Consider the following 72,089-nt stretch of genomic DNA (forward strand, 5'->3'; position numbering starts at 1 on the left):
CTGTTCCCAGGAGCACGTTGGCCTCCACAACTGTAAATTGGAAGTAGTGTGGAACCACTAGGACTCCTCTCCGGCCCCAACAGCTACCAGAATAAGAGCCTGCTGGAAAGATGGATATCTGCTTATATGGTTGGCCATGTGCACAGAAATCTTTTTTAGTTTTTAATGCGTCTCTTTTTCTATGTTTTGGCCGGGCGTCCTCACTACTCCAGAGTCGGAGGCACCGCTGGCCCCGTTCAGTCTCAACAGCTCAGCCTTCACCCGTCTCTTTTCTCACAATTAGAACAAAAGAACATACATGCTGCATATTTCCTGTGGTTCATGAACATAATAAAATATTGTCTATTCATTTTTCAGCTTCATATAAAAAGCAGCAACAGTCTGCATTAAAAATGCTAAATGGAGTGAATTTATTTGGCACTTTGCCACTCACAGAAAAAATATGTATTCAATTCTCCATAAGACATTGGTGATGTTACTGTGACAACAATGAGCTAATGAGGTCAGACTGTAAAACACAACATTGCTCACTACATTTGCAGAGTGCGGTGTACAAAAAAACTGATTTAATAAACCATAACCAAAAAACAGACTAACAGTCTTTTAATAATAATAATAAACTTTATTTATAACGCACTTTTGATTTTGTAAAATGTCGCAAAGTGCTACAGAGTAAAAGCAGGATCCTAAAATAAAACAAGCATAAGAACAGCTGCTTAAAATTAAGTTAGTTATAAGGTTTTTATTAAAAAAAAAGTTTTGAAGCCTTTTTTGAAGGCTTCGACTGTCGGTGGAGCTCTGCGACTGAGTTCCACAGACGAGGGGCAGCAGAACAGAAGTCCCATGGTCCGGAGTTTGGTTCTGGGGGGATGAAGGCGGTCGCCATTTTAAGGAAAAACAAGGACGGAAACAACACAGGTTGGCAAATAACAGGCTGGTAAACATGTTGGGGCAGAAATCACAGACGAGCGGACGAAGTCAAAGAAGCACAGAGACGAAATAGACAAGGTGGGCGGGGCTAACTGAACACAGGTGAGACACATCAGGAACAGGTGAGACAATCACAGCAGCAAAGTGATAATCACGTATCCACACGCCAAGTGCATACTGTGCTTTATCGTCTGTTCGACTCTCAACAGGACCGCCGTTTACTAAATGAACATCCTGCTGCATTGAAGAAGACTGGAAACTACTAAGTGAGACCATAAGTCCACAGACAATATTCATGTACAGTCCCGGGGCTGCACAGCTCAGAGGATGGAACAGGAAGACGCTTCACTGGAAGGTCAAGGCCTGTGAACTGCACTTTGAATAGACGGGATACAAACTGCCAACGTGCTACTGGTCAAGGCAGACGGTCAATTCATTTTTAAAAAGGAAAAATAAAGCTGCAACACACACACACACACACACACACACACCCTTTCCAGTTGGCGCCTAACATTATCAATGTCACGTTCTTTGAGATAGGCCACAGAAAAAACACAGACTGTTCTAAAATGAAATCAAAATGTTTGTTTTTAAATTGATTTGATGAATGCAATATTTCAAATTGATTTGATTAGTGAACTTTGTTGCCTTGTATTTCCTTTCCAGCATGTTAGGAAAGGAAATACGTCAGATTACAGAGAATGTTTATGGGGAAAAAGTACCGTTGTCACTGTAAATTAGAGTGAAAATATTATTTATAGTACTATTTGACTTGTATTAGTTACTATATAAATGTCGGAGACTTAGATACGTATACAGCTGTATTTCTGATGTGTCCAGATGTTATCAGACAAACTGTATGAACCAAGAATCCGTGCAGGGGTGTGAATTAGGAGATGAGCTGTTGTTTGTAAAATTATATTTTTAAGAGCTTTAGTTAACCAGATGAGAATCATATTTTCATTGGTATTTGTATGAACCCAGTTGTTTCCCACTGGTTTCCACTTTGAGCTTTAATCAGTCGATGTTTGCACGACAGAAAATGACACGTATTTAATATGTACAGAGCTGGAGGCATACGTCCATGTGTGATCACCAACCGGCTGCACATCCAGACACTGAGCAACATCACTATGCATTAGGATTTATGTTGTCACCTGAGGAACGTGAAGCCCACCGTCCATTTCCATCGGTCCCTGGGAATATTACATATCTATTTACCACTAACAGTTTTTTGTCTAAAGTGCTCAACGTCTGCTTGTCATCCACCTAGTGATGGAGGTAACACAACATGCGAGGCAGTGGCGACCACCAGCAGCCGTTGGGGTCTTGAGACCTGGCTCTGTCCGCTGCATGGCGCTGGAGAGGCTGGAGACAATAACTTCACTCAGAAGAAGAGACTGTTCTTCTGTCCTGAACTGGCAGCCGGTGGCAGGAGATGAAAACAAGAGATGGAGCAGTTACAGTATCTCACAAAAGTGAGTACACCCCTCACATTTTTGTAAATATGTTATTATATCTTTTCATATAGAAGAAATTACACTATGCTACAATGTAAAGTAGTCAGCGTACAGCTTGTATAACAGTGTACATTTACTGTCCCCTCAAAATAACTCAACACACAGCCATTGATGTCTAAACCGCTGGCAACAAAAGGGAGTACACCCCTGAGTGGAAATGTCCAAATTGGCATTGGCCGTTTCCCTCCCCGGTGTCATGTGGCCCCTCAGTGTTACAAGGTCTCAGGTGTGAAGGGGGAGCAGGTGTGTCAAATGTGGTGTGGTCACTGGAAGTTCAACATGGCACCTCATGGCAAAAAGAATTGTTGCTCTACATAAAGATGGCCGAGGCTATGCGAAGATTACCAACACCCTGAAACGGAGTATGAATAATACACATATTGACAACAATGTGAGGGCTGTACTCACTTTCGTGAGATAGTGCATGTGTTGGTCAAATGAAACAATGAGCTGGAACTGGTTCAGAAGAGCTGCAGAGTCACGGGTCGATTCTCCATCGGTGATTGTGATTCACTGTGTGGTGCCACACAAAGGTTTTAGCCCTTTATTTTATTTTCTGCCGCTGAGAATCTCAGACTCCGGGAAACTTTTGTATGAATTTAAATAATTTCACTCGTTGTTGTGGAAGTTTATGGCACTTCTGGGTAAGGGCTATATATTCAGTACGCTGTGTTTCCTAATGGTTCAATTAATTTAAAATGAACAACTCACTGCTTTACCTGTTCCAGAAGACAAGGCAGCTGATCGACACTGGATCAACAAGCTCACAATCTGAAATCTCACAAATTATCTTCACATTCTGCTCAACGCGGCTCTCGTCCTCCTGCAGCTTTCACCCAGAGTGATTGCAGCGCTATCTCCTTTTATCAATAAAGATCCTGCCATTCCAGCAGAAAATGGGTGTGGGTGGGAGGGCACCAAACGAACAAAATATAAATGATGAAGTCAAAACATGAGTCAGGTCCTGAAGTCCTTCCCCTTTATTTATTGTACAAATACATCTGGGAGACAGAGACGGAGCTCGTCTGCTGCTGGGCTCTGACCTGTAGCCACAGCACACTTGCAAAACAAAATGGTGCCAGAAAAAAAACAGCAGATAGGCCATATTTCTTGGCATTCGTGACAGAGGGCCCAACTCAGCCGGGGCCCCCTCCTCCAGTCGGCCCGGTCCGTGCCCCCTCGCAGTGGGATGAGCAGATATAGGCTCGTCGAGGACCTTGACTCTGGAGGTCAGGGGTCAAACAGGTTGATAGATTGAATGTTGGAGCCTTCTGCTGAGCAAACAGGCTCAGAAGAGCTGTGAAGGAACGGGGCGCGAGTTCACTTCTCTGTGAAGGAGCCACGTCTACTATCACAGAAGAGTTATGAATGGAGACGTGGAGGCTGGAAAGACTAACAGAACATTGTAATAGTTTGGATGTGAACTCAGGGGGCAGAGCGGGTCCTCCAATAACCAGAAGGTTGATGGTTCGATCCCGGGCAGTGATGAGCTGTGTGAATGGGATGTGACTGTAAACAGCTTCAAGATTCACATCAGCGTTTTGAATTGATCATTGAAAATGACTGATGACCTTCTCAGTCAGTTGAATCTACTGGTATAATGAAATACTGTAGCTGCCAGAGGACGTTCTGGACTCATGTCCTCCAGCAGACACATTCACATCTCGAGTAAATTACTCAACCAGTCAAATCACCAGTTGTCGACCGCCTGCAGCTTGGAAGAGGTGATGGTTCTGAACTGTCTTGTAGAGCAGAGACGACTTTCACACAATACAAGCTCACATTCCTTTATTCCATTTGGATCATCGGCTGGTGGGATGGATTATCAGTTTGCTCATTAACTGGTCGGACATCTGAATCTATCTGTAGATCTACTGGCTCAGCGCAGGGCTGTGGACTTTCTCCTCCAGGGTCATGGGTCATCTTGTCTCTTCTCAGGCGCTCAGATCCTTCACCTTGACCCATAATGCAAGAATTTGTAGACTGGTGTGACAAAACCTTCTTGGATTTCAATGAATCCAAGACTAGATAGAAGATCATGTCACCAACGTACCTGCAGCAGTAATTCAAGGTCCGGACCTACACCAACGACAACACAGAGGTCTCTACTGATGTGGACGATGTTTTATTCTTCCTTCATTGGAACTATTTGAACCTTTTCTTTTACCCGCTGCTTTAAATATCTGTGTCAAAAAGACAAGAACCGGTTGCGAGGTGTCGTCGACCTCAGCTCCAAACACAAAGATCTGTCCGGCAGCTTCATTCAGAACGTCACTCATAAATCATATGAGATGATCACTGATCACCTGTCTGTAAAACACCTCTCCCATGAACACCTGCACTTCACCTTCGCCTGTTCACTTGGCATCATCAAATTTTTTATTAGATTTTTAGTGTTTCTAGATTTGTCAGTATTTTAGTCTTTTATATGTGGATGACTTGTCTGTTTGCTCACCTGCGTAACTTGAATTGCCTCCTTGGGGGGCAAATACAAAAATGGAATATATAGACTGTCTATATGAACATGCTTCTAAAACTATGCAGCATGTTTTTCCATTCACATAAATGGATAAGTGGTCTCAGACTTTTGGAGCCACTGTAAGCTCAGTTGGTATTTCAGGTGTTGCTGTTATTTTGTCCACTCCACCTGTATCAATAATTGTGAGCTAAAATAATCCTCTGTATAAAGCAGCAGCACAAACATCTCGTACAGTTGAATCAAAACCTGAAACACTTTCTCTGAACAGTCGGAGCAGCAGAAGTGTTGTAGACTGTATTTGTTTATGATCATATGCTCACAGTATCTTCCTGATATCATGTCCCCGGGTCACCACTGGGAGGTGCCACATTCTGAAGTGTTCCAATTCAAATGGAGACTTTAATCTGTCACTCAGATTTACATTACAGACGACGTGTGTGTGATAGGACTCAGCTCAGTGTCGGCCCCTTCACATTCCTGACAAGCAGTCGAGCAGTGCCAACAAATCTTTTGGTGCAAGTGACTCAGGGGGAAGTTTAGAAAACTCCAGTTCCCTTGTTGATGGGATGATCCGGTGGAGTTTCACTTTCATCTGTTTGGTTCATAACCCTCACGACGGTTTTCATCGTGACCATAGTGACGATCCTCTTCGACCGCTGGCCTTATTTACAGGATAACAAAAATTAAACTGTTGTAGTTTTCAGTGACACGGTAACAATTCTATTCTTCCATTGAAAGGTTTTCTAGTGGAGGTTGGAGTGTCTGGACACATTACAACAACATTCAACACTATGAAGTCCCATCTCCTAATGTCAAACATAAGAGAAGACCCTGTGATGTGTCTTCATCCTGATTGGTCAGAGGGTTTGTGATCTGCCTTCAGAACAACAAGGAGATCAGCTCAGTGGTTTGAAGTTGGTCGATATCAGTCTTCATTTACAGCATTGAAGGGTCAAATGGAATCAAGACTTTGACACATGTCAAATTTAATGAAGGAATTTTAACATTGTGAATGAAATAAAATAATTTTACTTTCAGATCTGTATTAATTCAGAGGAAAACAATACAAAAACATACTATTATCTAATTGGAACAAATTTAGTAAACTGAATTCTAGAAATGCAAAATTAAAAAAAGCTACAGGGCCCCGCCCCCTCAAGGACAGTCAGTGGTGATCGTCCCAGGACCAGGAGGAAGAGGAGGCTGAGGACAGTCCCGACACTCGTCACACTTTGTGTTTCATCTCACGACTGAGGACCGTCAGCCCACCATGACCCTCCCCGGCCCGGAGGACCCTCCCCGGCCAGGAGGACCCTCCCCGGCCTGACGGACCCTCCCCGGCCTGACGGACCCTCCTCGGCCTGGAGGAGCCTCCCCGGCCTGACGGGACCCTCCCCGGCCTGACGGACCCTCCCCGGCCTGGAGGACCCTCCCCGGCCTGACGGGACCCTCCCCGGCCTGGAGGACCCTCCCCGGCCTGAAGGACCCTCCCCGGCCTGACGGACCCTCCCCGGCCTGACGGACCCTACTCGGCCTGGAGGACCCTCCCCGGCCTGGAGGACCCTCCCCGGCCTGACGGGACCCTCCCCGGCCTGGAGGACCCTCCCCGGCCTGGAGGACCCTCCCCGGCCTGACGGACCCTCCCCGGCCCGGAGGACCCTCCCCGGCCCGGAGGACCCTCCCCGGCCTGACGGGACCCTCCCCGGCCTGGAGGACCCTCCCCGGCCTGCTTCCTGCCTCAGCTAACAATAGACAGTGTGACGTCTCATAACGCTTACCAAGCAACTTGCCCTGCCAGAGCCAATTGATATTAATGCCAACACAAGCTGTAAATACATTTCCTTAATGTGCAGATAAATATAGAAATCTGTAGAGTGAACAATGTTGAGACATGAACTGAACAATCACCATGTCTGAATGATGAAGTACAGCTGTACATGTCTAACATCGAATTCTTTTCATATTTAATATAAACAATGATGTAATAACAACTAACTAGTTATAGTATGTAATAATTAAGTGTTGAATTATTGTTTTTAATATTATTATTATCATTATTATTATTATTATTATTATTATTATTGTCGTTTTATTTAATTGCATCCAAACTTGGATGTGATGTGAACAGACAACAGTTGTTTTGTCAGAACGGTGTTTTGTATATTATTTATTATATTATTTAATATCTGTTTTTAGTCAGACATGCGCCCTGGAAATTGTATTGTTGTTGGAATGATGATTTTAATTATTGTCTGTAATTTGAATGTTATTGTGAAAGCACTTTGTGAAGCTGCTTCTTAAGGGTGCTATAATAAAATAATAACTATTACTATTATTATTATTATTGTGGTTATTATTGTTATTATAATAATAATATCATTATTATTATTATAAGTATAATATAATAATTATATTATAATAATATAATAATTATTATTATAATAATAATAATACTTATTAGAATTATTGTTTAATAATCAACATGTCCCCGCTCGGATGTGTGTCTCCATCATCTCTGTCATGACAGGAAATTGAAATAAATTCTATTGAACAAATTCATGGATGACAACATGTATGTATGTATGTATGTATATATATATATATATATATATATATATATATATATATATATATATATATATATATATATATATATATATATATATATATATATATATATATATATACATATACATATATATATATATATTATTACTATTACACTGCAGCTCTGGATGTCTCGCTGCTGCTTCGGAATGAAATCCTTCCGACAGCCTGAAACGACACGTTCCTCCCTGTGAATCTTCTGTTCAGGCATTTTTCAACGAGCAGGCAGCGAGCGTCCGGCACGTGACTCGGCCTCGGCCAATAGCAGCGCGGTATCCTGACCTGGGTGATAAGGGATGAGCAGTAAAGAGAGGGCGGACTGGAGCAGTTCCACTCCGAGCTCAACTCCGGCATCAACCTTCACGTGTCCATCTGGATTAGAGTTCTTCTTCTGTCACCGTGTTGTCTCTGCGGCCCATGAGCGGCTGCAGCGACGACCCCCAGCGTGACACCACCCTCCGCGACCGGCTGCTGCTGCTCCCATGTTGGGAGACAAGGCTCACGGTAAGTTTGTCGGTGGTCCTTCTCCTCCGGTCAGGGGTCTCTCTCCTCCGGTCAGTTTGTCTCACCTCCGGTCAGTGGTCCCCCTCCTCCGGTCAGTGGGTCCCTCTCCTCCGGTCAGGGGTCTCTCTCCTCCGGTCAGTTTGTCTCACCTCCGGTCAGTGGTCCCCCTCCTCCGGTCAGTGGGTCCCTCTCCTCCGGTCAGTGGGTCCCTCTCCTCCGGTCAGTGGTCCCCCTCCTCCGGTCAGTGGGTCCCTCTCCTCCGGTCAGTGGGTCCCTCTCCTCCGGTCAGGGGTCTCTCTCCTCCGGTCAGTTTGTCTCACCTCCGGTCAGTGGTCCCCCTCCTCCGGTCAGTGGGTCTCTCTCCCCCGGTCGGTCAGGGGTCTCTCTCCTCCGGTCGGTCAGGGGTCTCTCTCCTCCGGTCAGTGGGTCTCTCCTCCGGTCGATCGGTGCGTCTCTCTCCTCCGGTCGGTCGGTTCGTCCGGAGATAGATTCATCACTTTCTTGCTTTATTTATTTAGTAAAACATGTTTTCTGAACTGAACAGTAACATTTAACCAACAACTCAACTAAGAAAAAAAAATATTAATAAATAAATTGAGTAGGTTTATTAAAAAGATCGAGTGAAATTGAAGGATACCAGAAAATGCAAAATGTCAATGACCACATTTAGAAAAAAATGCAATTTAAAATAATGCAAAAAAAATAAAAAAAAAGGCCTTTATGGTAATTATGGTAATTCGTAGCTTAAACATTATAATTATGTAGAATTCGAAAACTAATAATGTGTAATGATCTGGATAAATTGATACATTATTTAGGAATGTAAGAAATACAGGAGTAATAATAACAATAATAATAATAATAATAATAGTAATACTCATAATAATAACAAGTTGGATTATGTTAACCCCATTATTAATGTAATCCTTCTTAATATTGTTAGGGCCGGAGCTCCACGGACAAAGTCAAAGCGAGGACTTATTGCAATTATTCTTATTCTTATTTGTATTAATATTATTCTTATTTTTACGACTTCGTTTCATCCTCCGACAGTAGGAGTTCCTCAGCCGGGGGAGACCTCGTGCTCGGCGGCCGCGCTCCGTGTGTCACAGCGGCGCCGGGACACGGAGCCGAGCCGAGCCGAGCCGAGCCGAGCCGAGGCCGCTGCACATGAACAGACCGGCGATAAATGACTCGACTCAGGCAACTTGTAGCTACAATAATAACTAGTAACCAACATACAGTGACACAGAGTGTGGAAATAAAAAGTGTGTGTTCATCCAGTCGAGGTTAAAACCACCGGAGCTTATTTTTACATTTTATTTTATGTAACAACAGTTTGTTATGAAGTAAATATAAAGTATAAAATCGAGTCATAAATCAGACTATACAGTAAATGTATTGACACATGGAGCGAAAAGAAAGAAAACATTCAGTGTCATGTTGAAGCTTTTTAGTTCGTGGATAAACGAGTGCTAAAACTCCTTTTTAATTTTTATGACAAACAATATGTGGATTTTCTTTTCTTACAGTGGCCTGTCATAACATCTCACAAGTTTCCGACATTCGTTATGTAAAAATATAGGTGTCTTCATTTGAGCTAAATTAAATTAGCCTTAAAATAGCCTAAAAACTTCTTTATATATATATTTATATAAATTATAGAATTCATTTTTTTGAATGCATGCTACTATATATATGCAATCACTGAAAATTAAAATTAAAATTAAGATTCTTCCAGATAGTCAGCCTGGTTGGATATCTGATATAATTTTAATTTTAATTTCAGTGAATATGAAATGTAATTTAAATAAAATATGATATTCGTTTTCCCTCATTCTGACGTCACACATCTGAAGCACAATCACATCAAACTCACACGTGCTGTTGGTGGATAGTGGATTTTTATTTTATGATCTTATTTTTCAGTATAAGTTACCGACAGAAAATGCGGAAGTTTTCACCTTTTAATTACTGCACCGGGTTGTGCTGTGTGTGTGTGTGTGTGTGTGTGTGTGTGTGTGTGTGTGTGTGTGTGTAGGTGTGACTTTGAAGGTAATGGAGTACACGTACGATGAAGACCTGGAAGAGCTGTGTCCTGTGTGTGGAGACAAGGTGTCCGGGTACCACTACGGTCTGCTCACCTGCGAGAGCTGCAAGGTACGAGCACACCGCGCCGCGCGCACGACGCGCACAGTGCGCCAGTGGAATCGGGCCCTTTCCACTTCAACACACCAAATCCTCCAGTCAGATTAGAGATCGTTCAAATATATTTGAATGTAACATGACGTGTTCTACTCACACTAGAGGAGAAACAAAGTCAGAGGACATTAGTTTGAGTCGAATAGGACCATGCACATCCAAGTGTCCGACGTGTCGTCCCTCTGTCCAGGGCTTCTTCAAGAGGACGGTGCAGAACAACAAGAGGTACACGTGTGCGGAGAGCCAAGAGTGTAAGATAGACAAGACCCAGAGGAAGAGATGTCCCTTCTGTCGCTTCCAGAAATGTCTCAACGTCGGGATGCGGCTAGAAGGTACAGACCCCCGCTCCTCCCCTCCCACACACACACACACACACACACACACACAGTGCTCCGACCTCTTGGTCTTAGTTTCATTTTATTATTTGAGAGGGAGAATTCAGAGACTTATATTTTTTCCTCATTTTGTATGTTGGTATAATCCCCATGATAATTGCAGTAATATCGACTTTGCTCATTCAAAGTGTTTCTCTGGTGTTGTTTCTTACACACATGGGACGGGATTAATTCCCAGACAGCAATGCAGGAAAGCACCTGCTTCCGTAGCAGAAGAGGACACATTCTTGACCAGCTGATAAAACCCCGGAGACTCCCCTGTTTTAAATCAAACGCTCTATTTAGGCTACACGAAGGAGTGGAGCTGCACAGACACTGGGGATTCTTCTCAGCCCTAAAAAGGGAAGCAAACATGACCAACATGTGTGTTATTAGTTAGAGATTCTCCTGAAATGCAACTCATGATTGGACTCTGTTGTCCAGGGGTTGTGTAGAGGGGATGTTGGCAGGGCAGGAAAGTAAATGTGTTTTTCACCTCTTGTCCCTTGTGTGACAGCGGTGCGAGCAGACCGCATGCGTGGGGGGAGGAATAAATTTGGCCCCATGTACAAGAGAGACAGGGCCTTGAAGCAGCAGAAGAAGGCTTTGATACGATCCAGCGGGTTCAAGCTGGAGAGCGCCGCTCCTCCACCAGCCTCTCCACTGCAGACTGACTACGCCTTCACCGGCACCCTGCACACGCTGCCCACCATCTCCAAAAACCTGCTCCCCTCCACCCCGAGCTCCATCACCCCCACAGACTACGAAGCCAACCTCTATGGACCCCCGTCCCTGGGCATGGCCATGCAGTCCCACGTGCCCCTCCCCACCCAGTACCAGTACACAGCTTTTCCCAGCCGGGCCATTAAAGCCGAGTGTCCCGACTACACCAGCTCCCCCGAGTCTCTGACAGGATACCCCTACCCAGACATGTACCCCTCCGCCTCGCCACAGCTGCCCAGCCTGCCGCCTCTGGTGCTGGAGCTGCTGCGCTGTGACCCAGATGAACTGGTGGTGCAGAATAAGATTGTTGCTCACCTGCAGCAGGAGCAGGGCGGCCGCGGCCGGCTGGACAAGCCCAGCACCTTCAGCCTGATGTGTCGCATGGCCGACCAATCGCTCTTCTCCATAGTGGAATGGGCTCGGAGCTGCATCTTCTTCAAGGAGCTGAAGGTGAGTACCAGGACCTCGGTCCTCATGCTCACACACGTCCGCAAGTGTTTATATCTATACTCTCGCTTATGTTGAAACTAAGAAGTTGCAACACGTCTTCCGATTGAGTCATGTTGTTTTAAAAGCCTCCCATCTGAATCTGTGTGCCAAGAGCATCTCTCAATAAAAAATTATTTCGAAATTTATGCTGAAATCTACAAAAAGAGGAAGAAGGAAAATCATACAAATGATTGACATGTTGCAAGATGAGTGTCGTTTGTTATTTTCCCTTTTTCACATGGCTTCTTGTTAATACCTCAGAGTCCAGTCATTAAAATCACATTTCAATAATTTAACTGTTTCAGAATCTGCGAACGTCACATTCTATTTTCCTCCCATTGTGGATTATCATCAAAAGACATTTTGAAAGTGAAAGAGTTCACTGTGGAACAGCAGAGAACGAGCGCTCTGTCCTTCTCACTCTGACCTTTTCCAAATAAACACTCCTGAAAAACTCTTAACTGCAAAAGAAATATTCACATAATAATTTGTCCATGAATCCGTCAACACTAATACACTTCATGCTACTGACAATGTCTGTAGATCTTCTGCATCAGAACCGATGACGTCGACTCGCAGTTCACTGCACTGAGGCTCGCGTGAGGATGAAATATTGAATATGATATAAGTCAAATGTTCACTGTGATGAATTGCTAAAGTCATTGGAAGGAGGCGATGACTGATGGTCAGTGTACCGATGTGTTGGCGTGTCTGTAGGTTGATGGTACTTTGGTGAAAAAAGCTAATTATTCATCTCCTAAAATCTCCGTATCACATAACATCAAATGATGCTGCATCAGTATTGCATGCTTCATGTCGTTGTTCTGCTCTGGTGTCATATTCACTCATATGCACAGTGGTGTTTAACAGAAATGTTCAAGAAGAGAAGCTCCTTCTCCTTTTTTTCTATTTCTACTTCTTTATCAAATTTCTGATTTATATCTATTTAACTGTCGATTGGAGTTTTTTATTTGGGCCATATGGTTCCTGAGTGCTGAACAGACTTCACACACACTCACACACATGCACACACACACATACACACACACACACACACACACACTGTAATGTAACACACTGTAGCACAGTGTAGATGATTCAGTGTCACCGTCAGTCGGACATGTCCGGCTGTAGAATCCATCCTCTTGTTGTGGTCGGCTGTTCCACGTGAAAATACAGGGTTAGATTCTTGTGTGAGAACCAGCAGGTGGAGGGAAATGCTCTGTGATATATGATGTATCAATAATTCATCAACACAAGCTTGATCGGGACAAGGTTTCCCATGTTGTGATCAGACATACAGAACATGGAGCAGGTCACTGGTTGACAGTCGTCCACCAAGTGAACAATTCGTCAATGTTTCTAAATATATTTTGACAGAACTATGAACACAGGAAATCGTCCAGCTGAGTTTCACAGAATGATCAGAACGTGGTGGACGGAGCTGGAACAAGGCTCAGTCAACTGAAGTGGTGGTGTTGTATGAATGGTGATAATGTACGAGAACATATACAGCACCAACACAGTGAGCGGTGGATTGTCCAAGATACAAGTGAGGCACAAATGCAAGAGATGGAAATGTCAGTTTCTCGACAGATACTAGAGATGCATTCGTGAAACTGTTGTAATATTCAGGTTAAAATGATGCGTTCCCTTATGAAACACGACAGTGAAGTGATTCAACCAATATGAGAGTTAGTTAAACGTCCTGCGATGGTCATGAGCCTGTTAGTGATTTACAATGGAGAACCTGCTCAGTGTCCAAACAACAAACCCAAAGTGTGAGAAAGATGAGTCCTTAGTCTCTGAGAACATCGGGGAGGATTCTTTTCTTTCCCTGTCCCCTTGTCTCAGAGACAAAGACGAGGCGTCTTCACACTGCCGCAGGAGGCCGCTCATCGCTCGTTAGCATGGACTTGATACAACTATGAATCTTCATAACACATTATGAATCAATCCTCCCTAAAATCCACAGACAACGTGTCGGTCAAATGCAGATGTCCGTCGTCTCCAGCCCGGCGTCACAGGGCTCTGGTCTGATCTGTGTCGTCGTGGTGATGCTCTCATTAGTGTTTTCTGCTCTGTTGCATTATGTTGCAACATTATTGTTGCAGCCTTCACGAGTAGGAGCACAGATCAGAAATCGGAGCCTCGTTCAACTGGTGCATCTGTAGTGATAGTTTCTCACCACCTGCACAATTACTATGATAGTTTTACTAGAAGACGCTTGTTAAGAGAACATTGTTGCAAGACAATCATTTAAAAAAGATACCCTTCATTTCTGGTCTACACTGAAAAGAAGATTTCAACGGATGAATTCAAGTAGCTACAGACTTTTTCTATGATGCGAGAGCACGGTGCCTCGGCTGAGCACCAGAACATCACGGCAGGTCGGACATACTGTGGAAGATGTCACTTGTAGGACACAGGTTGTGGACGTAAGAAGCAAACACCAGTATGAAATAACCTTAGGCTCTAATAATGGAAACATTTACTACAGCTTTTTCATTTGTGGATTTGTGACATATGAGCTATTAAATGCACTTTGAAGCAAAGGAGATGATAAGACAGACAGGAGGAAGTTATCATTCGTAGGTGGCAGAAAGATCAAGTGATGTTTCATCTGCATCTACGGCCCAAGGGAAGCAGAGGCAGCAACATGTGGAAGAACGTCACATTGGCATATTTGTTCTGTTCTTCACTTTGCAGTGTGACTTTTCTTTTTCTACAAGCCTGATTCATGCTCAACACACTGATGTGCCTCGGTGGACCGTCCGCACGGTGTGTGTGTGAACGAAGCGGAGCTCTCCCGCAGAACGAGCTGCTGGATTATTACATTCCTCGCAGGCGATAACGGGGGAATGTCAGCTCTGCGCTTCACTCGTCTACATTGTTGTCAGGCTGCGCAGAATGGAAGCGGTGGACTGCTGCAGTTGCCCAGAGGAGGACTTTGTGGTGTCGTGTGTTTGACCTTCCGTTCACCTGTTGAACGTGGAAGATGTTGCTGAGGCAGTAACGACTGTCATACATGTGTGGAGCTGAACTGACGCTCATCAAGTCGCACGCCAGGGAAGATCTGGTGAAATAGAGAATCACTCTGAGGTACAGAATAGAGATATGATACTTGAAATGAGAGGCAACAGTTTCAATACATTCAATGTGAAATCATGTCTCTGCATCACATCAAGTGATGAACATCAGAGAGGAATATTATCCCTCCTGCAGGGATCCATCCTGTAGGTTTGTGTCAGGCTGCTACTTGACCAGATAGTGAACATGGTTGACTGGTTGAGACTCGACACTCCCACTGACAACACAGGAGACTCTTCTTGTCCCAAACTCTGTCACACAACTGCAAACTGCCCTTTATGTTCACACCAAGCCTCAACTGTTCATGTCTTACAACATAAAGAACGGGCAGACATGATGAGAGTGTGTGACACTGATATCCAGCTCAAAGAAGCTGAATCCACAAGTGTTGGATTTAAACTGATCTTCCTGTTTTTGTGGTCAGAGTTGCACATTTCTTTTTTCATTTTAAATGGAGATGCCAGTATGATATATTTGTGCCGATCACTGACTGCGTGAGTGCTGATGTGAAGCGGCCGTAACACCATTAGCCTCTTCTGCTCAACATTGTCACGTCCACCGACCCGCTGAGGGAAAGTGGACTGAAACTCTAATATCCTGCAGAGGAACCATAACGTGAACTGCTTCAATCAGAAGTACAGTGGGAGTTAGTCATTAGAAAGTAAATCCATCTGTATTTAAACATTCAACTATACACCACGTGTTACAGTGAACATGTGCAGAAACAGGTTTCACTTCTTGAGTTACTAGTCTTACCAATATCATGTAAAAAGGAATGCATGGGTGCAGTGATGTAGACGGGGACCACCTCCTGAAGGCTGCGTGATGAGCAGGTCCGTTCATCATCATGGACACTGTTTTCTGTGACAATGCGAGGTGTTTACTTCATGGCTGTAAGTGAAACACAGTGCGTGTGATAACCTGACACTGTGTGTCAGTGGAACCCGGAGCGGCAGAAACTCTGCAAATGAATCAAAGCCTCTCTCCCCTGATTTTTTGGCTGCAGTAGTGTCCGACTCCTCCCGAAGAGGAAGCGCAGGAGGTCGCTGAGACCTCTTGCATCCTTAACCCCTTCCATTATCATTGTTCACACAGAACTCCACCGTGCGTGGCCCCTCCCCTCAGCCACTGATATATGGTTTCAGATGGACAGTAATTCTGTCAGCTCGGTGTCAGACAAATGTGTGTTTGGGCCTAGTAGCAGCTGCGGCTCGAACATTACAGACTGCTGTGTCCTTCACTGTGTCGACAGTATCCCCCCCCCCCCCCCCCCCCGAGCAGAGCAGGCGAGGGGTTAGGAGGAGGTGAGCGGGTCTCACACAATGCTCATAAACACACATCATAGGACACGTCCAGCGAACACACATTGACTCCTCAAACCATTCTCCCCTCTCTCTGTTGTCCTGGGCAGATACACGCACACACGCACATGCACACGCACACACACACACGCACACACACGCACACGCACACGCACACGCATGCACGCACACACTCACATGCACACACACGCACACGCACACACACGCACACACACACACGCTCACACACACTCACACGCACACGCACACACACACGCACACACACGCACGCACACACGCACACGCACACGAACACACACACACACAATTCGATTTTTTTCTCCTCAAAGATCAGAACAACTTACAGATCTTAAAACATCGCTATCAGGATTCTCAGTGTTGAATCTACAAGAAGGAGGAAAAAGCTGCGAGATTCCTCAGTTTGTAGATCTGACCCTCCTCTGCCGTGTGTCTGTCCGAAGGTGGGAGATCAAATGAAGCTGCTCCACAACTGCTGGTCGGAGCTGCTGGTCCTGGACCATATTTTCAGACAAGTGCAACATGGAAAGGAGGACAGCATCCTGCTGGTGACCGGCCAGGAGGTAACAACTTCCCCTCAACACAATGGCTGATTCATTCACTACACCTCCCCTCGACGGAGCGTCGCCCCAGAGCAGGGCCCAGAGTTTTGTGTTTGTTGAATCAGGTTTACAGTGGAAGTCTGTGTACGTGTAGCCTACATAATGTTTCCTCCAGATCTATATGATCTATCAGCCTCTGACCACCACACCTGCCACGCGACACAGACATCCTCCGAGTCTGAGGCTGCAGCTGGAGAAACACGGTGACACTCACAGTATTTGATCATTGAGCTAATTTAACTAACTACTGTAGGAATGTGCAGAACTACAGTAAATGATCCCTGGACATGAAGATGAAAATAACATTATCTCTATGTTGCATGTTGTTAAATGACTGTACATCGTCCAATCACCACACTGTTCACATACTGTACATTATTAATACTATGAATAATCATCACGTTTGACCAATACACATCGTATAAAGTAATTTCAGGATATTCATTCATGTCTGTTGAGAATCCAGATCATCTCCCGCTTCATGATGGAATACACAGATTTACACTTTAATATGAGTTCAGGTGAAGTGAAACAAATCCTTTCAAATGACTGGAAGCAGTTTTCAGGTGGCGCTCGTCGTCGCTGTACACTCTTCATTCCTGACAGTTCCGCTGATGTTGTGACCAACTTCGTTTTCCTTCTATACTATTAAACCACACAACATCACACACCTCCAGTAAGTCTCCGAGAATAACCAGGGCCCCTGTCTGCAGGTGGAGCTGTCGTCCATCCTGTCCCAGGCCGAGGCCACTCTGTCCAGCCTGGTGCAGAGGGGTCAGGAGCTGGCAGCCCGGCTGCGGGCGCTGCAGGTCGACCGCAGAGAGATCGCCTGTCTGAAGTTTCTCCTCCTGTTCAACCCCAGTGAGTCACCCGCATGTTTGTGCTCCGTCACTGCCGTGAAATAAGCAGAGGTGCCGTCATCTCATATCAAACTTATCATTAGGTGATATCAAGTTTGTCAGGCTGAAAACATATTGCAGTAGGCAAAAAAACACAAGTGGTATTTCACCTACAGATTCTCCATATCGGTTTAGTAAGATGGATTCGTCCTTGACCGAACTATTGAAAAGAGAATCCGTTCTGAAAGGCCCGGGTGTATACTGTGTCCGCTGCGGGGACATGTTGACGCTGTCTTCAGGCACAATTTGAATAGCAACACTGACATTTTAATGAAAAAATGTCACCGCTGCAGCAGATCTGCAGCGCCTATTTATCTATAAGGTTACAAGTATTTTCCAAACTGGCCCTTTTCCCTCCAATAAATACACTTAATTAAATTTCTAGGGTTGACAAAAGCCAATATTAACAAAGACATCCTCCTCCATTGTCCACTAATGGCATTCAAAAGAAGCGTAATGGATGTCTCTATCATTCGCCGTTAGGACCAACATTCATGTAGCGGCGTGTGCAGATGGAGAGAGCATAGACGTGGCTTGCCCAGATTCCCAGAAGTGTTTGCTGTTTAGCGCTGGCAAAGCGGGGAACAAAGAGCTTTTGAATGGTGAGAGCACTTGTCATAGGCAGAAAATATTTGCTGTCTTTGCCGGCAGCTTCTCTGCTCGCGCTCTCGCTCTTGCTCGTCTTCAGAGTCAGGTTTGTTGGGGGTAATTTAATTGCCCTTAAGCAGTTTGAAAAGATGATTCAGAACATTGATTCAGAACATTTAATTACTGCCTGAATGGATTCTCCGGGATGGGCTCAGCTGATGCTGAATGCAGGTCCACCCAAGGGCTTGGTTATTGTCTCATACACACACACAGCCACCCACCCACCCACCCACACACACACACACACACACACACACACACACACACACACACACACACACACACACACACACACACACACACACACACACACACACACACACACACACACAGCCACCCACACACCCACACACCCACACACACACACAGCCACCCACACACACACACACACACACACACACACACACACACACACACACACACACACACACACACACACACACACACACACACACAGCCACCCACACACACACACACACACAGCCACACACAGCCACACACACACACACACACACACACACACACACACACACACACACACACACACACACACTCCATGAAGTATAGATGCAGCACATCTATACAACCCAGGACTAACATTTAGGCCATAAATGAACACTTTGCATGCAAATGTCAAAGTAATTTGTTTTGTCTTTCAGATATGCTGGAATAGAACGTGGTTATTACCTCACATAACAACACAAGAACAAATTCAAGGAATTTCCCTAAAATAAAATGGAACATTGGCTTTGATCAGCAAACACATCACGTGTAGAAGCCTTGAACACCCAGATAGACGCAGTTTTCATCCAAATGAGCAGCAAAACTAATCTGCAAAACAAAAGTGTAATCTTCTGATCCTGACTCACAGACGTCTTTCTCCATGTGGTTGAACGTTCCCAACATATTGTAGGAAGTGGATCATGAGAAAGGATTATTTTATCAAACTAATATTTACTAAGTCCGGGGCGAAAAATAATGTTAGCTGTTATGGAAACATTTTAATATTTCAACAAGATTACATTATTAAATGGCTTGAATTCTCTTTGTTTCCATAAGAATCACCATTTTCAAATATGCCAAACTCTTCATTTTGCATGGAAATTAAAATATGCAAAACCAGACTATGTCCCGCTCCGTCATCTTTTAGACCTTTTGCTCCTTTAACCGCATTAAAACACAGTTTCAAGATTCCGTTTATTGTCATTCAGCAAAACACAAAAATACGTAAAGCATGAACGGAAATGGATAAATAAAAGGGTAATAAAATGGAGCGCTATGAATAAATATATCGAAAAAACAATAAAGATAATATAATAAATGAATAAAGATCAGGAGATCAAACTGAAATATTTGAGTTTTTTTACATATCATCTTACAAATATTTCCCCAAAATTCAGTCCAACATATTTGTTATATTTGTAAAGTCTGGATTCAGCACTAGAATTTATTCTTATTAAACAATAAGAATAAAGGGTTCAGATAAACAGAGGTCAGTTAGCGTCATAGAGGTTCTGAAATGTCCCTTCACTCAGTCATGATCTCTCTCCGTGTGTGTGTGTGTGTGTGTGTGTGTGCAGACGTGAAGCTGCTGGAGAACCAGGCCTTCGTGGAGGGCGTCCAGGAGCAGGTGAACGGGGCTCTGCTGGAGTACACCCTGACCACTTACCCTCCCTTCCAGGAGAAGTTCAGCCAGCTGGTGGTGCGGCTGCCCGAGCTGCGCTCCCTCAGCACGCAGGCCGAGGACTACCTGTGCTACATGCATCTGAGCGGAGAGGTGCCCTGCAACAACCTGCTCATCGAGATGCTGCACGCCAAGCGAGCGTGTGTGTGAGGGACGGCCGTCATGTGTTGTTTGTCCAGGTGAGACTGAGAGTGTGAGGGACAGTGTGAATGAAGTGGAAAAAATCTAATGGAGACACGTGGGTCCATCCTGCGTCACCTTAGTGAGGGCTTTTGTTTGAGTTGGAGAGAAGAAAATGTTCTTTTGTGTTTGGAATTGTAAAGCTCCATCTGTACTCATGGTAGATTTGAGAACCTTCATGTTTTTATATCCTTGACGGCTCCATTAGCATGACCTTTGTCAACTGGATTTTCTTCCCTGTTTACAAAAACCTAAAAATGTGATCTGCCCACAGAGTTACATTCAGTCCTCTTTGACCAGATATCACATGAATCCAACACGATGCCTCGCAAACCTTTAGACTCAGAGGAGGAGACACCGGTGCTGAGCAGCCATTGAAATGTGCATCACACAGTGACATCCTCACCTTATATCTCTCTGTTATTAATAACTGAAACTGTAAAATCGTTTCAAGTGATACCTGGATAGGAATTGAATTGTGAATTTTGGTGGGCTGATGTTCGTCTGTCACATCACACGATGGAAACATCTGATGGACGCTTGCTGGGTGAGCTCACGTGCACTTGACCCCCAAATCAGATTCTATAGTCAAAATGAGTCTGTCAGATGCGACTTTATGATTCCAAGATTGGAAACGCTGTTTCTACGCTGTTATTATTATTATTATTATTATTATTATTATTATTATTTCCTATTGAGACAGACTTCAGTGTAACACAACACACTGTGGTCTGGTGGGAATAGACTAGCACTTCTTATATTTCTGCACTTGTTCTTTTAGTCACCAACATTACAAAAAATGTACAAAATGATATGTTTATATATTGGTAATCAAAGCCAGACAAGTTAAGAAAAAAAAATCTTTCTGAAGTCTTAATTTAACTCTTACCAAGGGAGAAGGGCCGAGACAGAGAGAGGAGCAGCAGGAGATAAAAAGTGCACAGTTCTTTGTTCAGAGCAGCGAGGAGGGAGAGTGTGAACGTGAGCCAGGAGGGAAAATGAAACAGACGCGTCCTTCAGCAGAGACGAAGCCCCTGGAAACATCTGGAATCAAGTTTCACTTAAAAAGATCGGATTTATTCATGAGTCCATGTTCACACTCACGTCCGTGTCACTTTTCAACACACTGCTGATGCAGATGCATTTTCCAAAAATCATTTTCGTGATTAGTATTGAAAAGAAAATTCACGCAATTATTTCCTTGGTGTCAACAAATCTTCCCTAACGTGTGATTGGCTCCTGCTGGAGACACAAGCCATTAGACACCAGTGACCGGTTTGAGTCAGCGGGACATTGAATCAGACTTTTCTCAATTTTAATTTTCAATGTTGGCATTTTAGTGAGAGTTGCCAGCAGCAGCTGCATGTGAGCCTGCGAATGACACATTGTTTCAATTTGCTACTGGGTCCATACAAAGCACAGTTCCAGGCTATTAAAACTATTTGGTCCAGTGTCGGGCAGATCAGGATTGTGTTTGAATCCAGAAAAGTTAAACATATCCCGTCTCAATCTTCGTGTTGACTTTCTCAATATTCTTTCCCTGACCTGCGCCCAGTTGCTTCGTCAGAACCACAGAGGTATTAATCATGTTTTAGCTGCCACAAGCATATATTCTAGAAAACAAATAAAATATGTTGACAGTGTTTGGCAGATGTGTTTAATATGAACGTTTTATTTAAAAACGATTCCTTATGTTGGTAAAAAACCTGATTCAGGTGAAGTTTCATTTCAAATGTATGTGCTGCTGCAATATGAACACACCCGGTCTACTGGACCCTGGGTGTTTTCCTTCGTCCACTCAGTCCCTAGTGGAGCGAGGAAGAGGACGTTGGTCTATGTTTTGCTGGAACCAATCAGAAGAGAGTGACCAATCATTAAACTCATGTGGAAGCCGTGGGAGCGTTTGCCAGAAGCAGAACATTTCCAGAGAAATGGGCCAGTTTTTCATATCTTTTATTATTTTTGCAAACTTGTGCGACTGACCCGATCTCGTTTCTCAGTTTGTCATGTCTGTAGTTGTCACTGAGCACAGCAGCCGAGCTATTGGAATCACTTTAGGTATGATTCACATTTAGTCTGGATCCAGTTTAGTTCACATGATGTTCCTTTGTTTTTAATGGGTTTTTTTATTTCCTAACCCACGTGTTTCATCCTGAGCTTTGTTCATGTCAGGGTGACAGGTGTAACCATGAATGTCCACTGAAACAAAGGTCACTGACATATTCCTGCGTCGAGGCCTCACCAACCCCACACATCCCATTCATCAGAACACTGTTCTGTGTATTTGTAGCAGTCAGTATTTATCTGTGGCACTTGATGTGTTGAAAAGTAGCACTGATGTATTTTGTCCCCAGATGTGTTATGCTGCCTCTCAGCGATGATGATAATGTAACTGACCTTCACCTGACGTCTCCAGGCCGTCTGATAATCAAGCAGTGTTTGTGATTATGTGCAGCTGAACTTTCTCACTGACATAAAAATCATTCCGTGACAATCACTCCGCCTGCCTTAACTTAATGTCTGAAAGCATACACACACACACGCACGCACACACACACACACACACACACACACACATGCACGCACGCACACGCACACGCACACACCAGGTTTTTCATTTGAGAGCTGTGTTCTACTCTGTACAGTATAATTATGTTGTGAAGTGAAAATCTACTGCTCAATGACATTACATTTCGACACCAGAACAGTTCTCTGCTTTATGTCGAGGTCAAAATGCTACTGTGGTGGAACTGGTTCTCTTGATATCGCCTTGGTTCACTGCTCGTGCTCACCTATGTCCTTCCCGTGAGTCGTCTCAGCCCGTCCCATCATAAACTGAAGTGAAGAGAAAGTGACCAAATCATTTTGTTTTCTTTAAATATATTTTATTGTAATAGCATCCAAACCAATAAAAGTCGATGAAGTAAAGTTCCACTTGTGTGTTATTATTGTTGCATTCATCACGTTGTGCTCAGATGATACAGAGCTCATACAGTATACACAACATTCAGTAGTTGTCATTGGCCTCTTTTAGACACAGATCCCACGACATCGCGAAGAGAAGAGCCTCCTCTTGATGCCTCTGCTTGTTTAAGCTGAACCAAACACAGCATGCGTCATGCATGTTCATACCTTTCATACACAGGTGAGGCAGAAAACATGGAACAGGCTGTATAAAATATAAGTGGCTGTTATTTAGCCTTGTCTGACACATGAGAAACATCAGTTATATACTGTACAACATAAAACATCTGCTTTAGAAACAAATAAAGAACTGTAGCTCCATATATTTTAACATTTACACATATACATCAGCAGTCACGCTCCGACTCCTGGCAGGTTGTGTAATCCAGCAGCAGAGGCCTCTGGGATCCGTACGGTCGCCCAGCCCCTTGTTAAGATGAGTCATGTACGTGTGCTGATGTCGTTTTATGGAAATTAAACTAAAGGCAACTGTTGCTTCCCAGATTGCGGAGGTGCAACAGACCTTTGTTCACAACTGTCCTTGTTGCTTCGTGGGTGCAGGCGAGCCAGTAATATTCTAAGTCACAATGAAAAAAATTACATATGAATCTAGTCATTGAGTGGTTTAGTCTTGTTAAGGGAAGTTTTATGGAAATAATTCTACTCTACAAGTTCCAATGGAATCTGTTCACAGTGACGGATGTGGTGTAACCAGAACACAGGACAGAAGCACTCCTAAAGAAAAATAAAAAACATATTCAATTATTATCAGAACGGACCCTTTAAGTTTGTTGTGGCACTGTCAACTGCCTTATCTTCAGTAAAAATGAACATTATGATTTTTATTTGAGCAAAACAGTGACAGAGATAAGAGGAACAGTGACAGTGTGAAGAAACGTCCAGGTCCCAGCAGTCTGGATGTTGTTCAGGTGTTTAGTGTAGATGTTGTTCAGGTGTGCAGTGTGGATGTTGTTCAGGTGTGGATGTTGATCAGGTGTGAAGTGTGGATGTTGTTCAGGTGTGGATGTTGATCAGGTGTGCAGTGTGGATGTTGTTCAGGTGTGGATGTTGTTCAGGTGTGCAGTGTGGATGTTGTTCAGGTGTGGATGTTGATCAGGTGTGGATGTTGATCAGGTGTGCAGTGTGGATGTTGTTCAGGTGTGGATGTTGTTCAGGTGTGCAGTGTGGATGTTGTTCAGGTGTGGATGTTGATCAGGTGTGCAGTGTGGATGTTGTTCAGGTGTGGATGTTGTTCAGGTGTGGATGTTGTTCAGGTGTGCAGTGTGGATGTTGTTCAGGTGTGGATGTTGTTCAGGTGTGCAGTGTGGATGTTGTTCAGGTGTGGATGTTGTTCAGGTGTGCAGTGTAGATGTTGGTGCAGTGTGGATGTTGTTCAGGTGTGGATGTTGTTCAGGTGTGGATGTTGTTCAGGTGTGCAGTGTGGATGTTGTTCAGGTGTGGATGTTGTTCAGGTGTGCAGTGTGGATGTTGTTCAGGTGTGGATGTTGTTCAGGTGTGCAGTGTGGATGTTGTTCAGGTGTGGATGTTGTTCAGGTGTGCAGTGTGGATGTTGGTGCAGTGTGGATGTTGTTCAGATGTGGATGTTGTTCAGGTGTGGATGTTGTTCAGGTGTGCAGTGTGGATGTTGTTCAGGTGTGGATGTTGTTCAGGTGTGCAGTGTGGATGTTGTTCAGGTGTGGATGTTGTTCAGGTGTGCAGTGTGGATGTTGTTCAGGTGTGGATGTTGTTCAGATGTGCAGTGTGGATGTTGTTCAGGTGTGGATGTTGTTCAGATGTGGATGTTGTTCAGGTGTGCAGTGTGGATGTTGTTCAGGTGTGGATGTTGTTCAGGTGTGCAGTGTGGATGTTGTTCAGGTGTGGATGTTGTTCAGGTGTGCAGTGTGGATGTTGTTCAGGTGTGGATGTTGTTCAGATGTGCAGTGTGGATGTTGTTCAGGTGTGGATGTTGTTCAGATGTGGATGTTGTTCAGGTGTGCAGTGTGGATGTTGTTCAGGTGTGCAGTGTGGATGTTGTTCAGGTGTGCAGTGTGGATGTTGTTCAGGCGTTTAGTGTGGATGTTGTTCAGGTGTGCAATGTGGATGTTGTTCAGGTGTGGATGTTGTTTAGGTGTTTAGTGTAGATGTGTTCAGGAGTGCAGTGTGGATGTTGTTCAGGTGTGCAGTGTGGATGTTGTTCAGGTGTATATGTTGTTCAGGTGTTTAGTGTAGATGTGTTCAGGTGTTTAGTGTAGATGTTGTTCAGGTGTGCAGTGTGGATGCTGTTCAGGCGTGCAGTGTGGATGTTGTTCAGGCGTTTAGTGTGGATGTTGTTCAGGTGTGCAGTGTGGATGTTGTTCAGGTGTGCAGTGTGGATGTTGTTCAGATGTGGATGTTGTTCAGATGTGGATGTTGTTCAGGTGTGCAGTGTGGATGTTGTTCAGGTGTGGATGTTGTTCAGGTGTGCAGTGTGGATGTTGTTCAGATGTGGATGTTGTTCAGATGTGGATGTTGTTCAGGTGTGCAGTGTGGATGTTGTTCAGATGTGTATGTTGTTCAGGTGTGCAGTGTGGATGTTGTTCAGATGTGGATGTTGTTCAGGTGGGGATGTTGTTCAGGTGGGGATGTTGTTCAGGTGTGGATGTTGTTCAGGTGTGGATGTTGTTCAGATGTGGATGTTGTTCAGATGTGGATGTTGTTCAGGTGTGCAGTGTGGATGTTGTTCAGGTGTGGGTGTTGTTCAGGTGTGCAGTGTGGATGTTGTTCAGATGTGGATGTTGTTCAGGTGTGGATGTTGTTCAGGTGTGGATGTTGTTCAGGTGTGCAGTGTGGATGTTGATCAGATGTGGATGTTGTTCAGGTGGGGATGTTGTTCAGGTGTGCAGTGTGGATGTTGTTCAGATGTGGATGTTGTTCAGGTGTGGATGTTGTTCAGGTGTGGATGTTGTTCAGGTGTGCAGTGTGGATTTTGTTCAGGTGTGCAGTGTGGATGTTGTTCAGATGTGGATGTTGTTCAGGTGTGCAGTGTGGATGTTGTTCAGCTGTGCATGTGGATGTTGTTCATGTGTGCATGTGGATGTTGTTCAGCTGTGCATGTGGATGTTGTTCAGGTGTGGATGTTGTTCAGGTGTGCAGTGTGGATGTTGTTCAGCTGTGCATGTGGATGTTGTTCAGGTGTGCATGTGGATGTTGTTCAGGTGTGCAGTGTGGATGTTGTTCAGATGTGGATGTTGTTCAGGTGTGCAGTGTGGATGTTTTTCAGCTGTGCATGTGGATGTTTTTCAGCTGTGCATGTGGATGTTGTTCAGGTGTGCAGTGTGGATGTTGTTCAGGTGTGCAGTGTGGATGTTGTTCAGGTGTGCAGTGTGGATTTTGTTCAGGTGTGCAGTGTGGATGTTGTTCAGATGTGGATGTTGTTCAGGTGTGCAGTGTGGATGTTGTTCAGCTGTGCATGTGGATGTTGTTCATGTGTGCATGTGAATGTTGTTCAGGTGTGCATGTGGATGTTGTTCAGGTGTGGATGTTGTTCAGGTGTGCAGTGTGGATGTTGTTTAGCTGTGCATGTGGATGTTGTTCAGGTGTGCATGTGGATGTTGTTCAGGTGTGCATGTGGATGTTGTTCAGGTGTGCAGTGTGGATGTTGTTCAGATGTGGATGTTGTTCAGGTGTGCAGTGTGGATGTTTTTCAGCTGTGCATGTGGATGTTGTTCAGGTGCGCAGTGTGGATGTTGTTCAGGTGTGCAGTGTGGATGTTGTTCAGGTGTGCAGTGTGGCTGTGCTGGTCAACTCCTCCCTTCCTTCAGTGGGATGCATGTTCGTAGCAAGTGAGTGCCAGGATCCACTTAACAGCCTGCAGTGAAAAAAAGTGACAGGCATTAGCTTTGACTTTGGGTTTAATCTGATGTGTAATGTTTTTGCATTACAGGAGTACGAGTGTGTTTGTGTACAAAGGAGAAAACAAGGAGGGAAGGAAATGAAAGGCAGAGTGAGAGAGAGCAGGTGTTGGAGTGGTTAATGGACGACAGCATGAATAGCCAGCGCTGTGTTCGTGATTAAGGGAATGAGCTTCTCCTTTGTCTCGCTGGTCAACCATGAATACCCAGCAGCACTCAGAATACCGTCCATCAGGCCTCGTTCACATATGGCAAAACATTTAATGAATCTGTTACAAACTTCCCTCTCCCAAAGACAGTGACTTAACCCTCTGAAATATGGGGACCATCTGTTGTGTCTGCCTGGTCATTCAAATTAACAAAAGACACCGGGGCAGTTCTTCACACAGGCCTAATGTTGCCCTCTATGCAGGTAGATGGAGACAATGTAAGAAATATAAAGCTGCTTGCTCTTTCTCTACGGGTCAGTTCCTCCATCGACACATTGACCCCTCACACTCTTCTTTGCATGAAGCTCTCATTGTTTAGACTGAAGCCTTGAATAGATGTTTTCTACAAACCAAAATTAAAAGGACTTTAGGATTATTTCACATTAAAACAGCATAAAAAATTATACAACTAATAATAACCATGTCAACACAAACTGACACAAATAACTGTGCCACGTCGTTCAGTCGACTGGTGGAGCCGAACGCATCGGTACAGGATTCTGGTATGGATGAGACGTCATGTGGATGCTGGGCTGTGAAACAATAGTCAGTTACTGTCAGAAATGTGTTGGTGATGGAATTGACCCATCTCATTTCAAACTGACATCTGATAAACACCTCAAAGCTCTGTCTCCCACAAGCGGTGAGCGATCTCCCACCGTGTGGAGCAGCCAGGATTCAGCATTCACAGATTCATAGATCAGTGGCTGTCAATGTTCCGTCAGAGCACAGGACTTGTTGAGGTTGCTTTCATTCAAATTCCAAATCACACTTGGAATCTTAGCCTTGTGTTTGTTTATAGTCCCCTAATAGAACCATTTGGTTTATTGTGGCACAAGATACTGGAGCTAGCCATCTACTGAGCGGTGCACTCCTCTGTATTTCATCCTTTCTACACGATCTTGCAGGAATATAATAATGATTATATAGATGGCTGACAGGTATTCTTTCAAGACCACAATCTGCACATGGGTTTTATGTAGCTCTCCTTTGGTTGGGACATTTTGCTGTCACATCACAAATACAAGTTTGGCACTGGGGGCTCAGGATGTGGAACAGATCGTCGGTGGTGGTTCGATTCCCAGCCAGTCCTCAATCTTCGCAGATATTCTTCTCTCTAATTTCAAACATGCACACACTGCAACATTTTAAAATAATGTCACACCACACACTACAGTACATAATCATGATTATTAAAATTATTATCATGACACGTCACCTCTCTGACGTGATCTCATATCAACAAGCCTTTCCTCCATCCCATCCATCCACCGCACTCGTACAGCAACACTGTCAGCTGCTCGACTCATCTCTCTGATTGGTTCAGCTTGGAAAGTACTGATGTAATCTTCCCGATTTTAACTCCTTTATATCATGCATACCTAACTTGTGTGTATGATAACTGATAGTGTATTGCAGTGTTTCTGGTGTCTTTGCTGCTCCTGTGATTGTCTGCACCTGTTCCTAATGTGTCTCACCTGTGTTCAATTGGCCCCGCCCACCTTGTGTCTATTTAGTCTCTGTGCTTCCCTCTGGCTTTGTTGGTTCGTCTGTGATTTTCTCCTGGTCTGTTTCTGTGATTTTCCCCGCAGTCTGTCCCCCGGTCTGCTCCTGTTGATTTCCCCCTGGCTCTAGTGTTTTGCTACTGACTACCTTTTGCTACATTTTGTGGACATCCTGAGTTGGTTGTTGTTTTACTTTGGAAATTTGTAGGTTTGTTTTGTTTTATTATTAAATATTCTCTCCACCTCTGCTTTTGGGTCCAGTTCCTTCTCAATCCTGACAGCACCGGAGGACCCAGCTGGATCAGAGACCGTGTGGTTCATGGTCTGTGTGCTCACTCTCGTGTTGTTTAGTCCACAACAGAGTTTTATCCACAGCGTTCACACAAACCCAAGCAAAGTGAAGCAGATGGCAGATAGAGAGTTTGTGTGGAGACTTCTCAGCAGTGTCAACCGGCTTCATTTTACAGACTTTCTGACAGTTTGGACATGAGATTATTTGTGCTGAGAGCAAGGTCATGTTCCAGTTCTGGACCGGGACCAGTGATGGCTCCCATTACAGGCCCTCAAGTCCGTTCTGTCATTTAGACATCTGTCCAAGATGTTTTGACTACTTTGCCAAATGTTGAAAGGGTCTGCCACATGCAAACTACATGAAAAGATGTGCACATTCATCTCTCAATATGTTTTAACACTTCATTCAAACAACTTCACTCTTGACACTGTTTTTTTTCTGAGGTGCAAACCACCTTCATCTGACATAACCACTACGATCATAGAGTTGAGTTTGGTTGTCGTCCGTTTGGAATGTTGAGCTGTAGCGAATGAGCATCGGCCTGTGGATAAAGACACTGGACGCAAGAAACGACAAGTTGATCTCCAAGCATGTTCCTTCTTTATAGTTGGATGTCATGCAGTGGAGGAGGATTTCTCCTGCTGCTGCTGTTCACGATACCTTTCAGTCACCAAGACAACAATCACACTTTTTGCACTTATGCACCAGAAGGGTTTCACATGCTGTGATACAGCAGTAACAACCAGAATAATTACTATGTGCAGGCACAAGACACGTTGTTCATCAGACAACTCAATTCCAACAGCGCACTTCTCGTTTTTAATTATTTATTGCATCATCGTTGTCTCTTTATCTGTGATTAAATGAGCGGGCAGGTAGCCAGTTGCATTTGATCTGGTTTTTTGTACTTGTTAACATTTTCATCAGTAACTTATTTTTACAGTTCCTTCTCTAAATGTGCTAGTCTGTTTTTCGCCTTCGCAGTGAGTGTAGTTGTATGCGTTTCCTCCAGAGTCTTATTGATGACCGCCCCCAGCTGAGTCCGATTCTGTCACATTTCTTCCTATTAAAAGGGCTTTGCTCATTGTGGGATTTGTTGGGTTTTCCCTTTAATATTGTAATATTGACCTCACTATATGAAGAGCCTTGAGACAATGTATGTTGTGATGTTGCGCTATACAAATAAAATTGAATTGGATTGAGTTGTTTACACCAAGGAGCGGCTGATCGCACTGGAGCCGGTCGGCATGGCGACCAGAACCATGGACACACGAGGAGAAACAAAGACGAGGGACCAGAGCTCTGCTCCTGTCTGCCAGCCACACCCACCTCATTGGTTCTTTCCCCTCACCTGGTCTCAGCTGCCTCTCATCCACAGTCAGACCCAGTATATAAGCCTCTCCAGTTCACAGACTCAGTGCCAGATTTTTCTTTGCATCGATGACAGACTATCCAGCGTTTGGACTGATTTCCCAGCTTCGACCCAGCTTCGACCCTGCTTCACCCGACTTCCCTCCCTCGTCTCTGCCACAGTACAACTCTCTGCCTTCTGCCCCCGACTATGAGCTTTGTCAGTGTGTTTCCAGCCATCAATGCTGTGGGTTGCCTCATCTTACAGACTCTAAGCTGTTACACCCCGGCCGTCTGGACTGTTCCTGGGTGCCTGCTCTCCCACCTGGTATACGCTACACACTGCCTTTAGGTGGTTTTCTCTACCAACCTGCTGGTCTGCTGCAATAAAAGACATTGCCAACTCTCCCTGTGGTGTACTGATCTTGGTTCAATTCCCCCCGTTACATCCTGTGCTTTGCAGTACAAGTCACGTTCACTCATTCACACATGTTCATACAGCGCTTGTATATACAAAGTTTTACAAAGCCATGAGGGGCTATGTAGGGTTAAGTGTCTTGGACACAGCGGCATACGGTGTGCAGGAGCCGGGATCGAACCATCAGACTTGTGGTTAGTGGCCGGTCCTTCCAGCCCCTGAGCCACGGGTTCAGCTGTGAGGTTACTTCCATAGAACATAATCAGAGTTCTCACATGCCGTGGGATGTCATCCCTCGAGCATATGACCCAGTATTTCACTGGGACTTCAATCATGTGACACTGGACTGTATGTTTTTATTTTATACCAATTATACACCTTGTTTTGCCTTTTTTCCTCTGTCCTAACTGTGTGTTGTAACTAAACAAGGTTTTCTGATTCAGTGTACCCAATATATATTTTATATATTATGTTTGGTGGTTCTTAGTCCTTTTTATTTTCACTTAATTTATATATATTATATAATTATACTATTCTATGAATAAGATATTAAGATATTCTAAAATTCTATTTTGTTAAATTTCACCTAATGCAGACTCTCAAAGGACCAGACCAGTACTAAGTGACGTTAGCTCTGTACCTGATGGTTTGAACCCCGTCAGCTGAACCACCTGTTAAAATCAAAAAGACATTCAGTCAAGAATGATTCACTATGATGAATGACGACACAATGTACAATGACCATTCACAATATGTGTGTCACTCACTTGGTTTCCTGATGCTGGTTTCAGAGAGAAACTCACAAAGCTTTCTGTTCTGAAACTCTCTGAAAGACAAAAACACAAAACTATTTGTATTCAAAGTTTGCATTTGTCTCCCCGGATCAACACATCTGTTCATGCAAGGCCACAACATGAGACAAATATATACAACCAACACATTACAATACATTACAATACAATTCTTATTGTAAAATCTTTTGTTTCTTTCTGTTGTCACATTTCTTTTATTTGAAATTCTATTTATGAACAATGTCATTTAATCACCAGCCTTGTATCTGCAGGACAGCTTTCTGACAGCTTCAGTCATGTGGCTCTGGATCTGCTGTGACACATTAAACGTCTGGTGGGAATCAGAAATGTGAAGCAGGGCTGCTTCTTTGTCTTGTGTTGTGTGATAGAGGAGGTTAGGGTCAGTGGTGGAAAGATCCAAGTCTCATGCACACGCAAAGAAAACCTGGGAGTGAACGTGGAATCTCAGGGGATGGTACGAGACCCCGAAAGCCTCACTAGTCAAATTCAGGGGGTCTCAGAACCACTTTCTCTAATTTGATACAAATCTCTAAAATACTGCTCATGGTTAGTTCCAGTTGGTGAGCACGTCCTCACATTAAGGTGCTGGGAGAGGAGGTGCCTGAGGGAGAGAGGGACCCCCTGCTCTCATAGCACCTGGCAGCTGCAGATCTCATCCAGAGTCTGGTCTAGTTTAGAGAACAGATGGCGGTTTTGGTTCTGTCTAGACTCTCACAGAACTTGGAAAGGGAAAGATTGTGGTCTGGTTTAATACAAACAAACTTCATATCCATAATGCAGCCTGGCCTCATGTATGTCAGCAGACACAGGCTGCGCTCTGCTTGACTCATACATCAACTCTCAACAGCCAAAACACTGGAGGAAAGAAACGGGGTCCTGACCAGGAGTCCATATTTTATAAGTTGGGAGTGAGAGTGCATTGGTTATGAAGCATACCGTTCTTGATGACCAATGAGGTGGGCGTGGAACTGGGGGGTCCAGAGGTCTCACTGGTCTCAGGGCTGGAGGGGGTTGGGGGACTGCGGCACCAGGAGGTAACTGGGGCCCTTTGGGACGGCAGGAAGCTGGTTGGCTGGGAACAGTTCTGAAAACACATCACAACCCAATCACAGCTTCCGCAAAGGTAAACGGACTGTTTCTAGTCTTATCAACCAACCAGAGCACTTTACAGTAAAAGTCACATTCACCCTTTCACATACACATTCATAAGGCGCTTCTATATACTGCGCTTTTCTATCTCACTTCATTCAAAGACTTCTGCCACGGCCGTCTGGGGCAATGCAGGGCTAAGTGTCTCGCCCAAAGACCTCTGGTGTGTGGACACCCCGCTGTGTAGCCTTACCCACACAAAGTTCTGATGAAGCACAATATGTGTATTCATCCAACCAAATAATAATTTCCTCAAACCAACCTACACAAAAGTCTTGTGTCAGTAAAATAAACATGTATAAAGAGGGAATTTGTTTTCTGCTGTGTGCTTCTCACTCACTCACCGTGAAGGATAAGGCCTTTCTCTTTTCTTTGATCCTCTTTATGGCATTCCTCACCTAAATGAGAAGCAGTGTTTACACCCACCAGGTTGTCCAAAAGGCTGGAAGCCTCACATGCTGCACAAAGACATTCTGATATACTTTGCACTGACTATGGACTGACTGCCTTCTTACCTCACTGTTGTAAACAGCATACACCAAGAAGATGTACAAGCCCTGCAGAGGAGACATGAGACATCAGAAAGTGGAAGAGAATGAGCTCCATTCATACACTACAGCTTTTATTGACAATATGCATCTTCATCAAGTCCATTTTGTGCTCCACTCAGTCTAACTGTGTTTTTCCCTTGACTATAAAAAGAGAAGCACATATTTCAAAAATCTCTCCTCAGGCTCTCTTTGAGCATTTCTACTCCCTCTTGGCACAAACTTCAGTCAGATCCTCCAGGGTGTGGCACTCGCAACGAGATGAACTGAAACCAAACTGGATCAGGCAAAATCTGACATTTGAGGATGAAACAGTGTAGTAGTAGCTCAGATTCCTCTTATGGCTGGGTGAACATTTGTATGTGCTGTGCAATCTCACCAGGAGGCAGATGAAGGTCTACCCTGCTGTTTACAGAGACGGAGGAAGTCCTACGATCCTTTATTTCTACTTTATTTCACCTTTTTTTACAGTGTACCACTTAAAGATGAAGAGATCTGTTGTCCCAACATTAGAGATCACATGAATTCAGGCTGTACTGTGTTTAAACTATGTATAATGGGACTGAGACAGCTGTGTAAGAGGGTGGAGCCCAATAGATAGTGTTCTGATGTGTGGGCAGTTGTGTTCATAATCAGAGTAAACGTAATCAGGGTCAGATATTGGGATTATTACTGAAGATGAATTTAGCACCCTTTAAACTAACTAGTTGACTACTACTAGTGACCTTTCGTTGTTCTGGGTTTATCAATGCTTTCTGGGCTACAGGCTACGAAAGTGTCCGTTGATCACACACGGCCCTGACAGCTGACGGACCCTGAGGAAATGTTTTACAAGGAGCGTATTGGATCGAAGTCTCTTACTGCTCCGGTCGCTGTATGGCTGATAACAAGATAGTCTACAGTATTTAGTTTGATGAGGAAAGCGTAGTAGTTAAAAACATTTTTTTGTTTTCTCTTATTTACAGAGATGCAAATTTGAATATACAACTTAGAAGTTGCAAGCGCACTTGGTAAGCAATCCTCTTCTGTACAATATCTTTTGAAATCTAGGTCCCTAGGTTAGGGTCAGAGGGGAATTATGGGTTGGTGGTTCAATGAGGGTTATTCATTTTTCCATCTGTTTGTATTTGTCTGTGTAAGTGATTAAAGCAGTGAGTGAATTTGAGTGATGAGTGATATGACTAGGTCATATTGACTTGGAAAAAAATCAAACCAGGAACAGAGTTTTATCTCAACAAGCGCTGCCTCCTCCCGGTCACAGTGGTTCACAATGAACTCCAGCTCAGTGGTCCGACGACGACGTGATCCTGGACACTAGTGTTCACACTCGTTTCAATGCCTATCGAATTTGAGCAACTTAAATTTGTATGATTTGGATTTCATAATTTAAATTATTTGATTATGAATTTGTGAACGTTGAAAAAATTTAAAAGCAGAAAATAGTAGTAGTGAAATTCAATGCCTTTTAAATTTCATTGTCTGGTGAGACAGATTTGGCTTCCATTGGTTTCAGAGGAGCTGATCTGTTTTACTCTTTAAATAAATCAAGTTTTAATTTAGTTCTGATATTTGTGCCAAGGATATTAGGGAGGAGGGTTAGACTTTATGGATATTTATGGCATATTTGCATTGCTGCACTCTCAAATACAGTAGGGCTTTAATCACAAGGTTTATCAATCCCAAGGTTTGGTTTGGAGTATGATGAGTAAATGAAACTGTAGAACAACATGATCACATTGATCCCTCGGTGCCTGGAGCTTCACAGGTAAAGAATCCACACTGTCCTTGAAAGACAGAAGCTGAAGTGTAGGACCATGTTGAGACCCCCACACAGAAGCTGAGGGTTTAGTGATGTCATTATTCATCCCAGTATGTTCCCACCAGGGCTCATCCTCTGCGTTCATTGCCCACAGACTCTCCATCATACTTGTTTTTATAGACTGTTGAAGCAGCCCATTAAGAAAACTTTTTTCTAATCTGGTTTTAAGAAGAAGCCGACCGGCCAAGCGTCACCCACACAACCACATGAGGAACTCCTCGTGTTATCTGCCCTCAGCTGGACACTGGCAGTAAATCTAAATTAACAAGCAGCTCTCTGGGGGTCACCCAGAGGCTAGCTCATTTTGATTAATTAAAGACTGCGGAAGAGCTCGGAGCGGTGGTGGGGTGGAAACAGACATGCAGAGATAGAGATGTACAGAATGGATAGAAGTCATAAGCACAATGGAGCCAGAGTAAGGAAAAGGTGGGCAGTGAGGGAAGGGTGTCAGAGAAAGGAAGTGAGATCTGTGTTATCAGGGAGGAATGCTGGAGGTCGATGTGGTTTGACTCGTCACTGAAAGAACTCCCAGCGTTCTCCCCAACACACACATCCCAGTTACATGGCAACAACTGCTGATGAGCCAATGAGACATCACACAACAATAAATAGTATTTACACATAAACACACTGACCAATTATTTCTCCCTGTCACCGTCCAGGTCCTGGACGTTTTGTTTCCTGTCATAAATATGACCTCCAGTATGCACCATGATATAACCATGGTCTCTGAGTTGTTCCTCTGGCCCTTTGGACAGTCTCCCAAACTCAGTGTATTCCTTCAATTAGTCTGTATCAAAATGATCTGTGCTGATCCTCCAATGAAAAGGCAGATATGTCTGAATAATGACAAACACATCAACACATTTACCATGAACATTATTGATTCAATCTTATCTGGGACAAGGATTCAGTCTGATCGGGGACAAGGATTTATTCAGTCTCTTTTTATCAGCTGAGATGCATCTCTGCAATCAAACAGTAGCTTTGTTTCTAACTAAATTTAATTAGTGCATTTCCATTAACTGGTTTAGACATATAAACCAGACCAAGACGGTGGTACAGTCTAGGCTACGTACTGTAGGTCTGCAGTAACACGGCTGCAATAGAACAGTAGAAGAAGTAGAGGTTGCAAAGGAATACAAAAAAAACAGTTGCCTTGGCAACGGACAACGTGCTGTATGTGGCAACGGAGAGAGGTCTGCAGGAGTTAACTTATCAAAGTACAACAAACTGATCAGTCATGTGAGGTGAACGTTGACGACGTCAGAACTTATTCTGCAAAGTTGTTTCCATCTCACATTTTGTGCATTAACTTCTTTTCGCAAAAGGCTAAAAACACCTCAAGCGAGCGTATAAACATTTTTGCAAATTAAAGGAAGTTTTTTCTGAATTTCTGAATGTGGTTAGCTCCATTGACTCTCGAGATGAAGATGTTCCCACCATGCTCCCTTGAATGTGGGTCTCTCTCTCTGTCTCTCTCTCTCGTAGGGTCATTATCCATCTTGAGCTAATTAAACCAGCCTAACTTTTATTGAACTTGTATTCACTAAATATACAACTTGGCTTGACTTTAAATTGAAGAATAATTTTGATGAAAAGAAAAATCTGCTCAGTTATGTAAGTTCAGTAATGGGAGCTGCAGCAGGGGGTCGGTGTTGTTTCTGTCGTCCTCTAGCACGACACCAGATTGTGGATGTTTGTATCATTGCTTAAGGCCAAACTAGTGGACCTACACTCCATCTGTGAGTGATGACATCTATGTACAGACGACACAGGATGTTCATTTTAACTTGAACTGTATGAATTGCACATGGACTGTAAAATACATTGGATTTGAATATGACAAATTGGAGAGTTTTGCAGGAGTTGCATGTCTTTGTTTCTTTACCTGGAAGGCATTGAGAGAGATGAAGACATAGGCGACTACAACGGACAGATGGACCAGCAATCCACACAGCCAGGTCAGACCCAGCACAGGCAGCAGGATAAGCACTGGACGCGTCACGGCCCTGTAAACATACCCAGCACATATACATGAATTATAAAGGCACATGTAGTGTGTGAATGACTTCAACACACAATCACAATACAGATGAATGAGAATTACATCTAAAAGGCAGCTGGAAAAAAGAAGCCACAGGGTTTTTTGTAGAGCTGAGGACGACTCATGGGTATAGACAGACAGAAGGACCCAGCACAGTGGAGTTTTCAAGGTATTTTGATGACATTTATTGAATATTTCCTCTTTGAATCCACATCAAACATCCAGCACAGCTATAGATTTTACCGCCTACCACAGTCATACTCCTGTTTCTTTGCAATCATCCTTTCAATGATCCTGGTGCTTATACGGCCAATAACCATTTCACGGGGCAAGGCAGAAAAGGTTGCCTTTGTTCAAACCACTATTGTTGTAACACTGCTGCACCTGGGTAGAGAGATTGAGTTTTCAGACGGCACTGTGTCTGCAAGGACAAAGCCGGCACTCAAAATAAAAGGGAAGGGAAGGCTCTTCCCTTTTATTTTTGAAAGTCGTTTTACCTCTAATCTCCTGAATTCACATAACACTCTTGAGCTGGCACACACTTCTTCTCTCAGCCCGTTTGTGAGGGAATGAAGAGACTTGGTGAGAGGGGGAATGGCGTTGTGGAATTTTCATCAGACTAAGACAAATGTGTGAAAAGAAATTCTGGATGGAATAGAGCTGCTGCATGTTGGGTTGAAGGACTTTTTCTTTCCTGAATATGAAAAGATATCCTAGTCTCTCCTCGCACACAAGACATATTAGTGACACCTATCAATTCTGCTGCGCTGACCTGTGAATTAACATCGGAAAGAGCCCAGTACTGACGGAATAATGTCCCTCATACAAATGGCACAAAGACGAACTATAATCCATTTACTTACAATCCTCACATTCGACGATGAGTACAACATTAGGAAGATTTAGATGATGTTGTGTTTTGTGTGGGTGAATCAACTAATCAAAGGAGGAATTCAATACATAACAAAAACCTAATTCCTCCCTCGCCTCTCGTGGTGACTAGTTAGTCATAGCATTAGATTCATTAGTCCAGGGTTTTGAGATCTTTGTATCTGAGACTTCTGCACCACCCAAATACAAGAGAAGTGAATAGGCTTCCAGGTTTGGTGCACACAATACATTGAAATAAAAAACATCAGCATTTAAGTGTTCCCCCTGCTCTGGATACTCAACAGACCTCGCTCACAATGGTTTTCATCGGGACCATTTATTTTAAGACTCTGCTCACGGCAAAGTCTCAGATTGTCGACGTGTACTTTAGTAATTTGGGTGAACCAACCGTTTAACATAAACGGACATTCAAATATGAACAGTGAGCATCTGTGGCCCTGCTCCAAGAAATGTTACAAGCCATAAGGATTGTGTAGCGGGAACACTGGAAGTGTTTGTAATATCCTCCTATAACCATACCAACGTACTGTAAACCTGACAAAATGAAAGGACATGGAAATAAGGGTTTGCTACTCAGGCCCTGACTGACTGTCATATGTAAAACCATTTAATGAAAAGTATCCAATTACTTATTGAGTGTGTAATGAACTACTCTAAGTATTAGTTTTCCACTGCCTCACAGGTGCAGTAGCTAATGATATTTACCACAGTATGTAGTATATAGCATGTGAATAAAGGGTGTTTGGCCACTGGAGAGACAGGTTTATCTAGTCAACACAATCTATTAGATGATTCACAATGTTTGAGCATTTTAATCTCAGTCAAAGAAAACCTTAATGATGTCATATAATAGTAATTATGGTAGCCTATCATTTGATTCATCAGATTATATTGAACATTTCAGTCAGTCCAGAGGACGTGGAGTCGGTTCGATACCCCGGTCCACATGCTGACGTGTCCTTGGGCAAGACACTTAACCCTAAACTGCCTCTGACGTGTGTGGATGGGTGAATGTGACTTGGGCTGTAGAGTAGTTTGAGAGGTCAATAAGACGAGTAAATCTCTATATAAGTATAGTCCACTTACTATTTACCATATATATATATATATATATATATATATATATATATATATATAATCACATTAGTTGGTGCCACCTCGTCTTTGTCAGGGAAACAGGTTGATAACATTACAAGTTATCCAGTTTACAGAGAAACTGTTGTGACTGTTGTGGGTTGTTTGTGTTTCTTCTGAATAATGTCACATTTCTAAAAGGAATTGTTTTCAATGAACAGAAAAAACTAGTTAAAGTCTGAGAAGTGTGTTTGGAAATTTGCACTGATGTACATATCATGCAATGCTGCAGCGCACATGATGCCTTCAGACAGTTGATGACAGTTGTCAGGACTTCTGAATACATTTGACCCAGATTAGCATATGGGACTGTTTGTTGGATTATACAGTCATACAGTCTGTGTTTTATATTTTTTTTGTTGACACATTTTAGAAGACACGTCATTGGTCCGAGTTTCTAATAAGAAACATGCCCAGCCTTTTCCTTTGACTTGTTTAGAGATCATAAAAATAGCAGTATTTATGTAACTTGTGCCTTCAGAAAATACCAGCATGATAAGAATGTACTCGTCGGTCAGTCACAACTGTTCTCAACAAGCCCTGAAAACAAAGATTAAAGGTGTATGATGGCAGATTCGTTTTGAGAAAACTAGCACATTCATTTTTTTGACATAGTCCACAGATATGGAGGGTCAATGGAGGATATGAAGGATCAATGGTCTGCTGTGCAGTGACAATAGGTTTACTGGAGATGGACAGCGACCAACTTGATACGTCAACGTCAGCTGCAGAAGGGAAGGAGTTAAAAAAAAGCTGTCAAGTCTGACACTAACTACTTCCTGTTCCGCTTCAAGGGGCCAACAACAAAGGTCAATCTGAAGAGCTCACATCTCCTTCTACTGTAAACTATAAACTTATTGATCACCCCTCGATACAGACGGGGCCTCAAATAGACCTCAGAGATCAGTGCAACAGCTAAATGAGCATTTTGACTTCTAACCACTGCTGGATGGAGCTCGCAACATGAACACATCATCTTGATATATCAGAATTTACAAAAAAACTGAGCCGTGGATGTATTCCACACACACACACACACACACACACACACACACACACACACACACACACACACACACACACACACACACACACACACACACACACACACACACAGAGTTGGGGCCAGGTGTTAAATTGATAAGCCCTTACAACTCCCACAGAACGCTGCTGAACCTTAACTCCCATTCTCTCACACTGCCTCTATTGACTATTGTGCTGCCTGGACCAAAAAAAAGTGTGTATGTGTGAGGGAGAGAGAGAGAGCGTGGGCGAATCAGAGGAGAAGACTGATGAAGGAGAGAATACAATAAACAGAGGGAGAGAGAGAGAGAGGCAGAGAAACCATTGTATCTCACCAGGTGAGGTCAAAGGCCTGCAACTTTGACGCTGAGCTTGGACTGAGCATCTTTGCACGACGACGGGCACTGGAAACAGTCACCATGACAACCCGACACAGCACAACTGCATTGACCTGCGGGCAGAGGATAACAGCATCAACATGGCCTCCGGCGCACACAAGACGTGCCACTGCAGATCCACTTGGCCTCCAGCTCACAGGCAGAGGGAGGAACGTTTACCCTCCCGCTCAGGCAGCAGCAGAGTCACTCATGCACATGACAGCATTTCTTTTTCCTTTGCCTTTCTGAAATGGGGAAAAAAAATGAATAAAGAGAAACTAAAGAGGGGAAATTGAGAAGCTCAGTTTTCATCTAGGGGCACCTCTCTATGATTTTATGTGTGCCCTGTCTATAAATAAGTCCAGTTATGTTGGCATTTAGAACGACCCATTGTGTGCACTGTATACTAGATGGTAAATGGTAAATGCATCATAAAACATTTGTGAAGAATTTAAAAAAAAAATTAAAGTGCCCCTCCACTGAAAAAGGTTTTTTTCTTCTGTTCCTGTCCTCTAACTTGTCTGAAATTGACTACAGCGTCTTGTATCTGGTGTTTTCGCATTCCTCTCCTGGAGGAGCAGATTTCTGTGTCACTTCTCTGGAATTCAAATATAAAAAAACAAATATAGAAAACCAATCCCCTGTCCGTTGGTTTGTTTATTTGTCAACAAGATGCAAAAAATACAGAAGGGATTTCTGCGAAACTTGGTGGAAGGATGGGACATGGGCCAAGAAAGAACCAATTACATTTTGGAGCAGGTCCAGACAAAGGATTCAAGAATTCTTATTCCCTGTCTTTCATTGCGATATAGGGCGGTGTTTTGTTTTTTGACATTTTCACAGACGCGATCACTCAGACCACATCGGGAGGTGACCACATTCTTTGAGCTGTGTGAACTCATGGGTCACTCTGACCTCTGACCTACAACACACAGGCACACACACCAACACATTGACCGTGGACACAACTGTACAGCCATCACATCATTTGGTCCAAGTAAGAGCTGATCACAAGTGGTCAGTGGAGACACACTGAGGATGCATTCTAATCCCAGGGGTGAACTGAAGAGCGTATAACTGAAGTTACTGGGAACGGGTCTGACCAGGGTCTCTCTCTCACTCACATCCTGAACTGTGGGTCAACAGTCAGAACGATGGCGGTTCAATCCCCTGCTCCCCCAGCCTGCCTGTGAAGTCTGAGCCCTCACCAACAACATCTGACTGTATTGTATGAATGTGACTCTTTCACTCACACAGATTACGTACCGTCAAGACAAATACCACAGGTCCCACAAAGGCCCAGATGGTGTCAGTCTTCACATTGAGCCAGCAGTGATCATCTGCCTTGTACTTGTCCACTGATACTGCCAATGTTACACCAACTATCAGAACAGGTAGTCCTGAAAAACAATTCAATAAAAGAAAATGAGCCCAGGTCATGCAACTTGTCTAAAGATATTTTTATTGCACAGCATATTTAGTCTGTTCTCTTCTGGGTGTGTTTAGTCTGCAGGGGAACATGGGGCATTGTTCTCAGCTCATTATGTGACATAACATACAGATGGATTTGGGAACATGAAAAGTCACAGCTGCAGATATTCCTTTAACTGGGTTAAGGTTGCAGCATAGCACAACACCCCAGCACATGATACGGTCTAATCAGGGCTGGAGGCTGGCGAAGGCCTCTTGTGTTACTAACCCAATTTTAATTAATCTTGGAATTATACATTGGCAATAACTAGCATGGACAAACGCGTCTAATGCCTGTCTTACAGTAGATGTTCATTACCCTCCCTGATATAAAAGGGCAAAGAGAGAAAACATGAGGCCATTAGAAGACAGAGCAGGGCCGGTTGCACGGTGTCGTCAGGAGACCGGAGGAAGAGGGTTTTCATATTTAATAACTACTGTGAGCACATGTGGCTCGGTGTCTGTCTGTCTGTCATGGATCATACTAAAGAGCTGCATGTTTGAACTCTTTTGCTCGCGGTGGTTTTAACATCACAGTTTAATTATCTTTAGATATCAAGATTAGTATTGAGGTTCAACTTTCTTAATATCATGAGGTGAAAAATTGTATGTGTCAAAATTCTTACTTAATTTCCTCAGTCTTCATTTAAACCCTAGATCAGAGGTCATGAATCAGAGGTGAGCGTTTACCCCAGCCAATGACGTAGTAGAGCTTCATCCTGCGGTCCTCGCTGATGTTGACGGACACGACTTTGCTCCAGAGCAGCAGGCCCTCCACCAGCATCCAGGAGAAGGAGGCCATGAAGAAGAGGTGGAGCAGTGCTGTGACCATGAAGCATGCTGCCTGCAAGATTCAATGTTTTATTGGAAATGATGGACAGTACCCGTTGTTGGTTTTAACATTAGACGTCATTCATTTGCTGATTTTTTGCGGAGGCTTTATATGCAACATATGATGAATGAAATATGATATATAATATATAAACCACAGACCCTGTCATAGGAGTGAGTGTCCTGTGACAGCATTAGACTGGGATCTGTTGAGGACACGTTCTCACCTCATTGGTAGACGCCCAGTCACTGCACATCAACAGCAGCTCAGCAATGCCCATAGAAACAATCAGGTTCTTGTGTACGGTTGTACGGTCCGATTTAGGGACGCTGCAGTGGTGCAAACACACACACACACGCGTTCACAGGCCACTTTTTGAGAAATGACACAGACTTACAGAGGCTGTGGCTCAGGAGGTAGAGTAGGGAGGTGAACTGCCCCTGAGGGAATTACCAGCAGTGTATGAAGGATGTGTGATAGAAGAAGTGTTGCATGAATGTTTGTGTGAATGTGCAAATGAGTGGTAAATTTGATGAGAAACGCACTATATATAAATACAGTCCATTTAACATTCCATTCATTTCCTGGAGACTTACCCTAACTTCACCATGACCACTACTTCCCCTCTAACTTACCACAGTTGACTAGTCTTTAGTTCTCCCCAATGTATTCTATACAGACCCTGTCTCTGTTTATAGGACATTACACTGACTTACATTAATTTCCCGGATACTTATCATACTCATACTTTAACCATAACTTCTACTTGCCTATCCCTTTCCCTCACCTCAACCACACCCGACACCTGACCTGTCAAAATGTCCTCGTCTTCAAATTTGACGACTTGCTTTTAGTCCACAAAATGTCACGGTGTACCTTACACATACACGGACACACACGGACACACACACACACACACACACACACACACATGCATTCAAGCACACAGCTGAAGATATCTGAGTGAAGTTAAAAATGTCAGAAACGCTTCACTGGGGCTGTTCACACATCCAGAGAGCACAATGTTCAGTCTCTTTTTCCATTTATCGATGTGAATCTGACAGAGTTCTATGAAATGATTTTCACCCTCGGTGCTTTGCAGAGTGCACTCTGTGACGTTTGTGACTCACCCCACAGCGATGAAGAGGATGAAGGTGAAGAGGAGGCCACACAGAGACACTCCACAGCCGATGAACGTCAGCACCTGCAGAGCGCTTTCGTTCTCCGGGCTCCTCTGACAGACAAACACACAGAGCGTGAGCCCTAGATAGAAGCACATGCTGTAGATGAAGCTTACACAAAGTACACAGAGATCATTCCAAGAGGAATATTACCTGGGCTTCATAAACCTGCAGCAGCAATGCAAAATTGGTGGTGTGGTTGCAGTGGCACACAGTGTATCCATATTCTTTGGACACTACCTCACAGCCTTTGGTATTCCACCACCCACCAGCCTCCGGACTAGTAGAACACAAACAGCACATACTTACATATCTATATACACGCAGGGATGCCAAGAATGAAAGTATTTTCTTATCTAAAAGTTTTGCTGCATTAGGACATTTTTTGACGAGACAGGTAAGATAACTGTGGCATGACAAGGTGTCTGAGACTGTCAATGCTTTTTCAAAATGCTGCTGGTGCTTACGTGAGATCAAAATCCCAGAAGGCACACACCGGATCATACACAGTTCCAGTGGGATTCTGTGAGAAATATAGAATAATTGATAAATATCACATCTAATAAGGAGATGACAATAGAAGTTCAAAGAGTGCGGTTGACAGAGTTCGGGCTGACCTGTACTCTGTGTCGGAGCTGGAAGCGAACTGCCATGCTCACCGGCTGGTCGTCTCCCAGGACTGTGGTGGATATGACAGAAGAGCCCAGGACGGTGCCCAGATACCTGGTGATGTTCACAGATTCAGACATTTCAACATTGGACACTTGGAGCAACCTAATAACAAGAACATGTTGAATGTGTTACTACAGGAAAGACGGTCCTATCACAGATACAGTATGTCCACCAGGCTGCTCCTCTCGAACCATGGAGGCAGACGACATCTTTAAAACCTTCCTCTTTGATGAAGATGATAGTCAGAGCTGAACCTTCTCTTAGTGATGCTGCCAGAGGCCGAGACTGCTGGCAGCAAAACACATCACCTCCAAATGACTATACCTGACAATGTTGCCTCTACAACCAACAACCTACCAAGTAACTATATACTGTACATATATATCATTAACCCAAACCCTAATCATATACAGTACTGGGGAAGATGTCTTGTCTTGTAGCCATAGAGTGGTCATGCTCCAGAACCATGGGAGGAGTCCTGCAGGGATTTTATTCCCTTCCCAAGTAGGAATGCATTCCCATCTCAAAGGGAAATTTGCCACTCCAAAAAAAAACCAGACAGGTTTCTTTTCCTCTCAATTGTTTGATTGAGCGAAGTTAGCTCAACAGCTAACTAAGTAGAAATACCACTGACCTTAGTTTACCTGCATTAGAACTGCTAGTAACCTTACAATAATCAAATGCTATGACATTATTGTGGGAAAGAACCATGAGCCACTGGGGGAAAAAAGACATCCCATACTTTGACCGTTAAGGTAATGGTACCATGCCAAATGTAATGAATAATGACTCCATGCCTGTCTGTTACCTCTGGCTGCCGTCCGTGACCGCAGGAACCATGGAGTTGTCCCCCGGACGGACAGGAGGCCGCAGGGATCCGTACCACGTATTGACCAACGTGAGCTTATGGAAGCCTAAACATTCAACACAAAGATGAACTGAACAAAAAGTACCAAGAGAAACATACAGTAGTTAATTTAGGAAGACGTATTGTTTTGGATGAATAGTTGTGCCTCCATCTGCTCTTCACTGCGAGACCTTGGGAGTGTAAGTAGGTGAATGCATGCTACACACTTACAGCTCTCTTGTTAGCACATTGTCCACGGCCTTCAATGGCAAGACTTGGGTTAATAAAATGTGTCTTCTCTCTGCAAACACTCGATAACTCTGAATAAGTGACTGTTGTCAGCGCAAATGGAGGAAGATGATTGGATGTTGACGCATTTTCCTACCGTCGTTATGGAGATCCTGTATCTTCTGAAGTGGGACTGAAATACAGTCTAGGTGGGTGAGTTTCTCCGTCTCAGGCCCACAGAAGCTGGATCCTCTGTATCCGTCCTGCAGCGTCTGCTGCCGAACCTCCAGTTCTTCAGAAGCAGAACAACAAGCCATGAAAAAGATCAAATAATCAAGATTGATATACATTCAGATCAAACTTTCTTTCTAATATATGCTTCTTCATGTTATATGCATACAACTTATACTTCTGGTTGTCGGTCCTTTTACTGTGCTTCTCATCAGACATGTTGAATAATCACACAATAACCAACAACAGTAATAGTTTGGATTTCATTCACAATTGATTAACCCGAGCTGGACTGGAGTTACCATGGTAACTTCAGCATTTTTATGCAGGAGTATGAGAAGAGTTTTATTTTATCTTAGGAATCTACTCACGGTTTTTCTTTCTGACTCCTTGTGTACACTGAGGTAAAGAAAATTGGAAATCTTACAAGAAAACTTAAAGAAGAAATGAGTTTTTAAAATTTCAGTGAACACATGATCGTAATGGAAGTCATAAGTGTGAGGCATGTTGGATTTGAACACCCATTTCTTCTGCCTCTTCCCACCTCATTGTAGGTTGATGGTGTTCCACAAGACATAACAATATTTTCACTGTAATTCAGTCTAATACATACTGTATAGTCCACCTACCATTTACCGTTAATGTTCGACACACGTTAGTCTATTCTCATAAAATGTGAATATTGTTATTTTGTTGATGTACTTTGTTAGACGTGACATCTACTGTATTGTACTCCTGCCCACCCTGAGGTTTGTCTTTTTTTCTCCTGTTGAAGGGTTTTTTTTGTAGCATTTTCTCTAGTTGAGGGTTCAGGACAGAGGATGTCGCACCCTGTACACATTGACAAGTCCTATGAGGCAAATTGTGATTTATGTATATTGGCCATACAAATAAAATTTGAGTGATTATCAAAATGTTCTATGCTAACACATATTGATCAGAGTGAAAGTCGATGATTCAAATCATCGGATTCTTCAGGTCCAGCATTTTTTCTTGCCACCTCTGGGGATATTTTGGTCTCCAGGCAAAGCTGCAGAGTGAGCGCTCCGTGCTCTGTTTCACCGGGGTGAAATCATTCCTCGTGACCTTGGACCCGGGTTTGAAGTGAGTGAGATGGAGGCAGCTGCCCAGTCAGACTCTGAGATAAAGGTTTCTTCTGCCTTTTGTTTGAGATCTTGTGTTGCTAAAATATGTTGCACATTTCTGATCCGTCATTAGTTGGATCATTAAGTCGGAGGGATAACTTGTTGTGTCTCGTTGTTGTGGCTTTTTTGCTGTATGATAATGTGTCCATCACCCTGAACGTTCCACTGAAACCTGTTCAAAAGTGAGTGAGCTCACGGACCAATCGCTCCCCTGTACATTCTGAATGACGGGCCCACAGAGAGACAAACTTTGTACAGTTACCTGGACTGCTGATATGGCGGCCCTCCGGGATTAGCCCTGGTAGTTCTATGGACTAGTCTGACAATCAGCAGTTGACTGATAATGAAGCTTGTGTTTTGGTCTGAGATGTGTGTGGAGAGAGAGACTCACTGATGTTGGGCCTGTGAATGGTCAGGTGATCAGTCTCTGCCATCAAGCGAGGGCTCAGGCTGGTCACCATCCGGTCAATACTCTTGACCACATCCATGGGACCATTCACCACCTAAAACACACGGAGCACAGATGTCTCCTCCTCCGCCGCAGCAACACTCACCCACTCGTCACAGCTAAAGAGGTACATTTCAAAATGACCATTCATATGCCACAGAATAAGAGCACGCTTTTAGTGCTGTAAACTGTTTGTCAGAATCTACACACAGTTTGGCTGAAGTGGGAGATAGGACTATAATGCATGGTGCAATCATGGATTTTTACCATTGTCTGTTTTGAAACCCTGCATTCTGAATTCAGTTCGCCCATTTAAGAGCTGAGCCTTGGAGACAGAGCCGCGAGCGCAGCCAGGGAGGTTTGTGGCTGAGTACAGCCACAGTTTTTCAAAGTGCTGTTCACTCATTGAGTCTGGGTTGAGGTGGCCTTGGAGTGTTGAGAGGCCTGGGGGTGGGGAGGGGGTGGAGGTGTGGGGAGGGGGTGGGATTTCTGAGAGACACACAGCACTCACAAGGCAGACTCTATACGGATCCATACTCTGCTCAGAGACAGAAGTGACCAAAAACAATAATAGTAACAAAATGGTAGTAGAGTTTGGGGAGAACACAATGTCCCAATGATGAAGTGGACTGGAGGTTTCCTGGATTCCTGTCTGAATTATGTTTTGTTCAGCAATTCTGAATATGAAAATTGTATGATTAAAATGTGTCTTAGTCAAAACGTACAGAGGCACATGCAGCGTTTGTCAATAAGTCTTGTGGTAACTTCATCATTCTAGTGCTGTTATAATATATCTATAGAAGCATACTGCCCTCTAGTGACTGGGGCTGAAATAGCAGTCTGTCCATCCATCCACCTATCATCCATCCATCCATCATCCATCTCAATTGACAGAATTCTTTTCTCCCTCAAACTCAATAACCATCACAGCTTTGTGTTACACTGAAATTCACCACATTCTGCTCCATCTGAAAAAAAAACCAAGAAGCGATGTCCAAAGGAGCATGTCAACGTATTTATGACAGCATGTGAAGACTCATCACTTCCATTTGACAGCTGTCACAATAACTTGCAGTATAATGATCTCAACATAAGCTTAGATATCATATCATCATATACTTTTATACACTTTTAAATGTAGTTTTCTAAAGGACCTGACAATCCTCTTTAAACTAACTCTAAAATAGAAACGCCTTCTGATCGCTGTCACTGCACGAGGCTAAAAAATACTTTATTATTTGTCTGGAGATTAACTTATTTTCTTGATTATCCCTAAGTGTCCTTGAGTAATGGCATAAGTGATTTCTTTTCTTCATCTATTATATGTGATAAACCAGATGTAGAAGAGCACAGATCTGCAAACTCTTCATGCATCCACCTTCTACAGCCACCACAGACAGGACGCTCCATGTAGCAGGGCTACAGAAACCCGTGTACTACCTGTTTGATGCTCTGCCACTTGAGGGCATTGTCTTCGCTGATGACGCTGTCAGCCACACTGATGAAGTGCTGGCTCAGCTCCTGGATGTTGCCCTGGCTGTGGTTGGTGGCATCGGCGGGCAGCTGTGTGGGGATGTCAGCAGCCACAGAAAGAAGCTGGATGAGGGACACCATGTCTGTTGGCTGCAGTCCCTCCTGCTGGGTGTCCTTCAAGGCCTGGACAGAGATATCCAGCAGGGCGGAGGCTTGGGCCACACTGCTAAACCCTGAGGGTTTCTGCCCCAGTCCCGGCTGGGATTAGAGACAGACAAGGGAAGACATTGGAGAACAAAAGACAGGGTTAGGGTTTGAAGGAGTGAAATCTTGAAAGATGTGGGTAAAGAAGGGGGAGTCATACGATGGTTGTCTACCTGGGTTATGTTGTAAATCTCCATCAGATGGTTCATGAAGACAGTCGGCTGCGAGCTCTGAGAATCACTCATCTGTTTCATGCTCATGTAGCGCTCTGTGCCAACAACAAGGTGACATCAGGGTGGATGATGTAATGGCAGGATGCCCCGCTACTCCCACACACTTAACTGCCAGGAGGGTCTGACCCCTGACCTCCATCCCGCCAGGCCAGGGGTATTCCCCTCGCGTGAGGAAGCCAGGCAAACATTTTATACATTGTGCTCTTGTACTTCATCTTATCAGTCTCCCTAAAAACCATGACCGTAACCACTCGCCCTCAGGTCAGAACCTAATGCTTCATAGCACGTATGTAAACATCATCTGTTGAACTATTCAACATCAGCTCACTTTACTTTATATTTCACCAAGATTATATATATATATATATATATATATATATATATATATATATATATATATACACATATATACATATATATATATATATATATATATATATATAGTTCTACAATATAAATACTATGTAGTGTCATTAGTTTGCAGCGCACACAATGTATTACCTTTATCAATATCTATCACCATGTGTTGTCATGTATCATAACCATTGCTATAGTTATAGTATACGTTCTTGTGCCCAGTGTGACGGGCTCACCTCTGCTGCTCCTGCAGATGAAAGGCCGTGGATCGGAGCAGTCGGTCAGGCCGAACACAGGCAGCGGATCGGACCAGCTCTGCAGCGTCCTGCAGCTCTGCGGCTCCATCTGCTGGTGCATTGCTTTTCACACATTCATAAGATCACACATCCATATGCAAAAGTGACACACAACAAGACACGAGTGAGCTTTTGCACGTTTTCATGTTTTTACTGCTGTAAAATCAAAACTGACAGATGAGGATTCAAAGACTGACGGCCTTCAAAATCATCAATGGGTCCTCGACAGACAACAGCAAATTGAAGAATCATGAATTCATTTCAAATTGGTATCACAATAATGAAAAGAAACAGCATCTAGAAAGTCTTTGAGCTCAACATGCAGTCAGAGCACAAAAGAAATTTGACTGCATGGATTTTGTAGGAGGAAGTGAAACTCATCAGTTGTTCCCCAAACTGCCCCCGCACTGCTGGAGCTGTGGGAAACCCCCTCCCTCCGCTCTCACGGTGTCTGACTGCCACTGCCTTGCAGTTCTCTCAACTGTTTCTGAACTGTTCACTCACACTGTCCAGACGTGCGCTTCAGGGAGGAATTACTAAATGTATGGACCTGTACTGTAAGATGAATAATAAAACACAAAGCCAGCAAGTAGAGGAGACACACTGTGATATCAGCACGTATAATAAATAGTCAAGAGGTCCACAAAAAGATACTAACGTGGAAGATACAGTATGTACTGTTTATATGATGAGACTGATGTATGGTGAAAGAATAAGTTGTGAGGGCAAAGTCATACTTTTTTCTTCATCAATAGAGGAAACGGTTGCTTTAAAGAGGGTTTTTTTCTCACTGCTCGCCCATTTTAGAAACTCACACAAACTCAGAACCAGATTGTTCTTTGAACATTTACCTTCAGGTTAACGTCCTTGATATTTTGGGTCAAAGTCAATCCATGAATTTATTGAAGGAGAAATTTACTGAAGGAGACTGGCTGATGATGTGTTGTTCTGTCAGACACACTGCAGCTGTGGAACAGACATGTGCTGCGGTGAAGTCTGATGAAGTCTGATGATCACACGCGTTGTCAAATCAGATCAAATTCAAAGTGAGCCCATCTGAAATGTTGAGGTAATACTCCAGTCAGAGGAAGTCATTAGTTGGTCAGTTGTGACGACACAGACAGATAAGATACCTTAGGGTTCGTTTACAACCTGTCTGATCTGATACATGCTTGTGTTTCCTGCCCCTTTACACTTACAACAGCGTTAATGTCTTTCCACATCCCACTCCTTACCAGGGTGAGAGAGACGTTATTACTGTATAACCAGTAGGAATGGTGTTCTTCAGAGGCTATCGCAGGCTTCATTCCCACCTGGAACAGTCTTCAGAGGATCTCCTACTATAGAATGCTCTTCCTCCAATCACACAGACACACGTTATGTCCTCAAAATTAAAGCATGAGAAAAACTGTGTTTATTCTATGCATTTGATGGAGTTTTTTGCAAATTGAAATGCTGCCTTGAAGAAGGCTGGCCCTGACACAGGACTCGTGCTCTGTGTAACTGTTTAGAAATGTTAGAAATGATGTTGATGTTGTGCATCTGCTTTTATCTTTTATCATTTGTGCATGTGAGGTGTCCTTGAGTGCTCCGAAAGGCGCCCATGAATAAAATGTATTATTATTATTATTATTATATATACAGAATGTGATCTTACCTGGGCAAAACAGAAGGGCCTGCACCACTTTGACCACTGGGTGGCTGCTGAGGTGGTCTAGGTTCCAAGTGAAAAGCTCTTCCTGGGTCAAGGGGTAACATGCATTGAGGGCGTTGACATGCCTCGTTTCTAGAGACATATTCCAAACATTCAGGTCAGTGATAGCTCCAAAAAAGGGCTCGGTAAAATTCCCACCAAAGGAGTCTTGGTCCTGACCCAGAATGAGTATCCCATCTCCATGGATATCCCTGGAAGTGTCAGTGCCCGAACCCATGTCCTTCAGGACACCGTCCACATAGATAGCCCATTGGCCGCTGTTGCGGTGCCATGTTACACAAATGTGATGCCATCCTCCGTCGTTGGGGAAGGATGCCTTGTATGGCAGATGCTTCCCGTGGATTATGAGTGCCAGGAGGATGCGTTCCTGCACGTCCACTTGGCCTCGCAGCTGGAACTCGTTGGTGAAGACAGGTGCAGCGTAGGAGAAGATGGTGGACACCTCATTCCACACGGGGTCCCACTGAACTCTGACACAGACACTGACAGACGACAGGGCAGGGAAGGATGTGTTGACCCGGGCAAAGCCCTCACGCGATTCCTTCGGGAAATGTAGAGCTGAGAACTTCACATCTGAGTAAGAGAAAAAGTATAAGTCAGTGTTTCAATTGTATATTTTAGTTTTGCATTTCTTTTACTTTCTAGATAAGGTTCTCTGATTCCACTTACACTGCTTGGCGAGGGCCACAGGCTTGGAAGATGCTCTGCTGGGGTCCCTGACCCAGATAGGGGAGTGAAGTCCAGTCTGTTGAAGCAGCTCCAAGGCCCCTGCCCGGTCCTCTGCCTGGTCCAGGCTGGAGAGGGAGCTGAACTGGCCTCTGCAAAAACTCTCAGCCCTGGAAAAGTCCAGCGAGTCATTGACCAGCTGGAAGGCCGACCGAGGTGTTAGATATACAAGTCTGGACTGTCCTGGGGAGGCAGACAAAAACAGGACTTTGTGAATAAAAACCTATATAGCATCAATCAGTATGTAATGAAATGATTCTGTGATGATTGAGCAAAGGCACAGCTTTGTATGAACTGAAACTACGGGCCACTAAACGGTCTCTCTTTCACAGTGTCTCACCATGGGAGCCCCCCGCTCTGGCTGGCCCAGCATGCGTTGGCACACTCTCACATACGACCTACACAAGAAAAAGTCAAGTTACTTTACTATTTCAACCACTGCTGTGCAGACTCTGCTCGCACATTCAACAGAAGCAGCATCCTACAGTTGGAGTTCATGTGATATTGAGATGTGGGTTTGTAAGAACAGAGTCATCTGTGCAGTGGAATTCTAGGGTAACCTAATAAAAAAACAGACAAAAAGCCGGTTGTTTATGGAGCGTAGAATGAGAAGACCGTTACCATAAAGGAGAAGATTATAAGTCCAGTGTGCAGCGCTCCGGTCATCTCTGAACCAGTGTGGTCTCCAGCTGAAATAAAACACTCAGCTTACCTCAAAAGAAATTACTCGTGCTGGATCCAGATGCACTTCTCTTTAGAAAAAAATTTTGATTATGGGTATTTGAGCCAATAATATCTTAAATGTAGCTTTGGATATGTCAACGCAAAGCACGGCAGAGGCATGTTTTAATGTCACTCTCCAACTGGTTGTTTTCAGTGTATGTCCTGAATAGTTGTTGCTATCTATCCAGATGTAGAATTCCCATTTTCCTCCAGGGCATGTAATCTGGGAACAAGCTCCACAGGTGTGGGACGATCCAACCCAAATCCAGACTCTTCACCCACGACATCTGCCACAACCTCCAGCATATCCAGCAGACGTTGTGGTCTCCTGACTGGGAGACAGCCAGCGATCACAGTGCATCTATCCAACAGTCCCAGTCTGCCTCCCTTCGGACCCCCGCCCCCACAGACCCCTCCCTCCTTGGCCCCTGAAGCCATTTGCTTTTCTCATGCAAATAGGGTCATTTTTTAAAAAGAACCCCACTTACGCAAGCAGTGTCAAGCATTTGGCACAGGGTTCATCTAGATTAGCAGGGTGGTGGACATTTTTACTACGGAACACTTATTTATGTCTTCAGACTCTCTAAAGCTAATTACAACTTCTGTATTATTGCTGCTCTCTGACTACATAGTCAATAAAAGTGAAGCACTACAAATGTAAACAGTGTACAGTAAACTAAGCAGTCCATACCGTCTGCCTGTCTGGACGGCTTTCATTTGGTGATTATGTGCAACTTGGTTGAGAAGATTCTGTTGTATCTGCGTTACAATAAAAAAATACACAAGTCACAGATTTAAATATCGGATCCTAAAATCTCAGTTTCAGCAAACGTGAGAGGAGGTAAGATTGGACAAGTAACCACTGCAAGTCGAGTAAATCACTCTGCCATCACTGTTCAGTGCACCTCCCTAACTCGTTTCCAGATCTTTCACGAATAAATGAAAAAAATATTGCGGCCAGAACAGGTGACTAGAATTAAAGGAGATGAAGAAGAAAACAACAACAAAAAACGGTATCATCCACCCTATCTTTAAGACGCTGGGATGCGCTGCCATCCCAAGAGATCGCTTCGCTCTCAGAGCGTCGAGAAAGTCGGGTCCGGTTCGGTCAGAGGTTTTTCCCTCCGCTTCATCACTGTGGGAACTTGTGGGATTCTTGTAAGACTTTACTCTTTAAAGTAGCTTGAGATAATACATTTTATGTTTTGGTGCAATATTAATAAAATTAAAATGCATTTTATTTATAAAAGTGAAAGTTAATGTGCTCACTGTACAGTATGTATTGATGCAGGCACTGAATGACATGTATAACAGGAAATGACTGAGAACTCATGAAGAGATCAACATGAACAGTCCGTGTGCCTAAAATTGCTCAAATTGCAAAAGTACATTTTTTGGTTACAACCAGAGAAGGAGACTTTCTTGTTAGCTCATGGTGTGTCTCCAATGTTCTGTTGGATGGATTTGATGAAGGGGTACATTGCATAAACAGATAGTGTTACTCTCCCACCATTTGTGTTGTGTAATAATGTATGTTGTATATTTGGAGCTATGCAAAGAGAATTGAATTGAATTGTGTTGGACATTTAGACTTTCCCCCTGATAGAGGAGCAGCCTGGTGGCTCGGGATGAAAGTCATGCGCTATGCTGATAATTGAATTGCAGGTCACAGGAGTCCCTCCAGATTCCCCTGTCCCCATCTGCCAAGACAAACTCTCACAGCAGGATACTTGAGCGTAGGACTTCTGCACTGAAGCAGTAACATCCTCCAGGAACACGCTCAGAATTCAGGGATCCTGTCAAAGCCTAATTAAGACAAAGCCAGCCATTAGTATTCCACCTAGGTATCACGGATTTATGTTCTTAAAAAGTGTAAGTTATTAATAAAGTTTAGAGTGTAGTTCTCTTAGGCCAGTGCCACTACAAAATAGCAGGTATATACCAAATGTTTGCCAAACAACAGTAGCACAACTGCCCAAGGAACCGGTGTCAACTACATCAATCAGTCTATGTGCATGTTGCACAACTTGTTTCATATTGATATGTCCACCATTTATCATGAGCCCTGAACCATCGCAGACCGATCATCCCCGCAGGTCGCTCGACATGTACGACAGCATGTTAGGACCATAGGAACAAAAATTTTTAGTCAAATATTAGTGAGCTGATTTTCTAACCCTGAATGATTATGATCACAATGATTTGTGAAGAGACAATAGAACTCTTTTGAATCGTGCAGTGGTGCAGTGCATTTGAACTCAATCTAAATACTCAAATAGCGTCAGACCATGAGATTAGATCAATAATATAGACAGATGTCAATGTATCCCAGTGTCAACGATAATATATATTTATATCAATCATACAGAAGTGTCAGTCCTAAACAATGATCTGTTCATTTTCAGACAACACTGGTCTAAAACAGCAGCAGGAAAGAGAAGAGTGACGGTGACCTACTGATTTTACAAGGAGCCATGGTGAGTTTTAGAGAAACGATATGAACTAAGTTACCATAAAGTTTGGTGCTGTGCTCTCACAGACCCCTCACACAATAATGAAGGGTCTAACTTCTACCAACAGCCCAATAATCACAGAAAGATGCATTTGCATGTTGTATTTTTGCTCAAATGAAAATTAGTTCCTGTCTGATACATTAGCTTGATGCTGTTTTACATTATGTAACATAATGTCTCTGTTATTTCACTGCACAGTTACAATCATCCAACTGACTAGAGACAACAGCTCAGATAGATGCCACATTGATGTGTCACTGCAATACAACACAAAAAGGTTCATATAGAAAAGTCCACAGCCACGTTAAAAGCTGCCATCTGGTCTTAACAAAGGACAACATCAAGTTGTAGAGGGTCCATGGGCAGAAATGTTAATGCAGTATAAAATGATGGAAATGATTCAGATGTGCACAGCGACGCTCTGCTCCAAAGAAACCTGAGCACCAATGCCACAAATTCCCGGTGCTATGACAAATAACAATTCTGTCGAAGACGGGGAGAGCTGTGCTGCAGTAACAAGTCTCCGTTTGAATCAGCTTTTTTAGAGACAGCAATGTCAGAAGCCAATGTCAAATATAAATTGAAAACCATGTTTGAGTGTCTCAGAAAGTCTTGCAGTTTTTATTTTGAAGGTGGGTTTTGATAGGATTTTGTCCTGGACATTCCTGACACCGTGTCTTACCATTCTTAACCATCAATAAATAAGACATGGTTAAGAAAGATCTGAACCAGCTGACAAACTCACAAGAGGAATAACTTGTCAACATATTGGTATTAGACTATTCCTAATTTTAGTTTTGTGAAGCAGTGTTCTACTTTTCCTCATCAATGTGTTCCACTCATTACTTTTGCAACTTGTGCAGTTTTAGGCACAAAAACAACTTTACCAGTTGATCCTCTCATAATCTGTATGCTGCGTACGTATGTAGCACAGTACAGCAATTGTTAGTAACTGTACATTTTTGAGCTTCATGATTATTAATTGATGATTATTTGGCGTTTTGACTCAAACAACGATTTACCTGGTTTATGTGGACAAACACGCAGTCGAGTCACAAGCCCATCAAACTGTAAGAATGTACAAAGTGGCCGATCGGTGCGACCCTCAGCAGGAGCGGGGATGTCCAGCTCCCTCGAAACAGGCAGGAGCACTGGTGGCAAATGACTGTTGAGTTTTATGTAGTCATAGAACTGGATGGAGGTTTGCTCTTTACTGCCGAGCAATCCTCTTCACACCTTGTTAAACATCAAGCCCAGACCTTAAAAAATTCTTCACCCTTCAGCTCATTACAGAGACTTTGATACTGCTTAAGACATTATAAAGTTAATGTACGATATTTCTAGCAACATTATGAAAAGTGCTATTTCTTTCTTTTACTAACGTCCCTGGAGCAGCTCCAGTTTGTCCCTCGGGACCCCTTCTGCCAGACAACCTACCTCTTCTCCTGCTTCACACCCTTCAGCTCAGTCCTCCTGAAAAGAAGCCTGATGTTCCTTCATCAAACTGCCTCTCTACGTCATTGTACTAAAATAACCACATTTTCTCTTTGTCATCATTCATTACTCAGGTCATGTTTCACGGTCGAGACCAATCTTCCACTTTCAGTTTCTTCAAGTGAAACCGCTCTCTGTTGCTCCTCTGTGATAAATGTTGGTTGGTACAGTATGTGTGATATGTAACTCTGGGTACACTGTCCAGATGTCCTCCAGAATTCTTTTGTTATTTACCACAAGCATACAATATTTCTGTAATAGGCCAATATTGGCTGATAAAATAAGCTGACCAATATATTGATTGGGCTCTAATGACAACATATATGACACTGTATAGAGCTGCAAAGAAATGCTGCAATTGTTGGAAATCACAGTGTTGCATAACAGCTTGTGTCAAGTCTGAAAAACACAATGTCTACCTCTTTTTCGTAAAAGACAACTAAATAATTCAAATATATTACATTTTAAGATAGTTAGATGTCCCATGTCTGATAAGGGTTAAGGAAGCTGGAGCAACCAGCTTGTAAAAAACAAACAAAAACAACTACATTTTCCTTTAACGCAGCACAAGCTGTGGTGTGACACGCTCCTCATAAACCTGACAGCTGGTGAAAACAGTGACTGACCTACAACCTAGTGAACCATGTCATTAAAACAGTGACAGTCAACAGAAATTCAGGACGAGAGACGCTACGGCATGTTCACCACAACATTGAACATGTGGAAGGTTTCTATTGTGAAAACACTGAATACAAAGTAAATGTACCCAACGTATCCTTGGTCTGCCTACACCCACATGTACACGTCTACTCTCTTATCACCTGCACAGTCATCATAGCAACAGATATGGAGACTGGAGGGAAAGTGAGGTGGTTCTTTACACTGTTGGCCCTGAGCTCCGTGTGCACACAGTTGTTCCAAGCTCTTTTACTGCCTCCAAGTCAACACAACACTGCCCATCGGACCGAGCATTCAGGAGAGGATATTCAGGATTTTTGAGGATGGTTCAACACAGTCAGTGAGGCCACATACATTTAATCCATGTGTTTTGACCATATTGAAGAGTTGCAGTCCTTCAGGGGGCGTCTGGGTGAGACACAGTGCTCTGGTTCTTCCCAGTTTTTTGAGTGATCCGTCTTGCTTTCTGCCTGAAGTCAACAGACGCCTTTGGTCAGAGCTTTCTCCTTCAACAGACTGGGCACAGCCAGCAGAAGCTCACAAAAGAGGCTGGGCCAATTGACCTCCTTCCTTTGCTTGCTCTTCCCTCCACTGTAACGTTGCTGCCACTGCCACACAGTGTATTTCCATGACAACCTGGGGATTGTAAGAGCGGTATGGAAACGTCAAACACTTGGTGGGCTCGCATCATTGCACACAAAAGGCCAGTGACCTACATGTGGAGTGAGGATGAAGGCTTTTCCCAGAAGAACAGGCCCGGCAGTGCACCAGAGTACGGGAAAGAAACACAGCGACAATCCCCCACTCTTGTTTTTTATTATTATTCAATTTGATCCCACCCAGCTGCTCACTTGCAGTACAAACCCTGAAATGATACTGACTCTTTATTATGTGAATCTGTTTCATAGGATATATATTTCATCTTGATCTCACTGTTAGTTCTCAGCGACGTATCCAGTCGTACCACCACTGTGTGCAGTACATTGTTCATTTAAGTACAACAGCACAAATCCTACAATGTGATATATATTCTACACAGTTATGTACTGTATAAATATGTATGCAATACTTATTTTATATCGCATATATACATTTGCGGGCGGAAAATGGCGGAATGCTTCCATGTAAACAAACATTCCTGGCTGGTCAGCAATTGGGGGCCATGTTTGTCTGGACTAATCTGGCAACAGCAGATAGTCTTTATGGCCGCCCATTGGCCATCAATCAGGCTGCTGAAGACCTGGCTGACAACAGCAGGGGTCACACCATCACCACGGAGACTGCCTTTAAAAGCAGCCATATAAACGAGATGGGGTGTTGGCATGAGACAAAGAGAAAGAGAGCGGGGCGGAGGGATGGGCCAGTTGTGTGAGCTGTGTCCTCTTTGGACAGAACTGGGCTTCATCTTGAGGAAAGCAGTACCACGCTGAGTCACCTCTCCCTCCGGAGAACGAGTTCATTCAGTACAGCAGTTCACACTTGCCAATATGAGCAGACAGTGTCAGATATAACCAGTCTCAGTGCCACTGTTATCAACTCAATAGGATTACCCTAAATCATAATAGTAACAATAACATTTTATTTCTATAGCCAGTGTTTCCCCTACATGCATCTAGCAGCAGCGCTACGCCACTGCTGGAATTTGACCGCTCCCACTGAATTTTTGGGGATTGGGCTCCATCTTATCTTTGGATGGGAACAGACACCAAAATTATGAAAGACAGTAGTATCAATAAGATCCAACCTTACTGGTGCTGCTAATGGTATTGAAGAAATTGATGCAATAGTCTATGATGAATTTTAGCTATTCCCAATCCTGAGGAGATCCACAGAATCCATGTGTCTGTGAGCTGGCCATGGCTGAAAGAGAACGTCTGATTGTACTTCATCAAATCAATGGAGACAACACTCGTTGTCACAAGTGTAACAAATGTTTTGCATGCAAAGGCGATCCAATTTTGGTGAAAATTAAAGTGAAAGAACATCTAAGCCCAAAACCCGAAGCTCTTCACAGCTGCAGCCAGTGGCAGGATGACCTAACCCTGAGGGTAAATGGGTTCATAGTGAAAGACCTTCAACCCTTTACAACAGTAGAGTCCAATCTCTCTGTTCATATTGAGCTGTGTTACTGTTTTCCTTAGATGGGCTTTATGTTAGTCCCATCGCTCAACACACTACATCTTGTACTTTATATTACTTATTTGTTCAAAATTGTGCTGTTCAACAATGTTGAGTACAGGATGAGAAACAAAACATTTGTCCATTCCATTTTATTCTCATTTTCTTAATTTTTTTCATCCTAAAAAAGAAACAAGATCTGATAAGAGTACCGGCTCAAATTTCTCTTCCCCGCACGTGCTCTTCACCTCCGCTGCTTCAAATCCATCCAAGGGGAAACACTGATAGCACTTATCAAAAAAAGGTTACAAAGTGCTTTGCAACAATAAAACAGCACAGACCAAAACATGACCAAAAAAAGTACGAGAGATAACAGAAGTTGCATAAGGAGTTTGTACTCCTGAGTCGAACTCCACAGTACGTTCTTGGAAAGTTAACATTTATCAAACAGGCTACAGCAGCTTCAAGTGCTCCGTTTTAGATTCCTTTTTGTAATGATTCAAAGTCTAAGGTGCAGTCTGAACAGGTGAGTTTTGAAGGGTTTCTGCTGTCCTGATGTCAATGGGGGGCTTGTTCCACAATTGAGGACAGAAAACAGATGGGATTTAGTTGAGCGGTGGCAGCCCACCCCTCTCAGTGAGGGAGTAGCAAGTCGTTTGGCAGTAGCAGAGCGTAGTGGTGTAAGGTTTGACCAGGGCCTGGATGTATGAAGACTCTGAGCCATTAGCAGCACTGTAGGCCAGTATCAGTGCCTTGATTCAGATTCGAGCCACCACCTGGAGCCAGTGCAGGGTGCGGAGGAGCGGTGTAGTGTGGGAGAACTTGGGTAGGTTGAAGACCAACTGGGCCACTGCAGAGGTCGGATGGCACGTCGGCAGACCAGCTAGGAGGGAGTAGCAGTAGTCCAGACGTGAGATGACAACAGCCTGCACCAACACCTGCGTCAACTTCTCTGTGAGGAAAAGATGTATCCTCCTGATGTTGTGGAGGATGAATCTGCAGGAGCAGGTCGTCACTGCAATGTTGGCAGTGAAGGACAGTTGGTCGTCCAGTGTCACACCCAGGTTCCTTGCAGTTTCAGTAGGGGTCACCACCGAGTTCTCAATTGTGATGGAGAGGTCGATGGTGGGAGACGCCTTCCCTGGGAGGAAAACATCTCGGTCCTTATTGAGTTTTAAGCTGGTGCGTCGACATCCACTGGGAAATGTCGGCCAGTCATGCAGAGATTCTGCTGCGACCTGGGTTTCAGATTGTGGAAAGGACCAAATGAGTTAGGTTTCATCGGCGTAGCTATGGTAGAAAAAGCTGTGTGAATAACAGAGCCTAATGACCTGGTGTACAGAGAGAAGAGGATGGGGCCCAGAACGGAGCCCTGAGGGACCCCAGTGGTGAGGTTGCGGGGTTCGGACACAGATCCTCTCCAAGTAACCCTGTAAGTGTGGTCCTTGAGGTAGGATGCGAACAGGGAGAGTGTAGAGCCTGAGACTCCCAGTTGTTGGAAGGTGGAGAGGAAGATCTGCTGGTTCATTGAGAGGTTGAGCACGGAGAGGGAGTGAAGTTCCTCTGTGACAGCTAGGAGGTGGTGTCCATTGAGTCCAGACTGGAGGGGGTCAAGAAGACTAGAAAAGTTCAATATAAAATACAGACCATTTACCATGGAAAGTGTCTGGCTGTGCCACTTTGACCAACCTATATATGATTGAGTTTGAGTTCTCCTCTGCTGAGTGTGTGTGTGTGTGTGTGTGTGCGCGTGTTAGTTTGTGTGTGTGTGTGTGTGGCAGCGTCCCTCTCTTCACACCTAGCTGGGCTTCATGCCTGCTCCTCATTGACTAATCAACACTGGTTTAAAAGCTGTGTCTTCCCTTCTCTTCCTCACCAGATCGTTGTAGCTGCTTGTCATGCTGCTCGTTAGCGTTTTTCTAGTTTTGCTTCCAGAGATCTTTGCCTGTGCTCATGTATGTTCTCTTGTGTCTTAGAGAAACCCTGTGGATGTATTCTGTTGTTTTTTGATCAGAACCCCAGCCACCACACCCGCCCCTGCTCATTCCACCTGCTCAGCTCAGCACATTACCAAACATGTTCTTTGTGAACTTGTTGTTATTGAAACCTTTAAACTGCATTTGAGTCCAATCTAGAAAGTTGTAAGAAAGAGTTTTAATTGTCTTTATGGGTAACATATGGGACAGGACAATTGACTGAGCTGTTCATTTTTCTGACCTCTCTGCTTATAGATGACCTTAAGTAAGTCTGTACATATGATTATAATCAGTGTAAGTCACTTCCTCCAAGGAAATGGTAAACAATAGGAAATCCTATGAAGAGGGAACCTGGAATGACGAGGCAGCTGTAAAGGGAACATGGGAGGATGTAAACCATCAAGGTCTGTGAGACTCCAGTGAATTAATTTCAATTCAATTCAAGTCAAGTTTATTTGTCATATGTACAGTGCAACACAGGGTGACACTGGGCAATGACATACTTAGTACGATGTGATGGGACTTTGCACACAACGCTCTTATTGTAATCTCACTGGATATAATGGAATATGTTTCTTAACATTACCTCATCTGGATCAGTTTTTTTTGGTATATACAGTAGACATTTTCTTATATTGTCCAGGGACAGTTTGTTTCACATCACTGTTTATTTAACAGTATATTTTAATTTAACACTACAATGTTTTCATGAATTAAACCTCCAGAATGACATGTAATGCATCTGAGGTACTTGTTCCTTGTATATTTCCATATTATGACTTTATACTTCTACCCAACTACTGTATGGTAACTTTGGAGATTAAGATGTAACATTGGAGCTAAAATTGTATGCATTACTTAGATATATCTGGCAGACGTTATTAATTGTAAATGTTAGTGTCACTTTGACCAACTGCAACGCCCGATTACTTGAATTATTCTATAATGGGACCTCGCTGCACAATACTTTTTTAAATTTATCAATAACACTTTGGACTAAAGAGTATATTTGCAATTTAGTGCTTCCTTTGTCTGAATGCTATATATACATATATATATATATATATATATATATATATATATATACATACTGTGTGTGGGTGTGATTGTGAGTATATGTATATATGTGCGTGTGTGTATATATACAATATATATATTTATATATATGCAGGTTTGCGATGACCCTTAACAGATGGTAGATTCTACGCAAATGGGCTAATTTACTGGTTAACTGTAGATGTAGAGTTTCTGAATATGGTATATAGAGAAAGGAACATGGGCTCAGATGACTGTTAGTGCTAATCTCTTACTTTGGTACACTGACACCTTGTGGATTAATGCTGCACAGCTTTGTCATCACGCACATTATACCACAGTACACTCAAAATACGTCTCGTTTCAAGACACTAGAACCACAACACCCCTATTTGACCTTACTGTGTATGCATCAGAGAACATTTAAATCACTGCATGTGTTTGTGTGGTGTGAGACCATTCAATCATTTATGTACTTTATCAATTAATATTAGTGTTGTCATTATTAATAATAATTACTGGGCTCTTGTATCCCAGTCATGATTTGACTGTTGTAAGTAAGATTGTGGAAACTCTAATCAGAATTTGCTCACCCCAGGTGGGCGGAGCTGAAGATAGACCCAGCTCTAAGGGGCGTGGTCGCCGACCTCATCCATCTGTCCATGATGGAGCAAGATGGGCAGCTATGGAGTGAGCCATTGCAATGAAAAGTAACAGGAACTTCTGGAGTACATTAATAACCCGGCAGGGAAACCAGAACGCACCATCATCGCAGAACTCATCTGCAGGCCACAGAGCAACAAGCACAGATTGCCCGGCTGAAGAATGAGAACTCCAGTCTGCGTCTAAAGTTCACTCTGATTTCCTCAGTTATGTAACAATGCAGCCAAGACTTCAGAGGAAATGACCCACTTGCAGACGCAGGCAGACCGATGCAGGAAGGCTTCCTCAGTGAAGAACGTCAAGAGGTGGATGAGGAGCCAGTACTACGAAGCAGGTTCAGCATTCAGCTTATGTTTTCCTTATCTGGCTCCAGTGAACCTTACGTTGGCCATTCTGTATAATTTGTACTACAGAGGTGTTCATCAGCTGTCTCAGCACTACAGTAAATTAATTATGAGCAACATTATCTGAACCATGAATAAAGAACTTGATGTGATATGAGAAGAAGTGCTGATACCTGCCAATTCATTTGGTTTCCGTGACAGACTTAGGTGACATTCAAAAAAGTGACATGTAAATAATATGATCAAATATATGGAATCAAAAGAATCACATTATTATGATATATACCGTAAATAAACACAGACATTTTATTACTGGGTGAATATTTTTGTCTGACAATGCTCAAACTACTATGAACCGAAGCTGAAGTAATATCGTTAGAGTAAGACTGTAAAAGCATGGTGACGACCCAGGAACCGGATGTTGGTAATTAAGATAGTTATTTATTGTGGAGGTGAAAAAAACAGATGAATGGTTTAACTAAAGGAGGAGAACAGGGTGGATGGACACTTTACATCAAACAGATAAGCAGAATAAAAAGAGACGTCTGTAAGGGTTAGGTCAGGAGTGAACAGCTTCGTAGGACCCATCGCCAGAAGGAGGATACTGTACATGAAGAACACGAGGAACGTACCCAGACACTGGGAAACTCACACAGACAAATAGACAAACACTAACTGGATACACAATAAACTGGATGCTTCTTAATTTCTAAAAAAGAAATGAATGTTTCACTGTATTATTATGGGTTATTTTCATTTGTTTCCACAGATTATGTTTAGTTGCTTTCCCTGTTTTCAGTGTTTACAGTTTATCAGACACCTTTACTGAGACGTTGAGAAGTTGAATGAAATGAATGTTTCAATGGTTTCAGTCTTTTATTTGGACCATACAGGCGTGGGTTAAGGCCAGTGTATGTGCGCTGAAGGCCTCATGTTTTAGGGTCAGGGTCAACCCTTCAGCAGAGGATTGTGAAAACAGCCTTGTAGTGTCATAGTCTGCACATGTGTCCTTCTGCTCAAACATTCAAGTAGCAAGAAGAGTGGAGAGGAATTGAAGATCATTTGAAGTAGTTGCATGTGTCACGATACAGCAAAACAAGTCTTGTTTCCCAGACTTTCATGTGATGATATGAACTGTGTTGATATCTTCTGACAACTCACCGCTCCAGATACGACTGGATACCAAGCAATTCTAATGGACTGCTTGTGTTGATACCTGACTTCTGCAGCGATGCTCATCAGAGCACAAACACACCAGTTTACAACGTTTTAGGAAATATCAGAGAGTATGAGTGTGTTTGAGAAAGGCAGGTCAACAGATCAGAAAAATAGATGGGATCAAATCATTAAGGATAGTCTGTGCCACTCCCACTTCAAATGTAGGTCTCTCTTCAGCCACTGGATGGTGCTGTGGTGTAAGACATGACCGTGAACTACACACATCCATACAGTACATCCATCCATACATACTGTGTACTCTGCCCACAGGTGCACAGCCTCAGTTGTCGCTGCATGTCTCCGCTGATCAGAGAGCAGAGAGGATTCCTGCTCCCGTTTTATTTCACCTGCAGCCGGTCTCGGTAGAGATGACTGGGGAGGAGGCAATTACAGAGGCAAGCAACAGGAAACAGATGTGCAATTATGGGAACAGAGGTTTGCACTTAGCCCGCTCATTGCCCCCGTGCTGTCGCTGCAATCCATGATGCAATGCAGAGCAGCCCGATCCACAACAGCTAATGAACCCCCATCTCACCTCCAGAGCTACAAGCCCTGATCGTCACAAACATGTGTCAGAGTCAAATCCTCTGCTCATCATGGTGTGCTTTAGCATAAGCAGGCTCACTTTTCATGAAGTTTATTACAAAATATTCTTTACCTCGCGGCCTTGGTTGAATACGTTTTAAAATCCCTTTTGCTTTATTTCTGTCGACAGAGCCTTTTGGAGATGACGACACAGACACCCACATCTGTTTCCTGATTGGATCAAACTTGTGTGAAGTGCAATAACACAACTGCTCTGCAGTATATACGAAACTTGTGTCCGAAAGCACAACTGACGATATAGTTCACCATAGTGAGTTCCCCATTTTGTGTATCCCACAATGCATTGTGAAAAGTAGCGTGCAACCGATGGTCACTGACCGAGCAATATACCATCATGCATTGCACTCAGGGCTCTGCAGCAAGAACAATTGCGGATGGACGAGACGCACGACTCCTTTCCATTTAGCGTTCCATGATATGTTTAAGTCTGACATGTTGAAGTTAGTTATGTAATAAACTGTGAGATTAAGGTGAATGTTGCCACAGCACCAGTCACCACGAGTGACTCAGCTCGCCTTGTACAGTAATTAGCAATTTAAGTTAAAGCTTGATGAGCTACAATATTTGAATCATACTTAGTGAAATACATGACACATAAGTACTATAAAAACAGTGGATGGTAATTATTTTCATCTCTTCTCTGGGAAGCGGTTTGCCTCAGCAGCTGGATGGGAGTGAGTTATATCAACTCCTTAATCTGTAGACTGAGGTTAAATAACACTATATCATTTGACTTCATCACGGTCTGCCAATATATTTCATGATTCTGGTTGAGACAGTTTCTTTTCAATATATCTGGTATTAAATTAAATTATGTAGAGCCATGCTGAAAGAGATGGCCTTGCCTCGTGGGAGAATCTGAAGACTGAGGATTTAACTGTAGTGATATCATTAATCCTTACTGTATTCATCATTGAATATATACACTACATCTACAATACACTCTATTGATTGTGCACTACAAATATTTTACATAAATTGCAAAGTTTGCAGGAGCTCAGGAAGCCACCGATAGGGAGTGTCACTAAACCTCTGCTGGGAGCTGGAAGTTGATGAGGACGTCTGTTCAGCCTCCGGATGAACATTCTTTATTTTTTAACATGGTTTTGGAAAAGTAACGGTACGGATCAAATACTATGAAGCTATGAGAACTACTATTGGAACTATGAGCAATAACAATTGACACTTTTACATGAAATGAAGCTTGAACCAAAAAATACATGATCATCAAAAGTACCGGGCCAAGACAGGTACCTGGTTGTTCAGTACACAGTACTGAGCTGCTTGGCTGAGAACAGAAGTATTCATATTGACATCACAGTGTATGATATGTGATAATATGTTCTCACAGTTTATTTATGAGGAAACAATATTGGGCCTTGTCCAAGTTTCCCCAGGAGGGGGTGTAGTCTGTCAGAGAATTCAGATGATGTGTGTGTGTATATATATATATATGTACATACACATGACAAAGTGTAAAAGAAACATATATAAAATAACAACATAATAACCGGCGCAAGTAGTGTTCAAAAGTGTCTTTCTTTTATTTTGCAGATGAGTTACTTATATAGTCAACTACATAGACTTCCTTTTATAGTGAGTAGGGGGTAGTGAATGAGTGGGGGGTCTGGGACACAGCCTGTGGAGAAGATGGAGAGAAGATGGAGACAGAAGATGGAGAGAAGATGGAGACAGAAGATGGAGAGAAAATGGACAGAAGATGGAGAGAAGATGGAGACACTTGGTAAAAACATCAGTATGGACATAGACTGTTATTCATATTCCATATTCCCTGGTGTTTTCAACTCATTGCTGTCATAGACACCAATTCAAAGTCTCTCTCTGCACTTGGGTGTTTGGTTGCTTCAAATGAATGAATGAATGAATAAGCTGTATAATGTGTGGTCCAACTAATTCTAATGATAAGACTGTTTATGTCTGTTGGTCATCGTCCCACTGCCTCCCTTCTCTCTGAAGAATGAAAAGTGTGTGTGACTGTATATATTTACAAAAAGTGATGGAATACAACATCCTTCCAATATTTCCGTCAGAAATGGGATGACAGCAGACACAGTTTGAAACAGTCTGCGGCCTTCGTGTGTGACATCATTGTTTCAGGGTCTGTAGCAGTGGCTGAACATTGGCTCTGTCGTGTGACAACAGTGACGTGAGCACCACTCCTGGAGGCTTTTCATACTCTGACGCCTGCACTTTCCCCTCTCCTTTGACTTATGCATGCCCCCCGCCACCTGAAACACAGGGGCCATGTGGAATGAGGTGTGCCTCTGCTGATGAGGGAGAGATTGAAGGACTCACACGCGTTTCCTGTGTCTCTCCGGGCTTCTGAGGAGGTCTGCTGCTTACTCAGGAGTGAAAGACTCAAATTAAAGTGTTTGTGCTGACAAAGGACAAATGGGATTTTTCCTTTGCGCAAACGGTGCAGGATTGTGTTGGCTTGCTCAAAGTGTCAGAGAAAAAGAAGAGTCTCCTGCTCGACACCTCTAATGAAACATGCACATGAAATTAAGACCCGCATATTACTGCCGATGTTCACGTTTTACATGTATGACGAGGAAGAGGAAGAGGAGGAGGGAAAAGAGAGAGATGAGGCAAGATACAAGAGGAGAGAACAGAGAGAAAGATGCTTCTCTCTCATGTGTATAGCTATGTCTTTGGTACCCTTGAAGTAAGAGTAAATTGAATATTCATGAGTGAGTATGAATAAGTGCTCTGTCAGCTGGTACTGTCACTGATAGATGAGGGCTGGGCCTACAGGAGCTCCAGTGGCCAGCCATGGTCCTCCATGGAGAGCCAGGGGGGCGGGGGTGTCAGGTAGACAGAGGGGTTCACTTGGAAACCCAACGCTACCTGAAGGTGGCCATGCCATATGCAGGTGAGGCCATGTTGACTTGACAGTTTCAAGCTTTACTCACTGGGCCAATGGAATTTGGGGAAAAAAGAAAAGCCCAAAATAGAAGGCTGATGGAGGAGAGAGATTATTTTACACACGCCTGGACTGAAGTCGAGGGGTATCTCCTCTGATTCCTGTTTTCCATGGTCCAGAAACTCTGACAAGTTCTCACAGTTGCTTCTCAATCCCTAGTGTCTACCCCCTCTATGAGGGAAGAAGGCCGACATACACAGAAATGGATCATGTTGCCGCTGATATTTTGATATGATAATTTTATTCATGATGCCACTTGTCGGACGCTGTGCGGCGCGTCTGTACATGAGTAAATGAGGAGTGTTCCAAATGTAAAATGTTCTGTGGAGGGGGATCAATGAGGCTCTGTGGCCAAAACAGGGTAACATACAAAGTGGGTTGTGTTCCAGTATGAAGACTGGCCGGGCCCACGCCGACTCCAGTCAGCGGCTGGCTCCAGCAACATACACCAGATGGCCTCATCCTTAGCCTGAGAGAGAGAGGGAGGGAGGGAGGGGGGGGAGAGAGAGAGGGGGGGGGGGGGGGGGGGGGAGAGAGAGGGAGAGAGAGGGGGAGAGAGAGAGAGAGAAAGGGGGAGAGAGAGAGAGAGAGAGAGGGGGGGAGAGAGGGAGAGAGAGAGAGAGAGAGAGAGAGAGAGATTTTTTGATTGAGAGAGAGAGAGAGGGGGGGAGAGAGGGAGAGAGAGAGAGAGAGAGAGAGAGAGAGAGAGAGAGTGTGACAGGTCCCAGAGGTGCCGATCTCAGTCAAACTTGTGTCCAACCCTGAGACCGGATGCTCCAGGAGCTCTTCTAATGTTAAGCCTAACTAACTGGAAAAAGCCTAAATCCCACTAAATTGACATAGCAGGCGACCTGATCCCATTTTCTCCATCTTCCTTCCATCTCATTACAGCTAGAAGACTTCCTTTTCTGAAATCAATCAAATAGAACTGACCCTTAAAATCACTTTTTGTAAATTTGACCACGGAGAGTCACTGGCAGAATACTGATGGATTGAAAAGGTCATTTTTAACATTCACTCCAAAGATTTCGTTTCGTACCCCCGTAAAGAACGGTCAAAATCGAAGCAGCGGAGGATGAGATAGCCTAAATATGGCTCAAATGATACATTTGCCACGAGGAAACATGACATGGGCATCCCGTCCTGGTTAACACACACACACACGCACACACACACACACACACACACACACACAGCTCTGAAATAAACCTGGTGTCGTCATTGAGGAATATTTATATAAGTTTTTAATAAGCTCCTTCAGACACGCAGGCTAAGTAACTCCATATTCATCTCACAGTGGTTGAGTTTGTCACAACGACTGTTACATATAACATTAAGGGAACTTGTTTTACACTTTGAAGAGAGAGAAGCTTGCAGTTTTAAAGTGCCTGAGGAACATGAGAGGACTTGAAGACGTGAAAACCCAGTGTCGTTCTCCATCTACCAATGTGCGTCCGAGGCCATGACACAGGCGGCCCGTGGCCCCTCCTCGCCTCCCACTGCTCTTTGTTTTCATTCCTCCCTCTTGGTGATAATGTATTGTCTACACTGTGTGTAATGATCCTCGAGAGCAGCCGTATACCACTAACAGGCACTTCTGTCAAACACATCACCATCGCTGTGCTCATTGATTTGTGTTGCCTTTAAAACGAGTAGTTTCCCCGCGCCGGGCGCAGCCGTAATTGCGTCTTGCTTAAATGATTCAAAAAAGGCGGTCTGTTGCTCTTACCTCTGCTCCCGTTCCCCCTCCACTGTCACTGTCACCCTCACTTATTTCATTAGGAATTCAGCAGACTTGATAAAACAGCGGGGGCGCCCCATTCCACAGCGCTTAGCCAGCCCGGCCGAGACAAAGAAGTGGTCAAGCGGGGCAACAAATCTCACCAAATGGAGCGTTTGCTCTTTGTGCAGCCTAGTTATGGCGAACTGATTGCAGCATCCAGAATACTGAATAGGTGTAATAAATGCTGAAGAAGGGGGATTCTTCTCCTAATTGGGCAAAAGGGTGGGGTTTGGGGGGATTCACCGTTTTTGTATCTGAAAATGAGTTCTGTGAAATAGTCTAATAGCCTGTACACAGTTAAAAGGGGCAGTGTGACCCAACCCCCTCCTTCTCCTCAAAACCATCTCATCCTGTCTTTGGGCTGACAGATAAACATGTCCTCTGCCGGCTAATTGCCCGAGCTGTTTCTTCCCAGTCTCAAATGACAGGCTAGCTGTTTGTGCAGGAAGCCTCAGATCTCCTGAACCACGCGATGCAGCAGTAAAACACTCAAATATACAACAGACAAAGTGAGCCCGAGAACTTCTGAGGGTGAAAAGGGACGATTATACCTTGTGTAACTTTCCAAATGAGCAGCAAGGTTTGGAGCTAAAACAGACAGCTGTCAAACAGGCACTCACGGATTAAGTAACATGACACGAGCACCAGGAAATCTGACAGCATCTGTCTAATGATATCAGCGTCAACATGAGAGCATTTTAAAGGTAACTCAAGACATGTATATGTTAGCATAGCAGCTCTTCTCCTTTTCACTATGAAATAAAGATGTTGAAAATCAATATGCAGCCATGCGCATCAATATACATGTGCTGCCGGTCCCGAAAGTATTCCATGGAAGTACCTTTGTCTGAATGGACTGCAAGTGGTCATAAAAGATGCAGGCCCTCAGCTGGACACTGACTCCCTCCAGTCAGATGAATAATAGTACAAAGGGCTGCTAAATCATTGAGACAGCTGCTCTGCTCTGTCCGGAGCGCGCTGGTCCAACACAACACCGCTAACAGATCAATGCATAGGATATAAGAGGTACCAGGCCCCGCGATCCTCCAGACAAACCCTCACATCACAGTCTGTGGGAACAATCAGAACTCAGGAGGACTTACCACGCTGGTCTGGGACAAAAAAAGTCTGATTAGTTGAGAGAGTCAAAGCTGTTTCAATGAATCTGAAACTGTGGAACTCTTAGAAGGGTTTGATCTGTCCTTTCAGAAACATGACTGTACTCGTGTCTCAGGCCC

At 43.6% G+C, this 72,089-nt stretch overlaps 2 protein-coding genes and 1 pseudogene across 3 annotated transcripts; 1 reads left to right on the forward strand and 2 right to left on the reverse strand.

Annotated features, from left to right (window-relative positions):
• Window positions 1-7,851: 7,851 nt before the first annotated feature.
• On the forward strand, window positions 7,852-23,199 carry LOC118314305 (steroidogenic factor 1-like). Its single transcript, XM_035640676.2, has 7 exons — window positions 7,852-8,040; window positions 10,082-10,200; window positions 10,433-10,574; window positions 11,134-11,789; window positions 16,702-16,821; window positions 17,574-17,721; window positions 19,988-23,199. The coding sequence occupies exons 1-7, from the start codon at window positions 8,019-8,021 to the stop codon at window positions 20,239-20,241; spliced, it is 1,461 nt and encodes a 486-aa protein (XP_035496569.1). The 5' UTR covers window positions 7,852-8,018; the 3' UTR covers window positions 20,242-23,199.
• Window positions 23,200-26,902: 3,703 nt separating this feature from the next.
• adgrd2 (adhesion G protein-coupled receptor D2) lies at window positions 26,903-53,818 on the reverse strand. 2 transcript variants are annotated; one of them, XM_047331360.1, is made up of 26 exons: window positions 53,378-53,818; window positions 53,097-53,154; window positions 52,700-52,939; window positions 52,190-52,603; window positions 51,974-52,102; window positions 50,257-50,379; window positions 49,604-49,698; window positions 49,194-49,484; window positions 47,697-47,808; window positions 46,087-46,221; window positions 45,663-45,768; window positions 44,800-44,905; window positions 44,650-44,705; window positions 44,336-44,462; window positions 44,132-44,235; window positions 43,228-43,330; window positions 42,860-43,013; window positions 41,966-42,099; window positions 40,658-40,773; window positions 37,119-37,239; window positions 33,376-33,417; window positions 33,205-33,258; window positions 32,648-32,795; window positions 31,667-31,725; window positions 31,540-31,570; window positions 26,903-27,082 (listed from the first exon to the last, which is right to left on the reverse strand). In XM_047331360.1, the coding sequence occupies exons 1-26, from the start codon at window positions 53,420-53,422 to the stop codon at window positions 27,075-27,077; spliced, it is 3,111 nt and encodes a 1,036-aa protein (XP_047187316.1). In that variant the 5' UTR covers window positions 53,423-53,818; the 3' UTR covers window positions 26,903-27,074. The 2 variants fall into 2 exon arrangements, with proteins under 2 accessions (XP_047187316.1, XP_035497002.2); XM_035641109.2 differs by having other exon boundaries at window positions 51,974-52,603.
• A 4,822-nt stretch (window positions 53,819-58,640) lies between these two features.
• Window positions 58,641-62,182, reverse strand: LOC124849909 (annotated as a pseudogene).
• Between the last annotated feature and the right edge of the window lie 9,907 nt (window positions 62,183-72,089).

Source organism: Scophthalmus maximus, chromosome 3 (assembly GCF_022379125.1).
Source record: "Scophthalmus maximus strain ysfricsl-2021 chromosome 3, ASM2237912v1, whole genome shotgun sequence".
NCBI lineage: Eukaryota > Metazoa > Chordata > Actinopteri > Pleuronectiformes > Scophthalmidae > Scophthalmus > Scophthalmus maximus.

What these genes read in the sequence shown, in the direction of transcription:
- adgrd2 (XM_035641109.2), bottom strand. Translation starts at nt 53,422, where the DNA reads ATGACCGGAGCGCTGCACACTGGACTTATAATCTTCTCCTTTATG. An exon ending in CAGGCCTTTGACCTCACCTG is followed by an intron (nt 37,240 to 40,657) that starts GTGAGATACAAT and finishes GTATGTTTACAG; the next exon opens with GGCCGTGACGCGTCCAGTGC. An exon ending in TCTCTCTCAATGCCTTCCAG is followed by an intron (nt 33,418 to 37,118) that starts GTAAAGAAACAA and finishes TCTCCTCTGCAG; the next exon opens with GGCTTGTACATCTTCTTGGT.
- LOC118314305 (XM_035640676.2), top strand. Translation starts at nt 8,019, where the DNA reads ATGTTGGGAGACAAGGCTCACG. An exon ending in GTTGGGAGACAAGGCTCACG is followed by an intron (nt 8,041 to 10,081) that starts GTAAGTTTGTCG and finishes GTGTGTGTGTAG; the next exon opens with GTGTGACTTTGAAGGTAATG. An exon ending in CGTCGGGATGCGGCTAGAAG is followed by an intron (nt 10,575 to 11,133) that starts GTACAGACCCCC and finishes CTTGTGTGACAG; the next exon opens with CGGTGCGAGCAGACCGCATG.